Source organism: Elephas maximus, chromosome 18 (assembly GCF_024166365.1).
Source record: "Elephas maximus indicus isolate mEleMax1 chromosome 18, mEleMax1 primary haplotype, whole genome shotgun sequence".
Lineage (NCBI taxonomy): Eukaryota > Metazoa > Chordata > Mammalia > Proboscidea > Elephantidae > Elephas > Elephas maximus.
The window spans coordinates 76,054,716-76,126,804 of NC_064836.1; positions in this window are offsets into that span (position 1 = coordinate 76,054,716).

A 72,089-nucleotide genomic window follows, 5' to 3' on the forward strand; every position below is an offset into this window, starting at 1 on the left:
TTCTTAGGTTAGGTGCAATAGAGTCATTTTCGATACATGGGGACTCAAGGTACAACAGAACGAAATACTGCTAGTTCTGCTCCATTCTCACAATCATTGCCGTGTTTGAGCCCATCTTCGCAGCCATAAGTCAATCCATCTCTTTTTGCCTGATCTTCTACCCTACCAAGCACGATATTCTTCTTCAGGAACTGGGCTCTCCTGATAACATGTCCAGAGTATGTGACACAAAGTCTCTCCATCCTTACTTCCAAGGAGCGCTCTGGCTTCTTTCAAGACAGACTTAACACATTCTGGAAGTCCATGGCATATTCAATATTATTCACCAACACCGTAATTCGAAGGTGTCAATTCTTCTTCAGTCTTCCCTATTCATTGTCCAGCTATTGCATGCATATAAGGCAATTGGATATATCACGGGTTGGATCAGGCACACCTTAGTCCTTAAAGTGACATCTTTGCTTTTCAACACTTTAAAGAGGTCTTTTGAAGCAGTTTTCATTTCTTGGATGCTGCTTCCATGGGCATTGATTACTGATCCAAGTAAAATAAAATGCTTTACAACCTCAATATTTTCTCCATTTATTATGATATTGCTTATTGTTCCAGTTGTGAGGATTTTTGTTTTCTTTATGTTGAGGTGTAATCCATACTGAAGGCTGTGATCTTTGATCTTCATAAGTAAATGCTTCAAGTCGTCCTCATTTTCAGCAAGCAAAGTTGTGTCATCTGCATATTGCAGGTTGTTAATGAGTCTTTGACCAATCCTGATGTCACGTTCTTCTTCATATAGTCCAGCTTCTCATGTTATTTCCTCAGCATACAGATTGAATAAGTATGGTGAAAAGATACAATACTGACACACATCTTTCCTGATGTTAAACCACACAGTATCCTCTTGTTCTGTTCAGATGACTGCCTCTTGGTCTATATACAGGTCTGCATGAGCACAATTAAGTGTTCTGGAATTCCCATTCTTTGCAACGTTATCCATAATTTGTTATGATCCACACAGTGGAATACCTTTACATTGCCAAGGTGGGGGAGTGGTTAAGAGCTATGATTGCTATCCAAAAGGTTGGCGGTTCGAATCCACCAGGTGCTCACTGGAAACCCTATAAGGCAGTTCTACTCTGTTCTATGGGGTTCTATGAGTCGGAATCTATGGGACAGCAACAGGTTTGGTTTTTTTGGTTTTAAACGTCTTTCTGGTATTCTCTGCTTTCAGCCAAGATCCATCTGATATCTGCAATGATATCCCTCTTTCAACGCCCTCTTCTTAATACAATTTGAATTTCTGGCAGTTCCCTGTTGATGCACTGATGCAACCTTTTTTAAATTTCTTCAGCAAAATTTTATTTGTGCATGATATTAATTATATTGTTTGATAATTTTTGCTTTCTGTTGGATCACCCTTCTTTGGGGTGGGCACAAATATAGATCTCTTCCATTTGCTTGGCCAGGTAAGTGTCTTCTAATTTCTTGACATAGATGAATGAGCAACTCCAGTGCTGCATTCCTTTGTTGAAACATCTCAGTTGGTTTTCTGTCAATTTGTGGAGCCTTGTTTTTGCCAATGCCTTTAGTGCAGCCTGGATTTCTTCCTTAAATGCCATCGGTTCTTAATCATATATTATTTCCTGAAATGAATGTCGACCAACTCTTTGTGATACAGTGACTCCATGTTCCTTCCATCTCCTTTTGATGCTTCTTGCATCATTAAATATTTTGCCCATAGAATCCTTCTTCAGTTCTTTCAGCTTGAGAAATGCCAAGGGTGTTCTTCCCTTTTTGTTTTCCAGCTCTAGGTCTTTGCACATTTCATTATAATACTTTATTTTGTCTTCTTGAGCCACCCTTTGAAATCTTCTGTTCAGCTCTTTTAATTCATCATTTCTTCCATTCAGATTAGCCACTCTTCATTCAAGAATGAGTATTAGAATCTCTACAAACCTTTATGTTGGATTTTTCTTTCTTTCCTGTCTTTTTCCTGACCTTTTGCTTTCTTCATGTGTGATGTCCTTGATGTCATCTCACAACTCGTCTGGTCTTCAGTCATTAGTGTTCAATGCATCAAATCTATTCTTGAGATGGTCTCCAAATTCAGGTGGGTTATACTCAAGATTACATTTTGGTTTTTGTGGACTTGTTTTAATTTTCTTCAGCTTCAACTTGAACTTGCAGATGAGCAACTGAAGGTCTGTTCTACAGTCTATCCCTGGCCTTATTCTGACTAATGATATTGAGTTATCTATCATCTCTTTCCACAGATTAGTTGATTTGATTCCTGTGGTTTCCATGTGGTAAGGTCCATGTGTATGGTCACCGTTTACAGTGTTGAGAAAAGACAATGAATAAGTCATTGATCTTGCAAAATTCTATCATGTGACCTCTGGTGTCATTTCTATCAACAAGGTCATATTTTCCAAATACAGATCCTTGTTTACAACTTTTGTATTCCAATCACCAGTAATTATCAATGCATTCTGGTTGTATATCTGATCAATTTCTGACTGCCAAAGTTGGTAAAAATCTTCAGTTTCCTCATCTTTGGTATTAGTGGTTGGTGCACAAGTATGAATAGTAGTGGAATTAATTGGTCTTCCTTGTAGTCATATGTATATTTAACCATCACTGACAGCATTGTATTTTAGGATAGGTCTTTAAATGTTCTTTTTAACATGAATGAGACACAATTCCTCTTCAATTTGTCATTTCTGGCATAGTGGGCTATATGATTATCAGATTCAAAAAGGCCAATACCAGACCATTTCAGATCACTAATGCCTAGGATATCAGTCTATGTGATTCATTTCATTTTCTTTGATTTCCAGTTTTCCTAGATTCATACTTTGTACATTCCATGTTCTGGTTTTATTAATGAATATTTGTATCTGTTTCTTCTCATTTTGATTCACGCCACCTCAGCAAATGAAGGCCTAGAAAGCTTCACTCCATCCACATCATTAAGGTTGACTTTACTTTTAGGAGGCCCCTCTTCCCCAGTTGTATTTTAAGTTCTTTCCAACCTGAGGGGCTCATCTTCCAGTACTATACCAGACAATCTTCTTCTGCTATTCATAAATTTTTCACTGGTCAGTTTTTCAGAAGTAGACCTCTAGTTCCTTCTTCCTAGTCTGTCTTAGTCTGGAAGGTCAGCTGAGCCCTGTCCACCATGGGTGACCTTGAAGATATTTGAAATACCAGTGGTACAGCTTCCAGTATCACAGCAATAGGCAAGCCACCACAGTATAGCAAACTTGTGGTGGAGAATTCTATAATCAATGGAATCATCTTTTAAAATGATATACAAAATATTTCATCTCACCATTCAGTTTTAATGATAGTTTATTCAGATATAAGATTCCAACTTTAAAATTATTTTCTTAACTATTAAAAAAAAAATGCAATCGTCTTCCCCCTTCCAGCAATATTGTTTATAATTTAATCCCAGTCTGATTATTATTCTTTTGCAGTAGACCTGTTTTTTGTTATTCTCTCTTTGTTTTCTTATCTGAAATCTTTTTGCATGATTTATTTTAATACTCATAGATTTTTACTCTATTGGGTGTATTTTAATACTCTTAAATTTTTACTCTGTTGGGTCTAGATATGTTTTTTTTTTTTTTTAAACAGATTTTGCCGGGCATTCGGTTTTTTTAAACCTAAAGTCTTATATCTTTATTTCTGAGAAAAAAATCTTAATTTGGTCTTTTTTTTCCTCCAAATGCATCTTTTTTTCTGATTTTTTTTCTTTGCCTCTGGAATCCTGCTTATCGATGTTGACACTTGTACTTTCATTTTCTATATCTTTAACAATTTCCACAGTCTATCTTATTATGCCTTCCCAATACCTTAACCCAATTTTCTAGTTCAATATTTTCTGTATTTTTATTAGTTTTGCCATTAATTTGTTCAGTGAGTGCTTATTTCAATAAAGATATTTTGTAGGCATTAGTTCTATTTGATTCCTCTTCATTATTTCTTGTTCCTGCTTCATGTTTGCAAAGCCCTCTTTTTTCTCTCAGAAAAAATGTTTAATAATGTTTTTTAAACAGTGATCTTTTTCCTTAATTTTCCATGGTTCTTGTATATTTCTTTCTCTGTGTATTCTCTTTCTTTCTTCCTTCTTAACTTCTCCTACCCTCCTTCCTTCCTTTTTTATATATTGCTCCTAGATGATGATATTTTCTTGTAAGCTCATCATGTTTTCCATTCGTGCAGTCTGGTTAATTTTTTGTTAATGATGGTGGGGGGATTACTGGTGAAAGCCTAGGTCTTAGTTTGTGCCTTTCCATGTGCATACAGGTTTAGTGCCATACTTTTTGTTCTGTTTGTTTCCTGCACCCCATTACCAACTGTCCCTGCTCCTTCCCTGAAATTACTGATATTAAAAGGAAGAAACACTCTTTGTGGTGTTTGCCCAGTCCATGGAGTGAGGGTGGTTCAGGAAGCAAGAAGTAACTGAAATTAGGATTGGTGCTGCTATTGGCTCTTTGCTCAGAGTAGATTCCAGAGGTTATTCTGTCCTAAAGTCACCTTAAATTGCTGCTGCTGTTCTCTTGGCCTGTCATCCAAAGAGCGGATAATGATATCTTCCAGATCAGAGGGAGAGAAAATAACATTTGATTAGGAAGATTTCCCTTTGTCAGTCTCCTCTATTGAGCCTTGTACATTTACCACTGTAGGCTTCCAGGTACATTCCTCCCAATCCCTGAAGTTCCCATGATGAAAAGCCTTGCCACCTCATGTTTCTCACAGTTTTCTGACAGATTTTGTGTCAGTTATTGAGCATAGCTTGAACCTTCAGCAACCCCTCTGTAAGTTCCACAGCAAATTCTTCTTCAAAATCCAAATATCTTCAAGTTTGGATTTCAACTTCCACCCTAAATTTCCTGCAATATCTTTCATTTCATATCCATAATTATAAAAAAAAATTGTCATATGTGTGTCTCCCCATTAGATTGTGAAAGTAGGAATGGAATTTATTCATTTTGTATGCTCTGTATCAAGCACTATGCCAACTTTTTAAAATAATTTGATAAACATTTACTTTTTACATAATCTATCCATTCTTATATGGCAAAAATATTGCTAAACATTTAAAAATATAAATTATGGAAACACATTTCATAGGTCATTGATTGATATCTAAACCTTTAAATGAGAATAGTTTCATATGAAGTAGGCACATCACTTCAATTGTTTAACAACAATTTCTGGGAAATTTATACAAGCTATAGAAAATGCCTAAAACTATAAAAAAAAAAAAAAAGTTATTTTCTTAATGTAGAAAGGTAATAGGAATTCATGTAATATAAAAAAAGTAAAGCAAATAGGAGAATTAATTATATTCCTTATTTACATGCAGTAAAAAGAATGAGGAACATCTAGATGTATTTTTAAATGTCCCAGATGCATAGTTACATTTTAAAAATCAACTCTGGAGAGGCAGGGCCAAGATGGTGGAGTAGTCAGACTTCTGGTGATCCCTCTTACAGCAAAGACCCCAAAAAACAAGTGAAATGATTATATATATGACAAGCGAGGAGCTCTGAACATCAAAGGCAAAGTTAGAAAATGCAGCCAGCAGAGGGAGAGACCGTTCAGAAGCAGCAAGGAGCTGTAGCACATGAATCGTGGGGAACCCTCACGCACCATTCCCTGGAACAACCAGGCTGGTGGTGGCATTACGGAGGCAGTTTCCTCACACCTACTCACACTTCTGGAACCAAAGAAGAACGGTGCTCTCAGCAAAAGCCAAGTACTTGTGTTTATTTTACCGTACCCCCAGGCCGCAAGCTGGCTTCAGTGGCTGTTGATTTCCCTGGGCCTGAGATAGGTCCTGCTGTGTCCCTAGAGCCATTCTCCCGGCCTTGGAGAAGGAATGAATTCACAATTGGAGGAAAAGATAATCTGTCATATCCACTCAGCTGGGGAGCTCAAGACAAAAGTGGCACCTGCCCAGGCACAAACAGTGTGCAGACTTTGAATAATTTTCACCCCTGCATGGACTTGTGTGGGAGAATAGGCCGTTGTCGTCAGACTGCAACTGTTTCAGCTGTGCGGTGGAGAGGTGTGTGTTTGATGTTTGACACTGCTTTGCCTATTAAACAGGGTCCTTACCTACCCACATCAGGATCCTAAGGACTGTTGGCTTCACCCATGTCACCTAGCCACCCATGACAGGGATCCAAGGATAACTGGTACCTCCCAGGCTTTACAACCAAAAGCATTGGGTGCCTATAGTCTGGCTGCAGAACCCATGCACCTCTGTGCTCTAGGGATCAGGGATGCAATTTCCTCACAGACACTCTGGGGTAGTTGCCAGACCCCTGCCTTGTTCGGAGCGTGACCCTCTGCTGCAACCACATACCTCTACCTACACCGATTACCCCTGCCCCTCTAAGACTGTAGGGCAGAGCCTGTACCACACACTTGATGACCAGCTACCTAGACACCTGAGCTTAATTGATACAAGAAAAGTGAATGGACTCCTAGGCTCATATACTTGTAATAGTTCTAGCCATCTGGTGACAGGAGGTTAGAGCTTCAAAGGCAAAAATAATCAACCTAGCTTACTCAAGCAGCCTGTTTGGCCATATCAAAACAAAACAAAGCAAGAAGCTAGGATACAGTAAGCAAATATGAAATGAAATAGTACAATAACTTATAGATGGCTTGGAGACAGCAGTCAATATCAAATCACATAAAGGAGCAGTCCTTGATCGCTTCAATAAGCTCTCAAAACAAAGCATCAAGGAATCTTCTGGATGAAGGTGTCTTCCTGGAATTACCAGCTGCAGAATACAAAAGATTAATATACAGAACAAGCCAAGACAAACACAGATAAAATAGTTAAAGAAATTAAAAAGGGTATTCAAGAACATAATGAAAAATTTAATTAGCTGCAAGAAGCCACAGAAAAACAGCAATCAGAAATTCAGAAGATTAAAAAATAAAATTACAGACTAAGAAAACTCAATAGAAAGTCGGAGGAGCAGAATTGAGGAAGTGGAAGGCAGGATTAGTGAGATTGAACATAAAGCACTTGCCACCAATATATTCGAAGAAAAATCAGATAAAAGAATTTTAAAATATGAAGAAACTCTAAGACTCATGTGGGACTCTATCAAGAAAAATAATCTACAAGTGATTGGAGTAGCAGAGCAGGGAAGGATAACAGAAAATAAGGAGAGAATGGTTGAAGATTTTTTGGCAGAAAACTTCCCGGATATCATGAAAGATGAGAAGGTACCTATCCAAGACGTTCATTGAACTCTCCATAAGGTAGATCTCAAAAGAAAATCACCAAGACATATTATAAACAAACCTGCCAAAGCCAAAGATAAAGAGAGAATTTTAAGAGCAGCTAAAGATAAACAAAAAGTCATCTATAAAGGACAGCCAATAAGAATAAGCTCACACTACTTGGCAGAAACCATGCAGGCAAGAAGGCAATGGGATGACTTACATACACCAATAATGGGAAAAAATTGCCAGCCAAGAATCATATAACCAGCAAAACTGTCTTTCAAATATGAAGGTGAAATTAGAACATTTTCAGATAAACAGAAGTTTAGGGGATTTGTAAAAACCAAACCAAAACTACAAGGAATACTAAAGAGAGTTCTCTGGTTTGAAAATCAATAATATCAGATATCAACCCAAGACTATAACACAGGACAGGCCAACCAGATGTCAACACAGATAGAGATATCACAAAAATAAATAAAGATTAAAAAAAGATCAAAACAGGGAAACAGTGATGTTATTATGTGAAAGAAGACAACATTAAAACAATAAAGGACTAAGAAATGCAGTCATAGATATTTCATATGGAGAGGAAGTCAAGGCGATATAAAGAAATGAAAGTTAGGTTTAAACATAGAAAAATAGGGTTAAATACTAAGGTAACTACAAAGGAGACTAAGAATCCTCATCAAAATAAGACACAAGAAAAAAAGACTCAGCAAAAACAAAATCACCAACAACTAATAAGAGTAAAAGAAAATATATAAATGTAATCTACTCAGCACAAAACATTGAGAAAAAGGAACTGACAACAACACACAAAAAAAGACATCAAAATGACAGCATTAAACTCATAAATTTTTTTTTTTTTTTTTTACCTATCCATAATTATGCTGAATGTAAATGGACTAAAGGCACCAATAAAGAGACAGAGAGTGGCAGATGGATTAAAAAATACAATCCGTATATATGCGGCCTACAAGAGACACACCTTAGACTTAGAGAAACAAACAAACCAAAACTCAAAGGATGGAAAAAAATATATCAAGCAAACAACAATCAAAAAAGAGCAGGAGTGGCAATATTAACTTCTGACAAAGCAGAAACTTTAAAGTAAAATCCACCACAAAGGATAAGGAATTATATAAAGATTAAAATGACAATATACCAGGAGAATATAAGCATATTAAATATTTATGCACCCAATGACAGGGCTTAAGATACATAAAACAAACTCTGTCAGCCTTGAAAAGTGAGATAGACAGCTCTACAATAAAAGTAGGAGAGTTCAACACACCACTGTCTGTGGAGAGAACACCCAGAAAGAAGCTCAATAAAGAAACGGAAGAGCTTAATACCACAACCAACATGACTTTATAGACATACACAGAACATACCAGCCAACAACAGCCAAGTATATGTTCTTTTCCAGCTCACATGGAACATTCTATAGAATAGACCACATCTTAGGTCATAAAGCAAGCTTTAGAAGAATCCAAAACATTGAAATATTACAAACCATCTTCTCTGATAATAGGCCATAAAAGTAGAAATCAGTAACAGAAAAAGCAGGGAAAAGAAATCAAACACTTGGAAACTGAACAACACCCTGCTCAAAAATGACTGGGTTATAGAAGACATCAAGGATGGAATAAAGAAATTCATAGAATCCAATGAGAATGAAAACACTTCCTATCAGAACCTTCGGGACACAGAGAAAGTAGTGCTCATAGGTCAATTTAGATCAATAAGTGCACACATACAAAAAGAAGAAAGGGCCAAAATCAAAGAATTATCCCTACAACTTGAACAAATAGAAAGAGAACAACAGAAGAAACTCTCAGGCACCAGAAGAAAGCAAATAATAAAAATTAGAGCAGAATTAAATGAAATGGAGAACAGAAAAACAGTTGAAAAAGTTAACAAGACCAAAAGCTGGTTCTTCGAAAAGACCAATAAAATTGATAAACCATTGGCCAAACTGACAAGAGAAAAACAGAAGAGGAAGCACATAGCAAGACTAAGAAATGAGATGGGCTATATCACAACAGACCCAACTGAAATTAAGAGAATCATATCACATTACTACAAAAAATTGTACTCTAACAAATTTGAAAACCTAGAAGAAATAAATGAATTTCTAGAAACACACTACCTACCTAAAAAACGGAGACAGAGGTAGAACTAAATAAACCCGTAACAAGAGATTGAAAAGGTAATTAAAAAACTACCCCCCGCTTCCAAAAAAAAAAAAAAAAACCTGGCCCTGAAGTCTTCACTGCACATTTCTACCAAACATTCAGAGAAGAGTTAACACCAGCACTATGAAAGTTATTTCAGAGCATAGAAAAGGATGGAATACTCCCAAACACATTCTATGAAGCCAGTATATCCCTGATCCCAAAACCAGGTAAAGACACCACAAAAAAAGAAAATTACAGAACTATATCCCTCATGAACTTAGATGCAAAAATCCTCAACAAAATTCCAGCCAATAGAATTCAACAACGTATCAAAAAATAACTCACCATGAGCACGTGGGATTCATACCAGGTATGCAGGGATGGTTCAACATTAGAAAAAAAAATAATGTAATCCATCATGTAAATAAAACGAAAGACAGGAACCACATGATTTTATCAATTGACGCAGAAAAAGCATTTGATAAAGTCCAACACCCATTTATGATAAAAACTTTCAGCAAAATAGGCATAGAAGGAAAATTCCTCAACATAATAAAGGGCATTTATACGAAGCCAATGGCCAGCATCATCCTAAATGGAGAGAGTCTGAAAACATTCCCCTTGAGAACGGGATCCAGACAAGGATGCCTTTTATCACCACTCTTATTCAACATTGTTCTGGAGGTCCTAACCAGAACAACTGGGCTATAAAGGGCATCCAGATTGGTAAAAGTATCCCTATTTGCAGATAACATGATCTTATACACAGAAAACCCTAAAGAATCCTCAAGAAAACTAGTGAAACTAAGAGATGAGTTCAGCAGAGCATCAGGATACAAGATAAACATACAAAAATCAGTTTGATTCCTCTACACCAACATTAAGAACATTGAAGAGGAAATCACCAAATCCATTTAGAGTAGACCCCAAGAAGATAAAATACTCAGGAATAAATCTTACCAGAGACATAAAAGGCCTATACAAAGGAATTTACAAGACACTACTGCAAGAAACCAAAAGAGCTACATAAGTGGAAAAACATATCTTGCTCATGGATAGGAAGATGCAGCGTTGTGAAAACGTCTATTCTACCAAAAGCCATCTATAGATATAATGCAATTCCGATCCAAATTCCAACGACATTTTTTAACAAGATGGAGAAATAAATCACCAACTTCACATGGAAAGGAAAGAGGTCCCGAATAAGTAAAGTATTACTGAAAAAGAAGGACAAAGTGTGAGGCCTCACACTACCTGATTTTAGAAGCTATTAAACTGTCACCACAGTAAACATCCTGCTACTGGTGCAATAACAGATACATAGACCAATGGAACAGAATTGAGAATTCAGACATAAATCCACCCACCTTTGAGCAGCTGATATTTGACAAAGGCCCAAAGTCAGTTAAATGGGGAAAGGTCAGTCTCCTTAACAAATGGTGCTGGCATAACTCTGTATCCAACTGCAAAAAAAAAAAAAAAATGAAACAAGACCCATATTTCACACTATGCACAAAAACTAACTCAAAATGGATCAAAGGCCTAAATTTAAAATCTAAAATGCTAAAGATCATGGAAGAAAAAATAGAGACAACTTGAGGAGCACTAATACATGGCATGAACAGTACACAAAACATTACTAACAATGCACAAACACCAGAAAAGAATCTAGATAAGTGGGAGCTCCTAAAAATCAAACACCTATTCTCATCCAAAGACTTCACCAAAAGAGTAAAAAGAGTACCTACAGACTGGGAAAAAGTTTTTAGCTATGGCATTTCCAATCAGTGGTTGATCTCTAAAATCTATATGATACTGCAAAAACTCAACAACAAAAAGACAAATAACGCAATTAAATAATGGGCAAAGGATCTGAACATGAACTTCACTAAAGAAGACATTCAGGTAGCTAACAGATACATGAGGAAATGCGCAGCATCATTAGCCATTAGAGAAATGCAAATGAAAACTACGATGAGATTCCACCTCACTCCAACAATAAATGTTAGAGAGGTTGTGGAGAGACTGGAACACTTACACACTGCTGATGGGAATGTAAAATGGTACAACCACTTTGGAAATCAATTTGGCAGTTCCTTAAAAAACTAGAAATAGGAGTACCACACGATCCAGCAATCCCATTCCTTGGTATACATCCTAGAGAAATAAGAACCTTTACACAGAAAGGTATATGAACTCCCATGTTCATTGCAGCACTGTTCACAATAGCAAAAAGATGGGCACAACCAAGATGCTCATCACTGGATAAATGGATAAATAAATTATGGTATATTCACACAATGGAATACTACACAAGGGGAAAAAACAATGATGAATCTCTGAAACATTTCATAACATGGAGGAATCTGGAAGGCATTATGCTGAGTGAAATTAGTCAGTTGCAAAAGGACTAATATTTATTGTATGAGACCACTATTATAAGAACTCAAGAAATAGTTTAAACAGAGAAGAAAATATTCTTTGATGGTTATGAGAGTGGGGAGGGAGGAAGGGAGAGGGGTATTCACTATTTAGATAGTAGACAAGAACTAATTTAGGTGTCGGGAAAGACAACACACAATACAGGAGAGGCCAGCACGACTGGACTAAACCAAGAGCAAAGAAGTTTCCTGAATAAACCGAACGCTTTGATGACCAGCATATCAAGGCAGAGGGTTTGGGGATCATGGTTTCAGGGGACATTTAGGTCAATTGGCATAATAAAATCTATTAAGAAAACATTCTGCAACCCACTTTGGAGAGTGGCGTCTGGAGTCTTAAACACTAACAAGCAGCCGTCTAAGATGCAACAATTGATTTCAACTCACCTGGACAAAGGAGAATGAAGAACACCAAAGACAAAAGGTAATTATGAGCCCAAGAGACAGAATGGGCCACATAAATCAGAGACTACATCAGCCTGAGACCACTAGAACTAGATGGTGCCTGGCCACAACGAATGGCTGCCCTGACTGAGAACACAACAGAGAATCCCTGAAGGAGCAGGAGAGCAGTGGGATGCAGAACTCAAATTCTTGTAAAAAGACCAGACTTAATGGTCTGACTGAGACTAGAAGCACCCCGGAGGTCATGGTCCCTAGATCTGTTAGCCCAAGACTGGAACCATTCCCAAAGCCAACTCTTCAGATAGGGATTGGACTGGACTATAGAATAGAAAATGATACTGGTGAGGAGGGAGCTTCTTGGATCAAGTAGACACATGAGACTATGGGGGCATCTCCTGTCTGGAGAGGAGACGAGAAGGCAGAGGGGGTCAGAAGTTGGCTGAATGGATGTGGGAATACAGGTTGGAGAGAAGGAGTGTGTTGTCTCATTAGGAAGAGAGCAACTAAGAGTATACAGCAAGATGTGTGTAAATTTTTGTATGAGAGACTGGCTTGATTTGTAAATTTTCACTTAACGCATAATAATTTTTTTTAAAAGAAAAAATCATCTGACAAAGCTACAGTATGATATCAATTGCTTTAAAATTTTTCTGTGTATTTTCATATGTGTATTCATGTACATTGAAAAACTCTAAAAGAAAATGTTCCAAACATTTAGCAATATATTTCTGGAACAATTAGAATTGTGAAGGTAGGGAAGTGAAGTTACAGCTTTAAGTACGCATATTCTGAAGTTACTCATTTAGTTATACATGTGGCAATATATGGTATTATTTAAAATTACATAAAACTTTCAAGTTACTTAATGTTACACAAAATGAAGACACTTGGGCAAATTAATTAGTTAATTTGCCAAATTAGTGATGCTTGTTCAAGACTAGCTTTTCTTGAAACTTACATTTTATCTACAGCTGCGAATCTACGCCAGGTAGCATTTTGAAAACAGTTCTTAGGAAATAAAGCAAGTTCTCACAGTAAAGGTAGAAATCATCACACCAACATTACATCTGTCCCTAATGTGATTGGGAAAACTCCCCGTATTTTTCTTTGCCGAGCAATGGGATCTTTTGCTGTATTTAGAAATGTTTTAGGAAGAGAATGGAAGGAAGGAACAAGGTGGCAGGTTCGCAGTGTTTCTTCCACTAAAAAAAAAAAAAAGAAAAAGGCTCACAACTTAGGAACTGAAGGGAATCCTGCCCTTGCGCCTTTCCCAGGCTCAGCTCCCTCTGGGAAAATGGCTCTCTGGGAGAAACTCTAAGTGGCAGCCACCCAAGCTCCCTGCTCTGTAGCCTAAAGGAATGGGCACAATGCCCTAGTAGAACTACCCAGAGAAAAAGCTGGCTTATGGAAGAAACTCATCCCTCCCCCACTTAGCAAAAGCACCAGCCCTCAGGGAAATATTCTTGTGGGCTAAATGCCAGAACTGGAGAACTAGAAACCCCTGCTTAAGATTCAACTGAAAGTATTGTTCCATTCAAATACGTAGGCATTAAAAATTGAAAAGGAGAGCTTCTTGGAACGTTAAAAAAAAGAGGGGGGAAGCGAGGCAAGCAGATACGCAGAGCAACAGACAAAATCTATTAAGCCAAGGTTTATAAAAAACTTCTTGCCAACGGCTAATAGCATGTTTCCCTGTAAGATGCTACTTAGGCAATAAGAGAATTGTGATTCTTTAGGGAGAAAAAAAAGATACTTATTTTATTTAATGACAGTATTTCCCGGCTGTGTATGTCTGACAAGAGCCTTCTTTTCAATTAATTTTTCATATAGAATCACCTATATTTGGAAATTAACTATACTTTGATACATGATTTACTTACGTAATACGGCTTTGATATATGATTTACTTACGTAATAGGGCTTTGATATACTCTCCATTTTTACGTATTGCTTCTAATTTTCTGGAAGAATCTAGAAGCAGGCGATTGGAATGATAATTGAATGATTCGTGTATTCCATGTCCCCTCTCCAGCACACATGAAAACACGTCATACCCTGACTCTCTCTGTGGCCAGTACAGCCCTCTCAGAGAGAAGAGTTGTCTGTTAAGCTGGTCATGAGTTGGAATCGACTTGAGGGCAGCTGGTATGTCATAGTATCTTAAGCTAGCATGAAACATTTAGTGACTTGCAGATGGAAAATGTTTTCGAGAAAGTTCTCTGGAAAATAATCTGAAGCTCTGTTTCGTTAACCAAAACAAACAAACAAATCTATTACCGTCGAGTTGATTATGACTCATAGTGACCCTGTAAGACAGAGCAGAACTGCCCTGTAGTGTTTCCAAGGAGCATCTGGTGGATTTGAACAGCCAACCTTTTGGTTAGCAGCCATAGCTCTTAGCCACTACACCACCAGGGTTTCCTCTGTTTTAATGAGAAGGACAAAACACAATGATTTGTCCCCTTTTTATCCACAATGGCGCCCAGCCTGATTTCAGTTATTATAGCTCTGTGCAAAATATCCTAACAACAAAAGCAGGCCGACAACTAAGAGAGATGAAGTTGTATTGAGTGCCTCATTGCTGATGGGAGCTTAGATCATCAAGATAATCTTCCTGGCCTCTTCACTTAAAAGATAATGGAAAGCATATATCGCATTTGAAGTCTCTTGCGTCTGATAGTAGGTTACATCCTCTGACTTCAAAGAATTAGTTCATTCCTTTTCTCTGACCACACACAAAGTCTCTGAGCCAGATGAGAAATCATTTCATGGGTAAAAGGTAGTTTCCCCAGGTATTTATTACATGAAGCATATGAGAATACAGTGCACAATTATGGGGAAATTCAGAGGTTTGGAATTAGCTGATTATTTTTTTTCTCAGAGCTCAAATTACTTCCCTACCCTTAATAAGATTGTGGGTGCTGCACCTACTTAAAAGGAACGGAAAAAGTGTAAATGGCAACCTCAGATAAATGATAAATTGATGGGAGAAACAATATATGATCCAGGCAGTGTTAGGCACCAGGCCATCGCACGGATCCAGAATCTGCCCTTATCATTATACTCCAGGGACCACATACGGAAACGTTTATGTAGTGTGTAAAGTTGTGCTGCAACACTGGCGGCATGATCTTATTTACTTTTAATTACCTTATGCAATATTATTTCAGCTTTGTGCTCTGATGGCTTCTGCTCAAATGAGACTTAAATTTTTGACTGATTCCGCCTGGGAATTACAGCAATAATGAGAAATAGTACATAGATAACAATACTTAGAGTGATAAGAGTACAGTAGTTATAATTAGCAATGAAGTAATGACATTCAAAAAAAAAAAAAAAAAAAGAAGAGGACCATGTGAGCATGAATTTACCAGAGTATGGTGTCCCCAAATGTTTTTCCAATAATCACTGTACAACTATGTTTCGGGAACTTTGTTTCTGAGAGTCAAATAACTTAAAATTATGCAAAAATAACTCATTGGAACAAGACACTAGCAGGGCAGATTCTTTGTGTAAGCATCATGCTATGAGTGGAAAGGTCCACAGAAAGAATACTAGAGCCCGCAAAACCTTGCGTGAACATGACTATTGTTCACTGACCACCGTAAGTTCTATTTCAGCCTTGATGACTAAACACCATAAAAACTATCACAGCTCCCGAATTTCTCAGTAGAAGAGCCTTGTTTGTTGTCTTTAGGTGCCCTTGAGTCAGTTCCAATTCATAGTGACCCTATGCACAAAAGAACAAAACACTGCCTGGTCCTGTGCCATCCTCATAATCGTTCTTATGCTTAAACCCCCTGTAGCAACCACTGTGTCAATCCATCTTGTTGAGGGTCTTCTTCTTTTTCACTGCCCCTCTACCAAGCATGATGTCCTTCTCCAGGGACTGATACCCCCTGATAACATGTCCAAGGTAGGTGAGAAGTTTCCTCACCATCCTTGCTAGCAGTCCATGGTGTATTCAATATTCTTCATCGACACCACAATTCAAAGGCGTCAATTCTTCTTTTGTGTTCTTTATTCATTACCCAGTTTTCATGTGCATATGAGCCAATTGAAATCATCATGGCTTGGGTCCGGTGCACCTTAGTCTTCAAGGTGACATCTTTGCTTTTCAACACTTGTAAAGAAGTCTTTTACAGCAGATTTGTCCAACGCAGTGAGTCTTTTGATTTCTTGGCTGCTGCTTCCAAGGGTGTTGATTGTGGATCCAAGTAAAATGAAATCCTTGACAACTTTAATCTTTTCTCCGTTTATCATGATGTTGCTTATTGGTCCAGATGTGAGAATTTTTGTTTTCTTTATTTTGAAGTGTAATCCATACCGAAGGCTGTGGTCTTTGATCTTCATCAGTAAGTACTTCAAGGCCTCTTCACTTTCAGCAAGCAAAGTTGTGTCATTTGTGTTGCAGGTTGTTAGTGAGTCTTCCTGCAACCTCTATGCCCTGTTCTTCTTCATAGAGCCCAGCTCCTCCGACTATTTTTTCAATATACAGATTGAATACGTATGGTGAAGAATACAACCCTGATGCACACATTTCCTGACCTTAAACCGTGCAGTATTCCCTTGTTTTGTTCGAACAACTGCCTCTCGATCTATGTACAGGTTCCTCATGACCACAATTAAGTGTTCTGGAATTCCCATTCTTTGAAATATTATCCATAATTTGTAATGATCCACATTGTCTAATGCCTCTGCACAGTCAGTAAAACATGGGTAAACATCTTTCTGGTATTCTCTGCTCTCAGTCTGATGGATATCAGACATCAGCAATGATATCCCTGGTTCCATGTCCTTTAATTTTCATAAGTCCCCTGTCTATATGGAACTCTGGTGACGTAATGGTTAAGTGCTACGGCTGCTAACCAAAGGGTTGGCAGTTCAAATCTGCCAGGCGCTCCTTGGAAACTCTGTGGGGCAGTCCTACTCTGTCCTATAGGGTCACTGTGAGTCGGAATTGACTCGCTGGCACTGGGGGTCCTGTCTATATACTGCAGCAGTAGCTTTTCAATGATTTTCAGCAAAATTTTACTTGCATGTGATATTAATGATATTGTTTGATAATTTCCAAATTTGATTGGATCACATTTCTTGGAAATAGACATAAATATGGATCTTTTCCAGTTGATTGGCTTATGAGCTGCAAATTACTTGGAAAGTGGACCATATATAGTGATAAAACACTTGACAGACAGGCATGCTGGCTTCTCTTAGTCTGCATGATATAAATCAACAAGTACGGTGTTAGTAAAGATGGGAAATAGAAAAATAATTTCAAGAATACTATAAAAAGGACTGTATAACTGATTGATCACCTAATGAAACAAAACAAATATGCAAGTACTAAAAAACTATGTGTTTAGTAAAACGTGATAGTCAGGATTTCTAGAATCAGAATGCGGTTTTTGTCTTTCATTCTTAAGGGTCAGTTTCTTCTTTGTACATATTAAACTGTAAAACCAGTTAGTATTTTATACAATTTGGGAAATTTTAAATCAATTATTATTATTTTTATAATTTCATTTAATTTTATTTGGAGTGGCTTGTGTCCTTCCATTACATACAAAAATGTGTCCTATGGCTGTAAATGATGTTAATCCCAACCTTAGCAAAGGAAATTAGAGTATTCATGAGGAAACGCACAAAAGCTCCATATATGAACTGGTTATGTTGTGAAAAAGGATGTTGGCCATTCTCAGGCATGACCCACTCAACACACAGAAGTGACTGTTTTCTTGCTGCTGGAATCTTTAGACTGGAAAAGGGACCAATTTTTTTTTTTTTTTTAATTTTTATTGTGCTTTAAGTGAAAGTCTACAAACCAAGGCAGTGACTCAAAAAAAACTTACATACGACTTGCAATATACTTCTAGTTGCACTCCCTCTAATGAGACAGCACACTCCTTCCCTCCACTCTCTATTTTCGTGTCCATTTGACCAGCTTCTGACCACCTCTGCCCTCTCATCTCCTCTCCAGGCAGGAGATGCCCACATAGTCTCATATGTCTACTTGATCCAAGAAGCTCACTCTTCACCAGAATCATTTCCTACCCCATAGTCCAGTCCAATCCCTGTCTGAAGAGTTGGCTTTGGGAATGGTTCCTGTCTTGGGCTAACAGAAGGTCTCGGGACCATAACCTCCAGGCCCTTCTAGTCTCATTCAGACCATTAAATCTGGTCTTTTTACAAGAATTTGAGGTCTGCATCCCACTGCTCTCCTCTTTCCTAAGAGGCTCTCTGTTGTGTTCCCTGTCAGGGCAGTCATTGGTTGTAGCCAGGCACCATCTAGTTCTTCTGGTCTCAGGCTGATGTAGTCTCTGGTTTATGTGGTCCTTTCTGTCTCTTGGGCTCATAATTACCTTGTGTCTTTGATGTTCTTCATTCTCCTTTGTTCCAACTGGGTTGAGACTAATTGATGCATCTTAGATGGCCACTGAGTAGCATTTAAGACCCCAGATGCCACTCTCCAAAGCTGGATGCAGAATGTTTTCTTAATAGATTTTATTATGCCAATTGACTTAGATGTCGCCTGAAACCATGGTCCCCAAAATCCCACCCCTACTACTCTGGCCTTCTAAGCATTCAATTTATTCAGGAAACTTCTTTGGTTTTGGTTTAGTCCAGTTGTGTTGATGTCTCCTTTACTGTGTGTTTTCTTTTCATTCACCTAAAATAGTTCTTATCTAAAAAAAAAAAAAAAAAAAAAAATTTTTTTTTTTTTACTATCTAATTAGTGAAAACCCCTCTCCATCCCTCCCTCCCCACCCTCATAACTATCAAAGAATATTTTCTTCTCTGTTGAAAGTATTTCTTGAGTTCTCATTTGTCCTTTTGCAACTGACTAATTTCACTCAGTATGATGCCTTCCAGGTTTCTCCATGTTATGAAATGTTTCACCAATTCATCATTGTTCTTTATTGCTGCCTATTTTTTTTTTTTTTTTTTTTAGTATTACCTTGAGTGAATATACTACAGTTTATTTATCCATTTATCCATTGATGGACATATTGGTTGTTTCCATCTTTTTGCTGTTATAAACAATGCTGCAATGAACATGTGTGTGCATATATCTGTTCATGTAAAGGCTCTTATTTCTCTGGGATATATTCCAAGGAGTGGGACTGCTTGATCATATAATAGTTCTATTGCTAGCCTTTTAAGAAGAGCCAAATTGATTTCCAAAGTGGGTCTACCACTTTACATTCCCACCAGCAGTGTGTAAGTGTTCCAGTCTCTCCACAACTTCTCCAACATTTACTATTTTGTGTTTTTTGGATTAATGCTAGCCCTGTTGGGGTGAGATGAAATCTAATTGTAGTTTTCGTTTGCTTTTCTCTAGTGGCTAATGATTTTGAGCATTTCCTCACGTACCTGTTAGCTACCTGAATGTCTTCTTTAGTGAGGTGCCTGTTCATATCCCTTGCCCAATTTTTAATTGGGTTATTTGTCTTTTTTAATTGAGTTTTTGCAGTGTCACATAGATTTTAGAGATCAAATGCTGATCAGAAATGTCATAGCTAAAAACTTTTTCCCAGTCTGTAGGTAGTCTTTTTACTCTTTTGGTGAAGCCTTTGGATGAGCGTAGGTGTTTGATTTCTAGGAGCTCTCAGTAATCTAGTTTCTCTTTTGCATTGTTAGTAATGTTTTGCATACTGTCTATGCCATGTATCAGGGCTCCTAGCATTGTCCCTATTTTTCTTCCATGATCTTTATCGTTTTAGATTTTATATTCAGGTCTTTGATCCATTTTGAATTAGTTTTTCTGCGTGGTGTGAGGTTTGGGCCCTGTTTCATTTTTTTTTTTTTGCTGATGGATATCCACTTATGCCAGCACCATTTGTTAAAGAGACTGTCTTTTCCTCATTTAACTGATTTTGGGCCTTTGTCAAATATCAGCTGCTCATATGTGAATGGGTTTATGACTGGATTCTCAATTCTGTTCCACTGGTCTATGTATCTGTTGTTGTACGAGTACCAGGCTGTTTTGACTACTGTGGTGGCATAACAGGTTCTAAAATCAGGTAGAGTGAGGCCTCCCAGTTTTTTGTTCTTTTTCAGTAATGCTTTACTTATCTGGGACCTCTTTCCCTTCCATATGAAATTGGTGATTTTTTTCTCCATCTCATTAAAAAATGTCTTTGGAATTTGGATCGGAATTGCATTGTATCTATAGATGGCTTTTGGTAGAATAGACATTTTTACAATGTTAGGTCTTCCTATGCAGGAGAAAGGTATGCTTTTCCACTTATGTTGGTCTCTTTTGGTTTTTTCCAGTAATGTCTTGTAGTTTTCTTTATATAGGTCTTTTACGTCTCTGGTAAGATTTATTCCTAAGCAGTTAATCTTCTTGGAGGTTAGTGTAAATGTATTGATTTGGTGATTTCCTCTTCAATGTTCTTTTTGTTGGTGTAGAGGAATCCAACTGATCTTTGTATGTTTGTCTTGCATCCTGATACTCTTTTGAACTCTTATATTGTTTCAGTAGTTTTTTTTTGAGGATTCTTTAGCGTTTTCTGTGTATAAGATCATGTTATCTGCAAATAGAGATATTTTACTTCTCCTTACCAATCTGGATGCCCTTTATTTCTTTATCTAGTCTAATTGCTCTGGCTAGGACCTCCAGCACAATGTTGAATAAAAGTAGTGATAAAGGGCATCCTTATTTGGTTCCCCATCTCAAGGAGAACGCTTTTAGACTCTCTCCATTTACGATGCTATTGGCTGTTGGCTTTGTATAAATGCCCTTTATTATGTTGAGGAATTTTCCTTCTATTCCTATTTGGCTGAGAGTTTTTATCATGAATGGGTGTCGGACTTTGTCAAATGTCTTTTCTGCATCAATTGATAAGATCACGTAGTTCTTGTTTTTTGTTTTATTTATATGATTGATGGCATTGATTGTTTTTCTAATTTTGAACCATCCCTGCATACCTGGTATGAATCCCACTTGGTTATGGTGAATTATTTTTTTGATATGTTGTTGAATTCTATTGGCTAGAATTTTTTTTGAGGATTTTTGCTTCTAAGTTCATGAGGCATATAGCTCTGTAATTTTCTTTTTTTCTGTTCTCTTTACCTGGTTTTGGTATCAGGGATATGCTGGCTTTATAGAATGAGTTTGGGGATATTCCATCCTTTTCTATGCTCTGAAATACATTTAGTAGTAGTGGTGTTAACTCTTCTCTGAATGTTTGGTAGAATTTGGCAGTGAAGCTGTCCAGGTCAGGGCTTTTTTTTGTTGGATGTTTTTTAATTACCTTTTTGATCTCTTCTTTTGTTATGGGTTTATTTAGTTGTTCTACCTCTGTCTCTGTTAGTTTAGGTAGGTAGTGTGTGTCTAGGAATTCGTCCATTTCTTCTAGGTTTTCAAATTTGTTAGAGTACAATTTTTCATAGTAATCTGATATGATTCTTTTAATTTCAGTTGGGTCTTTTGTAACATCAGCCATCTCATTTCTTTTTTGGGTTATTTGCTTCCTCTCCTGTTTTTCTTTCGTCAGTTTGTCCAATGGTTTATCAATTTTGTTAATTTTTGATCTTTTAACTCTTTCAACTGTTTTTGTGCTCTCTATTTCATTTAATTGTGCTCTAATTTTTATTATTTGCTTTCTCCTTGTGCCTGAAGGTTTCTTTTATTGCTCTCTTTCTATTTGTTCAAGTTGTAGGGAAAATTCTTTGATTTTGGCCATTTCTTTTTTTTCTATGTGTGCATTTATTGATATAAATTGACCTCTGAGCACTGCTTTAGCTGACTCCCAAAGCTTCCAATAGGAATATTTTTCATTCTCATTGGATTCTATGAAATTCTTTATTCCATCCTTGATGTCTTCTATAACCCAGTCATTTTTGAGAAGGGCCTTGTTCAGATTCCAAGTGTTTGATTTCTTTTCCCTGCTTTTTCTGTTATTTATTTCTACTTTTATGGCCTTATGGACATAGAAAATACTTTGTAATATTTTGATGTTTTGGATTCTGCTAATGCTTGCTTTATGACCTAATATGTGGTCTATTCTAGAGAACGTTCCATGTGTGTTGGAAAAGAAAGTATACTTGGCTGTTGTTGGGTGGAGTGTTTTGCATATGTCTATGAGGTCAAGTTGGTTGATTGTGGCATTCAGATCTTTTGTGTCTTTATTCGGTTTCTTTCTGAATGTTCTCTTCTTCACCAAATGTAGTGAGTTGAAGTCTCCTACTATTATTGTAGAGCTGTCTATCTCACTTTTCAATGCTGTTAGAGTTTGTTTTATGTGTCTTGAAGCCCTGTTATTGGGTGCATAAATATTTAATATGGTTATATCCTCCTGGTATAAAAAAAAAAAAAACCTGGTATATCATCCCTTTAATCATTATATAGTGTCCTTCCTTACGCTTTCTGGTGGATTTAACTTTAAAGTCTATTTCGTCAGAAATTAATATGGCCACTCTTTCTCTTTTTTGATTGTTGTTTGCTTGATATATTTTTTTATACCCTTTGAGTTTTAGTTTCTTTGTGTCTCTTAGTCTAAGGTGTGTTTCTTGTAGGCAGTATATAGACAGATCATGCTTATTTATCCATTCTGCCACTCTCTATCTCTTTATTGGTGCATTTAGTCCATTTACATTCAGCATAATAATGGATAGGTATGAGTTTAGTGCTGTCATTTTGATGTCTTTTTTTGTGTGTTGTTGACAGTTTCTTTTTCCGACTTTATTTTTTGTGCTGAGTGGTTTGTCTTTGTATGTCGTATTTTCCTCTTATTTGTTGTTGTTGATTTTTTTTCTGTTGAATCTCTATTTTTTCCTTGTATTTTATTTCGATGAGTAGGATAGTTAGTCTCCTTTCTGGTTACCTTGATATTTACCCCTATTTTTATATTTTTAGACCTAACTTTTGTTTCTTTATATCGCCTTGTCTTTATCTCCACGTGAAAGATGTATGACTGCATTTCTCTGTCCCTCTTTATTGTTTTAATGATGTTCTCTTTTACATAATGACTTTGCTGTTTCCCTGTTTTGAGCATTTTCTTAATCTTGTCTTATTTTTTTGGTTTCCCTATCTGGGTTGACATCTGATTCCTCTGTCCAGTGTTCTAGTCTTGGGTCGATATCAGATTTTATTGTTTCTAGCCAGAGTACTCCGTTTAGTATTTCTTGTAGTTTTGGTTTGGTTTTTATGAATTCCCTAAACTTCTATATATCTGGAAATGTCCTAATTTAGCCTTCATATTTGAGAGATGGTTTTGCTGGATATAGGATTCTTGGTTGGGAATTTTTTTTTTTCCCTCAATGCTTTGTATAAGTCATCCTGTTGCCCTCTTGTGCATGGTTTCTGTTGAGTAGCCTGAGCTTATTCTTATTCATTCTCCTTTGGAGGTGACTTTCTGTTTATCTCTAACCATTCTTAAAATTCTCTCTTTGTCTTTCTTTTTGGCAAGTTTGATTATAGTATGTCTTGGTGACTGTCTTTTAAGATTTACCTTATGTGGAGTTTGATGAGCATCTTGGATAGATATCTTCTTATTTTTCACAATATCAGGGAAGTTTTCTGCCAACAAATCTTCAACAATTCTCTCTGTATTTTCTGTTATCCCTCCCTGTTCTGGTATTCCAGTCACTCTTAGTTTATTTCTCTTGATAGAGTCCCATACTATTCTTAGGGTTTCTTCATTTTTTTAAATTTTTTTCTGATTTTTCTTCAAATATAGTGATGCCAAGTACTCTATCTTCATTCTCATCAATTCTTCCACTTCCTCAATTCTGTTCCTCTGACTTTCTATTGAGTTGTCTAATTCTGTAATTTTATTGTTAATCTTCTGAATTTCTGATTGCTCTCTGTGTGAATTCTTGCAGCTTATTAAATTTTTCATTATGTTCTTGAATAACCTTTTTAATGCCTTCAGCTGTTTTATCTGTGTGTTCTTTGGCTTATTCTGTGTATTGCCTGATCTCCTTCCTGATCTCGTTTCTGATGTCTTGAAGAGTTCTGTATATTAGTCTTTTGTATTCTGCATCTGGTAATTACAGGAATGTACCTTCATCCAGAATATCCCTTGATTCTTTGCTCTGAGAGCTTGTTGAAGTGATCATGGTCTGCTTCTTTATGTGATTTAGTATTGACTGTTGTCTCCAAGGCACCTATAAGTTATTGTATTCGTTTATTTTATGTTTGCTTACTGTATCCTAGCTTCTTACTTTGTTTTGTTTCAATATGCCCAGATGGGTTGCTTGAGTTAGCTAGCTTGATTATTTTAGCCTTTGGAGCTCTAACATCCTGTCAGCAGATTGCTAGAGCTGTTATCATGTATATGAGGCTAGGAGTACATTCGCTTTTCTTGTATGGATTCAGCTCAGATGTCCAGGTAGTTGGTCATCAAGTGTATGGTATAGGCTCTGTCCTACAGTCTTAGAGGGGCAGGCGTGATTGGCGTAGGTACCAATATCTGGTTGGAGCAGGGGGTCATGCTGTGAACTAGGCAGGGGGCTGACAACCACCCTCTGATTTTCTGTGAGGAATGTGCAGGTCTGTTCCCTAGAGTGCATGGGTGGGCAGGTTCTACAGATGGACCATGGGTACCCAACGCTTTTGTTTGTAAGGTCTGGGAGGTACCACTTATCCTGAGACCACTGTTGTGGGTGGCTAGGTGATGTGGGTGGAGCCAGCAGTCCTTAGGCCCCTGATGTTGGTAGTTGAAAAATAAAAAGGTGAAGACCCTGTTTAATAGGCAAAGCATTGTCAAACATCAAACACCCACCTCTCCATCACACAGCTGAAACAGTTGCAGTCTGCCAACAAGGGCCCATTCTCCTGAAATAGGCCCACACAGGTCCATACAGGGGGGAAAGTTATTTAAAGCCCATGGACCATTTATGCCTAGGCAGGATCTGCTTCTGTCCTGAGCTGCCCAGGTTAGTAAAAAAAAAATTCTCCAGTTGTGAATTTATGCTTTCTCCAAGGCTGGGAGAATGGCTCAGGGTGAGCAGCAGAACCTTCCTCAGGCCCAGGGATATTGAGAGCTGCTGAAGCCAGCTTGGGAGTTGGGGGTGGGTGAAATATACGCAAGCACTTAGCTTTTGCCAAAAGCACCATTCTTCTCTGGTTCTGGAGGTGTGAGTAGTGTGTGCAAGTGATTGATTTTCCCTGAGGAAAATGCGGCCAAATGCTACCACCAGTCCATCACTGCTGCTCCCAGAGAGGGTGCTTGAGGGCCCCTTGCAGTTCAGATCCAGTAACTCCTGTCTGCTTCTGAACCATCTCTCCCTACCCCTGCCACTCAGACTGTTTTCTAACTTTGCCTTTGATGTTCAGGGCTCCTAGCTTGTCATAAGTATAATCGTTTCACTTGTTTTTTTTGGGTCTTTGTTGTAAGAGGGTTCACCGGAAGTGTCTGACTACTCTGCCATCTTGGCCCTGCCTTGAGGACTAAGCTTGAAGGAAAGAGTAGACAAATCATTTAACCACAAGAAAAGTTAGATAGTACATATGAGACAGTGGAGAAAATTGGAAAGGTTTACTTTTAAGAGAATTAAAAAGAATTGCTGCACTCTACATGAAGCATCGCTTACCAGTTTAAAAGAAGTCAGAAAGAAAGTGGTTCACTAACAAACTTACTACTATATAAAGTTCAAATGCTTATTTATTTTATTATTAACCACATCAATTTCTCTGTAGAGATTAGTATGCAGAGTCTCAGACTAAAGAATGATGTGTTTACTTTTAAAGGAAGCAAAACAAAGTTAATATGGGAAGAATATGTCTTGTTACACCATTATGCTTGGTGGATAACAGAAGGAACCTCAATGTGTGCATATGAGGTGCAGCCACAGAAAAGTTGTAAAGGAGTACCTAGATCTCTGGGTCTCACTCACAGATGGCATTAAGAATGAGCTGAACATTGCTTCTTATACATGTATTGGCACATGAGGTAAGTATATATATGTATATACACACATAGACTGTATATATACACATACACTATATATATATACACAATTATGTATGTATATATACAGGAAACCCTGGCGATGTAGTGATTAAGTGCTACGGCTGCTAACTAAGAGGTCAGCAGTTCAAATCCAGCAGGCGCTCCTTGGAAACTCCATGGGGCAGTTCTACTCTGTCCTATAGGGTTGCTGTGAGTCGGAATTGACTCGACGGCAGTGGGTTTGGGTTTGGGTTTATGTATATATACATTTTATATTACATTTTATCCTGAGAGAAACTGGTAAATCAGAATTGTCCTGATTTCATAGATAGGAAAACACAAAAGCGGTGTGGTGGAACTTGGATTCAAAGTTGTGGTCACTGATTAACACCACATATTGTTGTTGTTACCTGTGGACAATTCGGTCCTGAAATTATGGTGATCCCATGCACAACAGAAGGAAACATTTCCCATTCCTATGTCATTCCCATGATCAGTTGTCGATTGGACCATTGTGATCCTTAGGGGTTTCGTGGGCCGATTTTTGGAAGTAGATGCTCTAGCTGTTCTTCCTAGCCCACCTTAATTTGGAGGCTCTGAGGAAATGTGTTCAGCGTTATTGCAACCCCAAACCTTCACGGACAGACGGGTGATGACTGTGCATGAGGTGAGTCGACTGGGAATTGAATTTGGATTTCCCTCACGAAAGGCGATAATTCTACCATTGAACTACTACTCTGTCTTCATAAAAGCATACTAAAAACAAAAACAAAAAAGCCTGTTTCTGTTGAGTTAATTCGACTTATAGTGACACTATAAGGCAGAGTAGAACTGCCCCACAGGGTTTCTAAGGAGCAGCTGGCAGATTAGAACTGCCAACCTTTTAGTTAACAGTTGTAGCTCTTAACCACTGTGCAACCAGGGCTCCAAAACCATACTAAAAAAAAAAAAAAAAATCCACCCCTTGCCCTCAAGTAGATTCAGACTCATAGCGACCCTATAGGACAAAGTATAACTGCCTCATAGGGTTTCCAATGAGCAGCTGGTGGATTAGAACTGCCAACCTTTTAGTTAGCCATGGCTCTTTAAAACCATACTATCCCTACTATCTCATCTTCAATCAAAGGCAGGTGCTATGGAAATTATTAAACCCAAGAGTACAGGATGTAAGGGGTGAGTTTTGTTTTTTTTTAATTACTCGATCATTGATTTATTTATGTTAGTTCATTCAAATATTCATTCATTCATATATTCATTTACTTGACAAATGTTCACTGGCTTCCTGCTATATGCTAGACATTGCGTAGGTGATTGCATGGAAAAATAAAATAAACACCTGTATACAGAAAAAAATATATAAGAATTGCATAGACACAAAACATTTTAATTGTGTGCTTCCTAAAAGCAAAGTAACAATTATTTTAGTATATATCTCCATGCATAGCCAATGAGGGATTAACATTCATTAGCATTATTTTTCTGAGTGATGGATACTGTCAAAATTCTAAACAATGCACTGCATGGGTTAGAAAACAGAGTGTGCTCCAAACGTTTACAGTTCCGGCAAGCATCAACCAGACAAAACAAAGTAAAACAGAGCAAAACAAAATAAAAACCTTAACACATGTCCTCTAGAGATATTCCTACCACACACTACATTTTCTAAGAATTCCTAATTTTCGTCTTAATGACTTTAATTACAGTGGCTTCAACCAAATTACTTAATTTGTGAAATGTACAATGGGAAGAGAAAGAAGTATTAAAATTAAGAAGATTCTTTAGCCTGAGGCACAAGGTTTTCCAATGGACTCCAATAGGATACAAAATTCCTCAAAATATACAGTTTTGAAAACCTGTGAACCTAACATTCATGCTATCTAGAGTATATAAAAACACTCTGAGCTAACTCATCTGAAAATTGACTGTTCCATTCATAAAATCAAATAAAGCTTTAATTCTTTTTAAGGTTACTGGGAAAGCTGGAAGTTCTTCACGCTTCCATACACTAAGAACACCTAGCACAAATTTCAATGGTCCTGAAAATGGGCATCAGCTAATTATAGTCCTTTATTTCCAGGCTGTTGTTTTCAAAATCTGAACCCCAGGAAACCCATCTTCTTGTGAGAGATCCCCACACCTATCAAGCTCATGAGATCTATACATCCAAGTCAAGGCATGATGCTAACAGGGGCTGACAATTGCATTCACTATAAATAGGTATTCAAAATTACTTGGAATATTTTTTTAGAACTATTTCCAAAGAGAAATGTCCATGATTACTATTAGACATTCTGACAGCTAATTGGAGCTAGCTATTTTCTCCAGATTTTGGAGACCATTTTACTATTTATAAATTCAATAGATTGTTTAATCTGGTGCTCATAACAACACTATAACAAAGAAAAGATGGGCATTTTTGCCCGCATTTAAAAGATGAGGTAACAGGCTCAATGTGATCGTATAACTTGTCTACAGTCACTGCTGATATGGACCCATAAGTTGGCCTAAAACACAGGTATGCTAAGGGGATGATATTCTTGAGAAACGACCTCAAGAAGTTGACCTTAATAAGCATTTAGGAAACCGTTGAGGCAACCTAGTGGGCAGGAAGACATCCAGTCAGTGTGTTCCTAACTGAAAGGAGGAAATCAAAGCCTGTGAGGATGACAAAAAGAAACTTCTTAAGGAACCTGAGTGAAATTGTGAGGCAGTTTCAGGAACAGCTAGGACTCTTGTGTAGAACTGAAGTCCAGAGACACTTGCCTGATTCATGCAGGGGTGATCAAATAGTGAGTCTAATCAATATCCTCATCCAAAACAAAAACCGAGATATGCATTAACAATTTAGAAAACATAGGGTGGGAGAAATCAGAGTAGAGGATAGAGAAGAGCCTTCTATATATATCTTCTTGCACAGTTGTTTTATTTTATAGACGAGGAAAATAAATCATAAAAAACCTAAATGCATTGCAATATTGATAAGGTAATCAATGGCAGAGCTCAGAATGGAAGCCAGATTCTCTGAGTTTTCACCCAGCAAACTTCCTATCGCACAACCCTAACATCCTGCCACATACACGAAGGCAGTTAGCACTTCTACAAATTCTTCCCATGGTTTGGTCTTACGTTTTTATCTTTACTCGTGGGTGGTCATTTCTTTTCAGTCTCTCTCAAGATTGCTGTGCTTTGGACTGGAATTTTATTGAAAAGGTGGAAAAGGCTGGCACTGGTGTGCCAAATAGCCATTGTTCCCACATACTTGAGAAGATATCAAATCCAGCTCTTTTTTTATTCATAGCATAGATCAAAAGAATAAAGTTCCTACAAATCTTCTTCACAAGAGACAGTACTTGTTTAAAAAATTATCGGTTCTGTTCACTGACTAATCAGGTAGAAAATCTGCGAGAATATTCTTCAAAGGAAGTATATTTTTATTATACCCTGGCACAAATACAGTGGATTTGGCAGCCCTCTGGAATTTCAGGGATTTTCCCAGTATCAAAATTAATAATGGTTTTCTTGGTAGAAAAATGGAATGGTAGGTATTTTTGTGATTTTTCCCCTAATTTATATAGTACTTTTCATGAGAAGATCTAACAGAACAACTGAGGTGCCACAGAAATTGCCTTTGGCAATCATTTAAGTCAGCGTACTTTGGTAACGTAGAGACACATAACATTATAGAAAATATATATTTTAAATACTCTGTGTTCTTCCTGAGGGAATTTGACAAATTAACTTAATTGATGCCCTGAGAACCCAGCTGGAATGAAAAATGAAAGTCAAGGACCCCCCACCAACAAATCAACTCAGACACGAATCTCATTAAAAAAAAAAAAAAAAAAACTTTGAAATCATAACTAAAAGTAGTAATCTATAGAGAAAATTCATGTTACGCAATTAGAAAGTAGGTACAATTATGTGTAATGAGGTATTTTTCACACGTGACATAGTATTAGGCACTTGGCACGTGTTCAAAAAAGCATTGTTGAATAAGCTAAGTGAATCAGCTACGGCAACGATAATGTATGTAGATAAAGATAGGCAAATATATGTTGTTATTGTTAGTAAACGTTGATTCAAACTCATCAAACTCATGGTGACCCCATGTGTGCAGAATAGAACTGCTCCATAGGGTTCTCAAGACTGCTACTTTCAAGACTGCTCACTCGTTTATGCAAGAAATTGGGAAGACAGCTACCTGACCACCCAACTGAAAGAGATCCGTATTTATGCTTGTTCCCGAGAAAGGTGATTCAACTGACTGCAGAAATTATCGAACGATATCATTAATATCCCATGCAAGTAAAATTTTGCTGAAGATCATTCAAAAGCAGTTGCAGTAGTATATCAACAGGGAACTGACAGAAATTCAAGCCAGATTCAAAAGAGGACATGAAACCAGGGCTATCATTGCTGATCTCAGATTCTTTGCAGTTATTGGGCTAAATATTTTAAATGTATGATTCCATTGTAACTCCATAAAATAGGGATTGATTTTTATGCTAACTTTACAGCTGAAGAAATAGAGGTTTTGAGAGAAAGCTTACCCGAATAGTGCTAAAACTGAAAAGCAAATCCAGGTCTCCTAACTCCAAAGATCAAAGTAATAACCACTGAACTGTACTGACTTCCTTTATTCTAAATAGTTGCATAAACAATTTTCAATCAATGCTTCTTTCTTGTAATTGTTAACAGAAAGAACACTTACTATTTCTCTTTTAATAGCTCTTGCAAATAATAATCCTTTGAAAAAAAAAATTTTTTTATAGCATATCTTCCATGAGTATCATGTTCAGAATCACTAGTAATAAGGACTAAAAAAAAAAAAAAAACAACTAAAGAAGAGAAAGCCATGCTCTGCCTACAAAAAAAAAAAAAACCCAATGCTTAAGCAGTACAAATACATAAAACTGTAATTCATTATATTTGATTATTAAAAAGATGGATAGTCCAAGTTAAGTGTCAGCTCCAGGGTATGCTGTCTCTAGTTCAGTCTCAGGTTAGCATCTCTACAGTGCACCAAATGACTCATAATACAGACCTTTAGAGCAGCTGAATGTAACTAAAACATGAAACAGATTTGGCATATTAAACTAGTCAGCTTTGGCTAACACTACAGCCCTTTCTGCAAGGCAAAGCTACCATTCTGCATGTGATGTCTTTATATTGATTGACTTCCATCACGTAGGTTTCTCTTAGGTTTTTGCAGGGACCGTTTCCCTCTTTTGGCATAATGTGCTCTACGGTTTTGTAAATCATAGCGAGATACTCTCTGGGTTATCTATTGGTTCTGTTACTGTGGCCCAGGGTTAGACATAAATGGGCCTTTGGTGCCTTCTTCCACATTGCCAAAATTTAAAGTAAAAATGTGAAACAAAACCAGTGTTCTCACTCAGACCCAAATATTAGTATTATCAGAAAATATCTGAAGATTCTTTAGTCTTAAGAAACTTCTGAAAATTTGTGTTAAATTTATCCATTTAAAAAACTTAATCCTACCAAGACTTCCTGATTTTCAACTATGCGTAAAGCACTGACCGACTCCAGGAGTGTTTTGTTCCTGTAGATATCAGAATTTAAATTAATTCACTATTGACACATATGAAATGTATAGAAAATCTCTAGGAAAAGGGTTTTTGAATCACCTATTATCTCATGGCTTAAGAATAGTAATAGTTACATTTTATTGACATTCTCCCCGACATTTTTAATGCTCGTGTATGTGTGTGTACGTGTGGTTGCATTTGTGCCTGAACTGGAAGGATGCCATACCTTGTTATTGCTTAGACAATATTTTTCTCATTTGTCTCTACAGCAAGATCATTTTTGCTTGTTTATTCCTTACCTATTGCTGTATGTAAAATTACCCCAAAATTTAGCAACTGAAGAAAACACGTATTTATTATTTCACAGTTTCCGTGGATGAGGAATCCAGGTATGGCTGTGTTCTCCAAGTCACAGTATCTCACAAAGCTGTCATCAAGTAGTAGTCACGGCCACAGTCATCTCAAGGTTTAATTGGTGCAGGATTCAATTTCAAGCTCTCTCAGTGATTGTTGACAGGATTCAGTTCTTCCAAGGGTTGCTGGACTCAGGGCTTCTCCCCGTGTGTTGGCAGGAAGTCACCTTTAGTTCCTCCACACAGGGCAACTTGAAACACAGCAGCTTGCTTTTCAGAGCCGAATAGTGAGATGTGCCAGAGAAAGAGTGTGAACCATACGGAAATCAGTCTTTTAAAATCTAATTTTGGATGTGACATGCAACATATTTTTATTGTAATCTATTTATTGGAAATAAATCACTAGGTCCAGCCCACATTCCAGAAAAAGGGTTCAACAAGGCAAGGAGACCAGCAGACAGGAACCATTGAGGGGAGCCATTTTAGTTGTCGGGCCTGATAAACTTTGTTACCCAAATAGGGTCCGTGCCCTGGAGCAGTGGAGCCAATGAAACATACTCCAAGTCAGAAAGAGTGAGAAAGTTTATTAAGGAGATCCATACATCACCGTGACCGGCAGCAACACAGGCTGTCTCTATGGAGTCCCAAAGAGCAGTTTTACGTTAGAGCTCATATAGAATCTTACAAGGGTTACAAGTGTCTTCGTAGTCCCCTACCAGACATTTCTTTATTAGGCCAAAGATATACATATCAGATACCTGGGCTCCAACCTTCCTGTGGGGGTTGTATGCCACAGGTAGCCTGGAGAGAACAAAAGGTTATTTGCATCAGTTTAAAACAAAGAACAAAGTCATTAACATTTGATCAAAACAAAGTCATTAACAGAGGTATGTGAGGGAGGCAAGCAGAGGAAGAACAACTTATAGGTTTATCATGGCCTTAGTTATGTTCAGCTCTCAGCTGCCCGTTTTGAAAAAGGAGAAGACATGCTGGGGGGTATTGGGGTCACAACTTCCTTTTGCATATACTCTTTTAGACATCCATTATTATTTTCTTTACATAAATTCTCACAAAGAGAATTACTTACTAAAAAGGACTACAAATTTTAAAGCTTTTGAAACTTTTCACTACACACCCACCCAATGCCATCGTACATATCACTCCAGAATTGTTTTGCTAATATACTATCACATCAGCAACATATGAGAGAAAAATCCCGTTTCCTCAAGCCCTCACTAACACACGTGTTATATTTTTAATCACTTTAATGAAACGGTGAAAAATTGAACCTCATGTTTCAAATTTCATCCTTTTGATAACTTATGAAGTTGAATGCTTTTTCATATGTTTGTCAACCATTTTGGTTTTCTCCATTATAAATTATTCATATTCTTTTCCTATTTTCTTATTGAATTTCTGTTCTTTTCCTTGTTAATTTGTGTTATCTGTATATTAAGGATATAATACCTTTGTCTATCTTATATAGAGTTAGCACTAATTCCAAGTTTCTTATTTACCTTCAAATAAATATAAGTCTTTAAATATTGTTAAGGATTGATTTGTGTTCCCCCAAGAATATGTGTTGTAAATCTTATTCTTGTGCTTGTGAATGTATTCCCATTTGGGAACAGGGTTTCCTTTGTTATGTTATGAGGTTTTTTACCATTATAAGGAGTGTTTTAAGCCAGTCAGCTTTGAGGTATAACTGGAGCAGAAAAGGCATAGAAGCAAGCACTGATGGGGAAAGGTAGATGCCAAGCCATCTAAAGATCACCAAGGAACCTAAGAAGAGAAGCTGAAAATGGAGCCAAACGCCACTCGGGTTCTTGTCCTGTCTTATTAGCCATTGAAATAAGACAGACACTGATTGCAATGGAAACAGAAAGAGGCAAGTTTATTGTCCGCGCATACAAGGAACGCGTGGGGTCTCTCTAAGGGGGCTGGGGAGCTTTTTGTTTCCAGTGGTGTCAGGGGGTTGGGTTTAGTACCAGAAACTTTCTGCCTTTAGCTGTCCCATGCTTATATTTGGGGGAGGGGGCAGTTGAAGGATGTGATTTCAATCGGTGCTTCAAGGTGTAACTAGGGCTAGTCAGTGGATGGAGCCACTACCTGCTGGGACTTCCTGCTCAAAACAAGCTCGTGGTTAGCAAGACAAAGAGAGGGGGAAAGGGGTGTTGACTGGGGTTTTCAATATGGCTGAGCAGCCTGTTTCAAAAAGACAAAAGGACCTTGTCTCAGAATCAAGAGAAAGCATTCCCCTAGATCAAACGCTCTGAATTTAGACTTCTAGCTTCCTACCGACCTTTGGGTTTAGCTTCCTACCTGTGGGAAAATAAATTTCTGTTCAGTAAAGGCATAGGTTGGGAGTATTTCAGTTATAGCAGCACTAAGAGACTAAAGTTTTATATATCTATAATTCCAATGATGCTGCTTTTTGCAACAACAACAAACAAAACAAAATACGTTTAAAACTGGAGCCACTCGATACATTCCAAGGGGCCATAAAAGAAGAAACCTTCAGAATCTGAGGTTTTTAAAAGAAGAACACAGAGAGAATGATGCACCCAGAAGCAGTCTGGACTGAAGACGAGGGCCAACAGAGAGCGAGAAGAGTGGTTTGTGCCACTTTTAGTGATATTAAATTTTGCCAAGTGGGAAGAGCAGTAAAATTGCTGTCATTATTGTTACTATAAATGAAAACTACAATCTACACTATTTAGCAGAGATTTTAGAGTAAGATTTTTTTTTTTTTTTTGCTGTAACTCTGAATTAAGAATGGCCATGGGTAGTCTAATATTTTTGTTCAAAGATTTTTTTTCTTGAAATGCCAATTTGTCTATTATATTTGTTACAAATATTTACCCAATTATATTACATAATATTGAAAGATACTACTTAAGATTAAAGTTCTAATTAAACAATTTGATTCATAAATTTAATTTTATTAACAGTGTATTAGTAAATAACCAAACTGTTCAACTCTTTTTCTTTATGCGTTATAAACATCTCAGTAAGGGCATACCATTCTTCTCATTATTCTCACCTCTTAAGGAGAGCATCTTCTTTTCCACGTATTAGTCAAGGCACAGTTTCAGTGTTAGCAGATTGATAAAACTGTCTCTACTCTTAAACTCCTACATCAAAACAGTCTCTGAATTAGCGTGTTCTATTTTTTTTTTCCACCCTTTATTTCAGGTTAAATTTATTATCATTACTGTCTTATTACAGTTTAAAATGATTCTTTTTAAGAATGAAACCGTATTTTCAATATTACAACTATGGAGCTAGTAAAAAGGTGCAACTATGCTTAATACGACACAGTTAGATAAAGATGGCAGATTGAGTACATGTTTTCATCTTACTCCCTTCCAAAATTTTGAATAAAGTTTGGTAAAGCTAGACAATGGAATGCTAAACAGCTGATGAAAGAGAAGAAGGCTAATTTTATATATTACTGTGGAGTAATCTCTGGGATGTATCGAGTAAAGAAAAGCATAGGAGAAAGTAGTATGTATCGTACAACACTTTATTTAAGATAGCAGGAATTTTATTTTTTTAGAATTAATTATTTTAATTAGTTTTATTTTATTAGAATTAATTATTTTATTCTAAAAGATAGAAGAGTAAAGCAAAACTAACAAACAAAAACAAATAGCAGATGGGATGGAGGAAACAAAATGGATGGAGAAGTTGAATTCTTTGCCTTTGGAACAAAGTAAATGTTTTATATGAATAAAAAATTAAAATAAAACATCTAAAATCAAAAGAAAAGTTTAATAAAAAACCTAAGTATCAATTAACAGCTGGATTACAACTCACTTCTAAGAAGTTACTAACCTGTTCAAGTACAAAAACACATTTGTCAAGATTATTCAGAATGGTATTATTTGTGGTAGCAAAAGATAGGAAACACCACTGTTATCCAATGATAGGAAAACTGCTGAAAACAGCAGCAGGAGCAAAACTAATAATAAAACCATGGTACACGTGCAATGGCGGTTCTTAGATGGGGATGACTCTCCCTCTAGAAAACGTTTGCAATGTTTGGAGACATGTGTAGTTGTCACAACTCGGAGAAAGAGGTGCTATGACTTCATTTTGGTAGAGGCTAGGGTGCTTCCTACAATGCACAGGAAATCCTCTCATACCAAAGAATTATCTCACAAAAAATTACAATAGTGTTGAGGTTAAAAATTCAGTGTATACAGTTGAGAATTATACAGTCATAATCAAGGATGAAAAAAAAATTTCCTTGTGTTAATATGGAAAGTTCTACTAATAAGGAAAAAAAAATCAAAGTATAAGACAAAGTATATTAAAAAAATACTATTTTTTTAATTTTATGCACAATGGGGGATAGCAAGAACCTTTTTTTAGTTGTTTGTTTCTATCTACCTACATGTACTATGACAACCAATATGATTTTATTTACAAACAGTAACAATGGAATTGATAATAGTAACTACATACGGAGTGGAAGCAAGAGAATGGGGTAGAGAAGACAGAGAGGGAATAAAATTTATCAGCATATACAGTGTAACTAACTTAACTGAGGAGTTTCTACTTTTGATTCAGACAAATGTAAAAATTTCATCAAAATTACATACGCTTTTTAAAGGAAAGCAAAGCCAACTATGGAATAAGGTAGCCAAAATTAAATATTGTTAAAACAATTTCAAGATAAAGACAATCCTCTAAAGTAGTTGAACTAAAAGAAAAAGATGTACACTCTAGAGAAAGAACAAGAATATTAAATGACCAATTCATTTGATTGATAAGAGTCCCAGAAATACAAAACAAAAAGTGAAGTAGTAAAATAATTTTAAATTATATTATTGAAAATTTCCAATTCACAGTGGTTAACAGATAGGTTTGTGTGGAAAATTAATTTGAAAGACTGTTGGAGAAAATGAGAAACAGATTAAGTTTTTTTTTTTTTTAATGAGATAATATTAACAGAAGTCAAAAAATCAAAAGATGCATTGACTGCATTGGGCAAATCAGCTGCAAGATATCTGCAAAGATATCACCTTAAGGACTAAGGTGCACCTGACCCAAGCCGTCCTGTTTTCAATCGCCTTATATGCATATGAAAGCTGGACAATGAATAAGGAAGACCGAAGGAGAATTGACGGCTCTGAATTGTGGTGTTAGCAAAATACCACAGACTGCCAGAAAAACAAACAAATATGTCTTGGAAGAAGCACAACAAGGGTGGTGAGACTGTGTCTTACGTACTTTGAACATGTCAGGAGGGATCAGTCCCTAGAGAAGGACATCATGCTTGGCAGAGTACAGTGTCAGCGGAAAAGAGGAAGACCCTCAACAAGGTGGATTGACACAGTGGCTGCAACAATGGACACAAACATAGCAACAATTGTGAGGATGGTGCAGGACTGGGCAGGGTTTGGTTCTGTTGTACATAAGGTCACTTTGAGTTGCAACCAACTCATTGGCACCTATCAACAATGACGACAATATTAACTCCAGGAAAAATGTAAAAGACAGGAGACATACTCCTAGTATATCATTTCGATCAGTGACGAATAAGGTAACACAGCCATAAGATTTGTGGTCTAGGAGAGAAAGCCCATGAATGACTTTATACTAGGTAAATAAAATTAACAATAATAATAAAAGGTAAATAAAAATAATAATATAGACATAATAAGGGGAAACATGTACATAAATATCAAAAGCAACAGTTAAAATAATTGAATAATTTCTCTAAAAAGCAAACTAGTGCCATGGCGGGGAAAGAGGCAGCAGAGGGTTGCTTCTCTTTACACCCTTTTTGATATTATTTAGCTACATTTATATGCATGTATCTATACACAGTGAAACCTGTGAAAGCTGGAACTTGACGGGACTGCCTTGTCTTTCTGGATCTGTGAGCCTTCTACCTTTGACACGGTGCAGGCTTACCACTTTTCTGTCACTCTATTTGTGGAAATATTTGAGTTTTCCTTCTCTGACAGACTTCTGCCTTACACAGGTTCTGGCTTTTGCAGGTCTTTACTGTATGTAGCTTTGTATTAAATTATTAAACTTATTATATATACATAAAATTAATTTTAAAAATACAGCATAAGGTTTGGAGCGCTAATTGTACAAGAATGTGGAATGAGACCAGCCCTTTTTGCATTCAGAAACCTCTCTAAATTCCCACTTAACCTTCAGTCATATGAGCACATCTGGATGGTATCTTTTCTTGCTCTGCTATGCATTTTGTTTAGTTGCCCCTTTGTTCACACCAATAATTTTTCTTGGAATCCCCCTCCCCTTTTCCTCTACACTATTAAATTGTATTTCTTCTCAAAATGCAGCTATATTCTCACCTCCTACTGAAATGTTCACCAAGTTCAAGATCTGATATGTGTCATATGATTTCCTGTGGCTTTCTTTCATAAAATTTGATGTTTAACTATACGACATTTTGGAAATCATTCCACAGTAAGATTTTAATCTCCCTAAAAGAAGACACCATTCTGAAGCATAGTAAAAAAAAAAAAAAATTTTTTTTTTTTATAGTAAGCATTTCATAAATGTTGGTTGAAATTAAACTGTGTGAAACCAAACAACGTACCCATGTTGCTCTCAGCATTCAGCACATTTATAAGCACAGATTGTTCATTTAAAAATGATACTAGAGCTCAAACTTGGTCTCAAATAAACAAGGAACAGAGTGTATAGGGACAGAGATGTTAGAAGACCAAATATGCATGGCTCTTAGAAATAGGAAAAGCTCTATCTCCTTGCCAAGTTAGGATATTGGTGAATTATATTGGAGCTGATAGTTCTTCTTCACAACTATTTCCCTAAAAGAATGATTCCTTTTCTAGCCCACTATTTTCAAAAACCGAAAAGTTTAAGTAAATTGCAAAGAAGAAGAAGGGCCAAAGTGAATTAAATATAATGAGGCAGCATTTCAAAAAGAAAATATTTGCTGTCTTTGATAAAATTCCCCCAGTAAAAACAACTAAAATCACCATAATCGTCAACTACTTTTAGTTTCGACATTATGTTTTTCAATGTGTCAAATCACCCAGGAGCACCCTAGACTGGGGCTTATGTCACCAGCGGAAACGACACCCAACTGGTGAGGACCAAACATTATGTTTTCTCTCATTGAAGTTCACGGTCTCTGGTTTGACTAATTTCAAATGAAGCTAGTGCCTCAAGAAGCGCATACCTAAACACTACCAGTGTGTGGTGGGAGGGGACTCTGAATTTCAGTGTCGAAATAAGGCATTTGGTGTGTATTTGAATACAGATATTGAAGACTCCAACACACAGATGCCTTCTCTTACCCAAGGCTTTATTTTTTCTGAAGAAGGACAACTGTGTCAGCACCTTATTTATAAGGAAACAAAAAGTGTGAATGCAGAAACGGATAATAGCATGCGACTGAATCTGACAGCATGAGTGAGTGCTATATAAAGAGAACAGTCGGAAAACTTAATACATGTCGCCTCATCCTGCATAAGAAATGAAAGCCCTTTTCCAGGTCCTTTTCAGTGACAACATCCTTGATGCCATCAACACAGATGTGAGAGACCACAAATGCCTTAGCGTTGCAGCAAACCCACTGGAGGAAGAACAAAGCACTGCGTGTTTTCTAATGCAGAGTTAGGGAAGTGATTTAATATGACATTCTGTCACTCACAAGGCATTTGCAGAAAAATAAAATTGAAATGCTTTCATTTAATGGTCACAAGCCAAAAAAAAAAAAAAAATGAAAGCATGAGCTTTATATCATTACCCTTAGGTTGAACTCAGACTGGTATGCTAATTGGAAATTATTGCATTATTAAGAATCCAAAATTACAAAATCAAGATGAGATCAGAATTGGTCACGAGGGTGCAAGCATGTTATTATTGATCACCTGTTATGTGCCCTGATCCATGCTAAGCATGCTACATAAGTTGTGACTGCCTGGTGATTAATTTCCAACAAATTTCAAATGTCAACAAAGCCAAAAATGTTGAAACAATGAGGCCAGCTATTCTTTGCTCTGTAACCAGAAGGGAGTAGTTTACAGAATAAGAGTTCCAACAAGGTCACTGAATCTACTCCCTTGCAAACAACAGAGAAGGCTGTTAAAAAAAAAACAGCTCTATCCTTTGAAAAAGAAAAAAGGAAATAGAATCCTGAATGGCAATGCAGGGCCGCTAATAATATCAATAACCTTAAAGTGTCACTAACCACTTTACTCCCATGTCAGGGATTTCAAACTCTTTTGCCAAGTACAAGCACAATGCAAGAGACTTCACCTATTACTGCACTGCTATTAGCCCCGTAGTGGTTAAGCATTTGGGTGCTAACCAAAAAGTCGTCAATTCGAATCCACCAGCCACTCCTTGGAAACCCTACGGGCAGTTCTACTCTGTCCTACAGGGTTGCTATGAGTCAGAATCAACTCAATGGCAATGGATATTATACTTAAGGTCACCATGCGACAGAGACGACTCGTTGGCCACTGAGAACAATACCAGGTTCCCTTACAGACATCTAACACAGAATTACCCATCCAAACAGACACAGAAACACCCTTCTTGCAAGAGTTTCCATCACTCCTGCTGTGTAGTTGATATGTGAAACATTTGTGCACAGGTAGTGAAGTTCTCTCAAACACCCAATGGAGAAGCCATTGAGCTGAGACACAGGGCCTAGGGATGTAAGGTTCATGCCTTGAGGAAAGCTGCGAGGTGTGGGAGATCCACTTTCCCATTTGCCTCCAGGACATTCAAATAAAGTGTCTCACAGTGATCCTTCTCCCTAGGTCAAAACACCCAACTTTTCCTGGGAAATAAAATCAGTTCCCAGACTCCCAAAGTCCTTTGTTTGCTCTTATTTTCCTGATCCTTTCAGTTGTATTTCCTTAGTTCTCTGCAGTCTACTATTCCTCAATGCCAAATGTATATTCTAAACTTAATTTTCCCCAAATCATATTTATCTTTCTAGTTTTCAAAATAAAACTTAAAAGACCATTAAAACAAGAGATTATTTTTCAAATATTCCCACTAGGCAAAGTGAAATATTTGCATTTCATCTTTCAGGGACATCAGAGAATACAAAGGAAAATCGAATTGTTGTTCCACTATTAAAACAGGTTGTCCTTTTAAATCCTGCCACATTAATAACAATAGCTTCAGCAAGTCCTAGGGTCTTGAATACATTATCTCTAAACCAGATAATAATGGTAAAGCTGCAAAGTACATATTACTAGATACAGTCAGGAGATTAGGAAACTGAGGCTCAGTAGAGTCGAGAGGCTTAAGTCTCAGAGTAAGCAAAAAGTGCTTGACAGAATCTGTAAGACTCATGTTCGTTTCATTAAACTTACCACTTTTGGAGTAGAGCGCAAGAAAGGAAAGGAAGGAAATCAAGCCATGTAGCCTCAAAACGCACAGATTTTAATGGCAGACATCAAGGCATTCCTAAAAGCAAAAGGAGATCATGGTATTTTTGGAGTAATGGTAGCGAAGTCATATATGATTCTAATAAAAATTTAAGAAAATGTGGTGCTTTGCAAAATGACACAATGAGAAACTGCAGAAAAAGCTCAATTCAACCTGAGCCTCATCCAAGCTGGAGAGATCCTGATAGCTTTTCTCCCAGGATTGAAAATTTGTAGAGACATGCCTGGAGTCCCTAAAAAAGTGACATAAAATGGATAAACACTCAGCTACGAAACAAAAGGTTAGTGGTTCGAATCCACCCACATTGGACTCAGAAGACAGATCTGGTGAACTACTTCCGAAAGACCACTGAAAATCCCATGGAGAGCAGTTCTACCCTGAAACACATGAGGGTTGCTGTGAGTTGGAATCTACCTGGCAACCATTTTGGTTTTGTTTCTTTCTTTGTTTTTAGAGTCATACCTATAAATAAGCAAATATTGTTTTATGAAGCTGTGATGATTTACTCAGATAGTTACTCCCAATATCATTTTAAGTCTCTCAAGCTTTTTTTTTAATAGTTTTACTCAAGCTCTAACTTAAAGAATGTATTAGATGTTATAGCTTGAATGTGGTCTAACCATAACAACTAGGCAGAGGGTGAGTGGCTAAGGTGGTCTTGGTTTAGATATTGTAATTCTACAAGCTCATGAGTAGAATGATTACTCAAGTGTATGAAACTAGAATTGTCCAGCTCTCCAAAAACAGAATACTCACCAGACCAGTAAGGTCTCAAACTTGTTGCCCTTAAATAGAGACTGTTGCTGATTTGAGGGTACCTGTAAAATAATAATTATATAAAATTCAAGCTAAATGCTCAAGACCACTTCTCGCCTCATTGTTATTCCTTAAACACTAGATTGGACTCCATTTCATTGACTTCACTGATCATTTTCAGAAGGACAAGAAAGTCTTTATCAAATAAGAGCTAATAAGATGCTGGGTATCATCTCCACATTAACCTCAAGAAGATTGTTTCCTAAATCAGTCATTAAAATGAACGTGTCCATCACTCCAAAGATACAAGACAATTGCTTGCAGCTAAAATCTTTATATATTAATAGAGTGATTTGATGAATAATTTGAATACTGGAGTTCTATTCTCACTACCATCCATTATTTAATGGAAATGTTGAGTAAAAAGCCCAAATAACACTTCTCTGAGAAGGTCACACATATTCTCCATTCTTTTAGAAATTCTGTGTAAGTAGAGGACATGGATAATGATAGAAATGCTATTTATTCACACAGCAAACCATTATTTAAAAATCTCTTTAGGCTTCAGAAATATGTGAGACAACCCCACAAAAAGAAACGTAGAGTAGCCATTCATCTATGTCCCTCCTATTTAACTAAATTATTATTATTATTACCATTATTAATCCAGATTGCTCTTAGGCCACCTGTACCCTGAGAGACATGTTTCCTGGCAAAGTATAATTTGGTACCATTCTAGAATCATGGGGCTTTATTGCTTCAGTCTCCAGGGAGAGTAATCAGTCATCATTATCAATTTTTGCATATGGGAAGGGTGCTAAATAAAAAGAACATGATACTCGAAAATAAAAGACCTAAAGTGTTTTTTAAATTATACTGTTCAATAGATGAATGTAGTCAGTAATTAATGAAATGTGTTCAAATTGTAAAAAAAAAATATATATATATATTGTCAGGGTAAAAATACAGCCTAGTCTCTACAAGAAAATGTAAGACATAAAGGTTTCTGACTATTTTTTCCCCTGAAAGAAAAAAAAAAGAAAAATATAAACCATCATATTCAGGTTCTTTCTCTTAAAACAAATTGCCAGTGTACTTTGTTTCCAGGACCAAAGGGTCATTTTTACTCCAATATCTTTGCTTATTGTATTTCAGGACTGGGCAATATAAAGTGAGAGGAAGTATTACAGTGACCAAAGCTAAAAGTGTATCTCGAAAGCAGGATTACTAATTAATATCATACTCCTTTTGAGAGTTATTAACCTTAAGTTATGAAACAGGCTTTTTATTTTTTAATTCAAATGTAAACATTGAAGTAGCATTAGGAAATGTGCTCTTTAGTGTCTTAGTTATCGACTGTTTATCATAATAGAAATACCACAAGTGGGTGTCTTTAAAAACTAGAAATTTATTTTCTCACAATTCTGAAGGCTAAAAGTCCACATCAGGGTCTCGGCCATGTTGATTCCTTCTGTGAGCCACTCTCCTTGTTTCTGACCCCTGGGTGGCGAAAACAGTTTGAGCTCAACTGCTAAGTTCAAGATTGGCAGCTTGAATCCACTCAGCGGGGCCATAGGAGAGAGACCAGGTGATGCAAGAAACCCTGTGACGCTAGTGTAACACGTGGTACTGCCATGAGCTGGAATCATCTCAAAGGCAATAAGTTTGTTTTTGGTTTGGGGAGTTTTTTTTTTTTTTTTTTTTGGTCATTCTTGGTTTTCCTTTGCTTGTAGACAGGTCCTCATAAGCTGGCTGTCTTACCTCTGTGTGTATGTGTGTCTGGGTCCATTACCAAAATATCTTTTATCTCAGAAGTGCTTAGGTTTAGGAACCATTTCATGCCTGTACAACCTCATTAACATAAAAGAGGAAAACTCGTTTCCAAACAGGATCACATCTACAGGTCCAAGGGCCAAGAATTCGACACCTATTTTGAGGAGACACAATGCAATTCTTAACAGTCAGCAACACGTGAGTACAGAACATCCAGAGTACTTCTACACACCTTTATTTTGGAACAGATTTGAGATCTCAGATGGACCTTTAACAGTGGCAATAGCTCTAGTTTAATATTTGAATTTTGTTTTTGTCTCTCCTTAATCGGCATTACGTATCGCTAAAGGTTCATATATGCAAAACAGAAAATAACTTCCAATTTCAGAGCCAAAGCTGAGCTGGGTTACATAATGCCTGATTTCTTTGAAACAACTGATATTTATATATTTGGAGGCCTTCACTGATAGTTTCCGAGGCACTGACTCACATTTTTAGTTTCTGATTCTGAAGGGTAAGAGCAACATGTCCTAATTTCATTGACTAGGAGACCTCTCTGGTGAAAAGATGGAAAGTTCGTTATGTTCCATTTTAAGGCAAAAGCAGCTTCCAATTAGTATTTTGAGGGTGGGTAGGAATAGAAGAAAAGACACACAAACACTCACACACATCTGCACCATAGTCTTGTAGAATGACTATGTTGGTGTGGTAGGCAAAAAAAAAAAAAAAAAAAGTTCCCTCAAAAGGTATTCACACCACATTGCTGGAAGCTGTGAATGTTAATTTACTTGGGAAAAGGTCTTTACAGTTGTGATTAAGTTAAGGATTTTGAGATGAGATTCTTTTGAATTATCTGGGTGGGTCCTAAATCAAGGACAAACCAAAAAAAAAAAACCCAAACCCACTGCTGTCGAGTGGTTTCCAACTCATAGTGGCCCTACAGAACAGAGTAGAACTGCCCCATAGAGTTTCCAAGGAGCGCCTGGCAGATTTGAACTGCCTACCTCTTGGTTAGCAGCCGTAGCACTTAACCACTAAGCCAACAGAGTTTCCAAATCAAGGACAAGTGCCCTTAAAAGAGGCCAAACAAGGGAGATTGACACAGGAAAAGGAGGCGATTTTACCACTGTGGAGACTGGAGTGACATGGCGACAGTGACCAGAAGCTGGACAAAAAAATCTAATCTCCACTGAGGGCACTGGAGGAAGCATAACCCTGCCAACACCTTATCTTTGGACTTTTGACTGGGAGAGAACGAACGTCTGTTGTTTTAAGCCGCTCAGTTTGTGGTGATTTGTTACAGCAGCCTCATGGAACTAGTACAGTTGACAAGTTTACAATGATGATGATAAAAGCTGTTAACAGCTTTGGGGTTGGGAGAGCAGGAAAGAAAATAAAATGCGCATATAAGCTATGAAGGAAAAAAGCATAATGGATGTCTAGGCTACGGTGTGAGGGAGAAAGGAAATGAATATAGGATGAAAGGAGACACCGGGTGTGTAAGAGTACAAATGTGCTCCATAGGGTTTTCATTGGTTGATCTTTTTAAGTAGATTGCCAGGCTTTCCTTCCTAGTTGCCTTTGGGTAGACTCAAACCTGCAACTTTTTTTTTTTTTCTTTAAATTGTACTGTAGATGAAGTTTTGCAGAACTCTTTTCTCATTAAACAGTTAGTACACATATTGTTTTATGATATTGGTTAACAACCCCACAACATGTCAACACTCTCCCTTCTTGACCTTGGATTCCCTATTACCAGCTTTCCTGTTCCCTCCTTCCTTCTAGTCCTTGCCCTTTTAGTCTGGTGTGCCCTGTTAGTCTTGCTTTGTTTTACAGGCCTGTCCAATCTCTGACTCAAGGGTGAACCTCAAGAGGGACTTCATTACAGAGCTAGCTGAAAAGACGTCCGGGGGCCATACTCTCAGAGTTTCTCTACTCCCTCTCAGGACAGCAAGTCTGGTCTTTCTTTCTGAGTTAGAATTTTGTTCTACATTTTTTTCCCGCTCTGTCCAGGACCCACTATTGTGATCCCTGCCAGAGCAGTCAGGGGTGGTAGCTGGGCACCATCTAGTTGTACTGGACTTGATCTGCTGGATGCCCTGGTAGATAAGTTGGTTTAGTCCTTTGGACTAATCATTACCTCGTATCTTTAGCTTTCTTCATTCTTTCTTGCTCCCAAAGGGGTGAGACCAGTGCAGCATCCTAGATGCTACTCATCAAAGTAGAATGTAGAACGTTTTCTTTATAAACTATGTTATGCCAATTGAGCTAGATGTTACCCAAGACCGTGGTCCCCAGAGCCCTCAGCCCAGCAATTCTATCCCTCAGGGAGACAAACCTCCAGCCTTTTGTTTGGCGGTTTAGAACACTAACCATTTGCGCTAGCCAGGGGCTCCTCCAATAAGGCATAAACTGGGGTTTATACCATAATTGTTTAGAGCTAGAAGTCAATGGGGTGAATTAGTTTAGTATGGACCAGTAACTTTAAGACTCCAAGACAAAGTAGTATACTGGAAAATCAGAGGCTATGGACTGTGCTGTGAATTCTCCAAATAGCATTTCTAGACATTATTTTCTCACTTGAGAAACAGGGCAATGCAGGGCAATTAACAACAACAAAAAAAGTAGTGTGTATATTCTGTTTTAACAATTCTAAAATAGCTAGAAGTATGTAAATATGTCTAAGATGCCCTGACAGATCATTTCACTGTCAAGTGAGTAGTGTCCAAGAACCTCAGTTGAAAATGAAACATTAAAGGCTCCAACACAGTGTTACCTTTTCAGATAGGCACTTCATACAGGGACAATGACAGTTATTATCTCTTCTACTGTTCAGAATATCATAGCAGTTTTTGTGTCTTATCTCATTTGAAGGAAGCAAATGCCAAAAGGATATTGTGATGGCTAAGATTTTGTGTCAGCTTGGCTGGGCTATGATTCTCAGTGGTTTGGCAGTCCTGTCATGTTGTGATCAATTCCCTTTTGAGCTTCGATATGTGGTCGCTGCCTTGATGGGATCTGCCATGAGTAGCCAATCAGCTGAAAGAGAGTTTCCTTGGGCCTGTGGCCTGCACTGAATATAAGTGGACATTCTGGTAAGGCTTGGGGGCTTTTTGCTCCTGCTGGATCCTGCAGCTGGCTTCTCTTCATTTGACCTCTGGTTCTTGGGATTTGAGCTAGCAGCTTACCTGCAGTCTTGCCTGCCAATCTTGGGATTCGTGGATCTTCACAGCCTGTGAGCAAGAACCTTGCTTTCTGAACTGTCAATTTTGGGTTCACTGGCCCCTGAAGCTACTTCAGTCAGGAGAAGCCTCTATTCTGACCCATGGAATCAGGACATTTCAGCCTGTACAACTTCATGAGCCATTTCCTTGATATAAATCTCTCTCTATGTATGTTATGGAAACCCTGGTGGCATAGTGGTTAAGTGCTATGGCTACTAACCAAGAAGTCAGCAGTTCAAATCTGCCAGGCACTCCTTGGAAACTCTATGGGGCAGTTCTACTCTGTCCTATAGGGTCTCTGTGAGTCAGAATAGACTCAATGGTAGTCGGTTTGGTTTGGGTTTGGGTTATATATATGTTACTGGTTTTGCTTCTCTAGAGAATCCATATAAGATAGATATTATATGGCTAATGGTTATTTTATGCAATGTTTTGGAAGGAAGCCTTGTCCTCGTGGCACAGGAGCTGATTTACAGTAATTTTGGGTGGACTGAAACCCCGTGTGAATTCAGCCCCATTTGATAGTATGTACATACTGAACATCACTATATGTATCTGTCTTAATTATCCAGTGCTGCTATAACAGAATTACAGGTGAGTGGCTTTAAAGAGCAGAGATTTATTTTCTCACAGTTCATCGTTGTTGTGTTAAGTTCCGACTCATAACGACCCTATGGGACAGAGTAAAACTGCCCCATAGGGTTTCCAAGAAGTGGCTGGTGGATTCGAACCACTGATCTTTTGGTTAGTAGCCAAGCTCTTAACCACTGTGCCACCAAAAAAACAAAAACAAACCTTTGCCAGGAAGTCAATTCTGACTCATAGTGACTGTGCCACCAGGGCTCCACATCTCATCGTTTAAAAGGCTAGAAGTCTGAATTCCGAGTACCCGTTTTTGTTTTAGGAGAAGGCTCTCTCTGTCTGCTCAGGGGAAAATCCTTGTCTCTTTCTGCTTCTCCTCCTCAGATCCTTGATGATTTCCATCTAACACAATTTTCCCCCCAGTCGGCTCCTTTTATATCTCAAAACTGGTTGGTTTAAAACATATCCTACACCAATATGCCCTCATTAACATAACAAAGAAAGTCTGATTCTCAAATGCGATTACATCCACAAGTTTAAAAACCCAAAAAACAAACAAACCCAAACTCACTGCCTTTCAGTCCATTCCAACTCATAGCGGCCCTATAGGACAGAGTAGACCCGCTCCATAGGCTTCCCAAGGCTGTAATCTTTACCGAAGTAGACTGTCGCATCTTTCTCTCGCGGAATGGCTCATGGGTTCGAACTGCTGATATTTTGGGTTAGTAGCCGAATGCTTTTATCACTGTGGCATCAGAGATATAGGGATTAGAATTTACAATACATATTTCTAGGGGACACAATTCAATATTATATTAGTGCTCAGTACACATGCCACGAAAAAGGATGATAATCAAATTGCAGCCCTAGGGTAGTTCTTACTATTTAATAAGACTGTGGATGTCAACACCCAAAGGAAACGAATAAGAGTCTACATTTAAACTGGCCAGAGAAGGGAAGACAGAAATTCTTGTTCATTTTCACTGAATACTTCAGGGTTTTTTTTAATGTGCTGAATAAAAGGATAACCTACAAATTTTTAAAATTCTTTAGGTGTCCAAATCTTTTTTATCTACCTGAATTATAAGAGCTCTAGGATATAAGGACATTCTTTCTTATTTGGTCGGGGAAAAAGACGTTTCTTCACAAAGAAAGCTTTCTGGATAAAAATCTTTCATGACCATAGAATGAATTCTTAAAACCAAAAGTATCAGCTCTTTTGGGTGGCAAGATGAACAGAGATTTACACTTTGATTGGAATGTGACCATGATTTAAGGTACAGTTTTACAGTGTGATAATAATTTGTTGTGGTAGTGCATTAGGGTGTTGTTTGGCAAATTAAACCATCTCACAGTAAATGGTTGCATGTGAGAGTGTGAGAGTACAGAGGTATGGAGAAATGGGAAAAAAATGTAATCCAAGGTTTCTGTTAAAACACAGAATGGATTTTAAAAAACACACAAAACTTTGTACATATTTATAAAGAAACCATTTAAGAAACTCAAAATTTGTACTGAGAAGTAAATTCTTCTTTGGCAAAAACATTAACAAATGTTTAATCATTACAATCGTAAAGGGTAGTACACTTAGCCAAAAAGAATTATCTTAGAACATTTATACAAAAATATCAGAAGCATACATTAGTGTTCTAATTGGTTAGGAATAAAAATCTTCTGAAATTTCTCCAAGTGCTTTTAGCAAAATAAAAAAGTTCTCAACTTCTTTAAAATGTATGGGGATATCTAAGTTCATATATTTCTAACCACAGTCTCTGAAATCTCATAACCATAATTGGGATTTAGTCACTTACCAGTGTATCACCATATCTGCATATTCCAGTGAAATACAACTTGTAAATAAATAAATAAATAAAGTATACCTGAGGGCAATCTCCTGAGAACTAAAAAGTGTGCCTGATAGATTAAGTTAAAACTTAAAGCAAAGTCCTTTGTCTCAAAGGTGGTGGTTGTTCTAAGTTCAGTGTATAGATTAATTCGAATCCACTCAGAATCAACTTTTCCACCATTCCTTCCCCCCACACACGCACAGAAAACCTACAGGTATTTGAGAGAAATGGACGATCTAGAGTTCAACTGGAGGAGGTAATAAAGCACTGCAATCAGGAACACTCTAAGCATCTGTGATTTCATCATACTATGGGGACTTGTGTGTTGCTCTCATGCTGGAAGCTATGCCTCTGGTATTCAAATACCAGCAGGGTCCCCGATGGTGGATAGGTTTCACCTGAGCTTCCAGGCTAAGACAGACTAGGAAGAAGGACCCGGGGGTCTACTTCTGAAAAGAATTAGCCAGTGAAAACCTTATGAATAGCAGCGGAACATTGACTGACATAATACTGGAAGATGAACACCACCCACGTTGGAAGGCACTCAAAATAAGACTGGAAAAGAGCTACCTCCTCAAAGCAGTCTACCTTAATGACATGGATGGAGCCAAGATTCCAGGACCTTCATTTGGTCACGTGGCACCACTCAAAGTGAGAAGAAAAACTGTAACATCCATTAATAATCGGGATGTGGAATGTAGGAAGTATGAATACAGGAAAACTGGAAATCTTCAAAAATGAAATGGAAAGCATAAATATCAACATCCTAGGCTGAAATGGACTGGTATTGGCCATTTTGAACCAAATGATTATATCATCTACTATGCTGGGAATGACAACTTGAAGAGAAATGGAGTCGCAGTCATCATCAAAAAGAACATTTTGAGATCTATTCTGAAGGACAGGTCTATCAGTGATATAGGATAATCTCCACCTGCGTACAAGGAAGACCGATTAATACAACTATTATTCAAATTTACGCACCAACTACTAAGGCCAAAGATGAAGAAATTGAAGATTTTTACCAACTTCAGTCTGAAATTGATTGAACATGCAATCATGATGCCCTGATAATTACTGGTGATTGGAATGCAAAAGTTGGAAACAAAGGAGAAGGATTTGAAGTTCAAAAATATGGCCTTGATGATAGAAACGATGCTAGAGATCGCATGATAGAATCTTGCAAGACCAGGGACTTTTTCATTGAAAATACCTTTTTTCAACAGCATAAATGGAGACTACACGTATTGACCATGCCAGATGTAATACGCAGGAATCAAGTTGAATACATCTGTGGAAAGAGACAGTGGAAAATCTCAATATAATCAGTCAGAAGAAGGCCAGGGGATGACTGTGGAAGAAACCATCAATTGCTCACATGCAAGATCAAGTTGAAACTGAAGAAAATTAGAAGTCCATGAGAACCAAAGTATGACCTTGAGTATATCCCACCTGAATTTAGAGACCATCTCAAGAATAGATTTGACGTGTTGAACACTAATGACAGAAGATCAGACAAGTTGTGAAACAATATCAAGCATATCACACATGAAGAAAACAAGAGGTCATTAAAAAGATAGGGAAGAAAGAAAATGCCAAAATGGATGTCAGAAAAGACTCTGAAACTTGCTCTTGGAAGTACGATAGCTAAAGTGAAAGGAAGAAATGGTGAAGTAAAAGAGCTGAACAAAAGATTTCAAGGGAGGGCTCCAGAAGACAAAGTATTATAATGACATGTGCAAAGAGCTGGAGATAGAAAACCAAATGGGAAGAGCTCATTAAACATTTCTCAAGCTGAAAGAACCAAAGAAAAAAATTCAAACCTTGAGTTGCAATACCGAAGGATTCTATGGGGAAAATGTTAAACAACTCAGGAAGCATCAAAAGACGATGGAAGGAATACACAGAGTCACAATGCCAAAAAGAATTGGCTGATGATCAACCATTTCAGGAAGCAGCATACTATCAAGAACCAATGGTACTGAAGGAAGAAGTCCAAGCTACGCTGAAGGCATTGGTGAAAAACAAGGCTTCAGGAATTGACAGAATATCACTTGAGAAGTTTACACAAATGGATGCAGCTCTGGAAGTGCCCACTTGTCTATGCCAAGAATTTGGAAGACAGCTACCTGCCCAACCGACTAAAAGAGATCCATATTTATGCCTATTCCCAAGAAATGTGATCTAACCAAATCTGGAAATTATTGAACAATATCACTAATATCACATGTAAGTAAAATTTTGCTGAAGGTCATTCAAAAGAAGCTGCAGCAGTATATCAACAGGGAACATCCAGAAATTCAATCTGGATTCAGAACGGGACGTGGAACCAGGGATATCATTGCTAATGTCAGATGGATCCTGGAAGAAAGCAGAGAATATCAGAAATGTTTGCCTGTGTTTTATTGAATATGCAAAGGCATTTGATTGTGTAGATCATAACAAATTATGGACAATATTGTGAAGAATGGGAATTCCAGAACGCTTATTTGTGCTCATGAGCAACCTGGACATAGATCAAGGGGCAGTTGTTCAGACAGAACAAGGGGTACTGGGTGGTTTAAAGTCATGAAAACTGTACTTCAGGGTTGTATACTTTCACCATACCTATTCAATCTGTATGCTGAGCAAATAATCTAAAGCTGGACTCTGTGAAGAAGAAGAATGTGGCATCAAGATTGGAGGAAGACTAATTAACAACCTGTGTTAAGCAGATGACACAACCTTGCTTGCTGAAAGTGAAGAGGACTTGAAGCACTTACTGATGAAGATCAAAGACCACAGCCTTCAGTATGGATTGCACCTCAACTTAAAGAAAACAAAAAATCCTCACAACTGGACCAATGAGCAACATCAAGATAAATGGAGAAAAGACTGAAGTTGTCAATGATTTAATTGTACTTGTATCCACAATCCACACATGGAAGCAGCAGTCAAGAAATCAAAAGACATTGTGTTGGGCAAGTTTGCTGTGAAAGACCCCTTTAAAGTTTTGAAAAGCAAAGATGTGACCTTGAAGACTAAGGTGTGCCTGACCCAAACCATGGTGTTTTCAATCGCCTCATATGCATGTGAAAGCTGGACAATGTATAAGGAAGACTGAAGAAGAATTGACACTGTTGAATAGTGGTGTTAATGAAGAATATTGAATATACCATAGACTGCCAAAAGAACAAACAAATCTATCTTGGGAGAAGTACAACCAGAATGCTACTCAGGTGCAAAAAAGGCTAGACTATGTCTCACATACTTTGGACATATTATCAAGAGGGATCAGTCACTAGAGACGGATATCATGCTTGGTAAAGTAGTGGATCAGTGAAGAAAAGGAAGACACTCAAAGAGATGGATTAACACGGTGGCTGTAACAATGGTCTCAAGCATAACAATGATCATGAGGGTAGTTCAGGACCGGGCAGTGTTTCGTTCTGTTGTGCATAGGGTCACCATGAGTCAAAACCAACTTGATGACACCTAACAACAACAACAATCAGGAACAACACCATCTGGAAGCATTTATTTGAGGTCACAGATAAGTTAATGCTATCAACTTTGTTGCCCAAATGAGGCAGAAAACAGCAGCAATACTTGTGTACCTATGCAATTAATAACAGCAATTATACGGTGATGGATTTGAAAGAAACAGTATATTAGAAAAGTGAGGAGGTACAGACAATTTCTTGGGAGGGGTGGAGCAACGAGGGCTAGGATAAGATCACCTGACAAGTAGGACCTTTGGATGGATGGAAACATTAATATTACCTGTTCTAGGAAAAACAAGACGGTGAGGTCAAAGGCCATTCATATTTTACATGCTCTGAATATAATTCATAGTTCTGATTGGTTAGTATTATTGTATGTGCAAAAAAATGTATCCTAATTCTTAAAATTATACAGAAACCTAAATAATGATAATGTGAATATTTAGAGCAAGTAGGCAACAAATTCATTTATTTATAAAATATTTATTGTATTGATTATATATGGCATAATTCTAGATACTATGGGAGATTTAAAGATAGCAAATAAAAACTAATATTTCTTATACATCTATTATGTGCCAAGTCTTTGCTATGTACTTCAATACATTCCTGACTTTGTTGTTGTGGTTAGCTGCTATAACATTGACCTCATCTCACAGTGACCATAATGGTGCCCGGTAGTGTGCCATTCCCATGATCAGTTGCAGGTTGGACAGTTTTGATCCACAGGATTTTTAATTATCTGACTTTCAGAAGTAGGTTGCCAGTAGATTCCTAGTCTGTCTTAGTCTGAAAACTCCATTGAAACTTATTCAACACACAAGTCCCCACTCTCAGGTGGGTGGTGGCTGCCGGTGAGTTACATTGACGAGCAATCAAAGAAAGACCTTCCACACGGAAGGCAAGAATTCTATGACTGAACACCAGCAATGGTATCTTTACCGTTATTTTTTAATTTCGTTTTTTAGGTAGTGGGAATATATGACTAAGTGAAGACAGAGACGTAAGCCAGAGAAAGCACTTGAGCTCATTTATGCAGATTGGTTTTTTTGCTCTTACAGCACACCAAGCTACATCATTGATGACAGGTAACCCAGTGGGTAAGAGCTCAGCTGCTAACCAAAAGGTCAGCAGTTCAAATCCACCAGCCACTCCTTGAAAACCCTATAAGGCAGTTCTACACTGTCCTATAGGGTTGTTATGAGTCAGAATCAATTAGACAGCAATGGGGTTTTATTTTATACCACATATAAAAACATCAAAAGAATATTATAAATCAATTTTATGTAGAAAAACATGTCAATCTCTTGTTGAAAATTAAATATCATAGTAGTGTAAAAGAATATGTCATCTTCATATCTATCAGGTGTGATGCAGAGGACACGTACACACTATAGACACAGGCCGGGGAGAAAGGAATTAAAAGGAAGAGCTGGAAGTTGGTAGACCCAGTCATATAAGTGGAACCTTGGTGCATTGGAACAACATTAATTACCCAATTTTACTACCATCTGGAAATATATATACACCCTGGTGGTACAGTGGTTAAGTACTTAGCTGCTAACCTAAAGGCTGGCAGTTCAAAGTTCGAATGCAACGGTTGCTCCTTGGGAGGAAGACATGGCAGTTTGCTTCCTTAAATATTACAGTTTTGGAAACCATATGGGGCAGATCTACTCTATGAGTTGGAATCTATTTGATGTCAATGGGTTTTACACACACACACACACACATATGGAAATCCTGGTGGCTTAGTGGTTAAGTGCTACAGCTGCTAACCAAAGGGTCAGCAGTTTGAATCCACCAGGCACTCCTTGGAAGCCCTATGGGTCGGTTCTACCCTGACCCGTAGGGTCACTATGAGTCAGAATCGACTCAACAGCACTGGGTTTTAGGTATATATATATATATTTATATATATATATATATATTTATATATATATATATAGTTCTTAGTTTTCCATAGAGTTTTCAAGTTTCTGACCTTTCAGAAGGAAATTGCCCAACTTGCCTTCTGAGGTCCCTCCGGATGGATTTGAACCACCAACCTTTCGATTAGTACCTGATTGTTTATCCATTTATACCATGCAGGGACTATATCTGTATATATCTATCTATCCATCCATCCATCCATCCATCCATCCATCCATCCATCCATCCATCCATCCATCCATCCATCATCCATCCATCCATCCATCCATCCATCCATCCATCCATCCATCCATCCATCCATCCATCCATCCATCCATCCATCCATCCATCCATCCATCTATCTCTCTATCATCTATCTATCATCTACCTACCTATCTACCTACCTACCTACCTATCTGTCTATCTAAACTATCTATCTATCATCTATCTATCTATGTGTGTGTATATATGTACATTATATATGCATATATAAATACATATATCTGTGTGTAAGTGTATATATGTATATATATAAATATATACATATGTATGAAGGCTTTAAAATTAATCATAATTACAGTAGATCATAGAAGCTGTGTTTTAGTTTTCTATTGCTGTGTACCAAATTGCCACAAATACAGCAGCTTAAAACAACACCCCCTTTTTTTTTTTTAGTAGCTCACAGTTCTGTAGGTCATTTGAAACGTATTCACCTGGGTTCTGTGTTCAAGGCAGAAATCAAGGGTCTACCAGACACACATCTGGAGGGTCTGAAAAGAATCTCCTTTGGGATTTATTCAAGTTGTTGCCAAAATCAAGGTCTTTTGGCTATAGGACTGAAGAGTGTTTCCAGGGTCTCTTTATGCTCCTTAAGGCCATTTGCTTTTATGTGGCCCCCTCCATCTCCTAACAATCAAGGGTTTGTTGAGTATTTCTCATGTTTCAGATCTCTCTGACTTTTTTTTCTGCCACCAGTCAGAGAAAGGTCTCTGATTTAAAGGTCTCATGGGACGACATTGGACCCAACTCAATAATCCAGGGTAATCTGCCTACTTTAAGGACAACTCTGCCATACAACATAACAATTACAGAAATGATATCATATTCACAGGTTCCAGGCTTTAGGACTGGACATCTTAAGCAGAACATCTTAAAAATTCCCCCTACCACAGCTACTAAACTGCATTCCAGGAAGTTCAAAACACAATGACCAAGAAATACCAATTTATTGTTTTATCCTTCCTTACTTAAGAAAAAAAAAAAAGAAGAAGAATAACTTCCATTATGGTGGCAGAATATAGGGACCTGTTCATTTATCTGTTAGTCTCTCTGGAGATGAGAAATGAAGACATAATGGCAATTGCCTGGCAGGGGAGCATCTTGCACTGCCTCCCTGGGAGCATTACGAAGATCAATGACCACTTCTCTTAGGTCTCCCGCATTCAGATTCATAATCCTTCAAAATTATCAGGATTTCTACTATGTCACTTTAGTATGTGAATTTAAACTTCCATATTTAATGGACTTAAGAAATCAATATAGTGATGTTCTGTGATCATGAAGGGCTCTTCTTAACCTATAATTGGAGCTTTTACTGAAACTTAGAGCCCCATAGAAGCCTTCTGAAAGTGAGAGCAATAGCCTCAGCTCAGTCCATGTGCCCGTACATTTCAACAGGAAGGTTCACAGGCCCAGAAAATAATAATAATAATTATAATAATAACCTTTAAGAGAGGCAGAAGTATGACTCTGTGACTCATTTCTTTTTTTTTTTAAAGAGAAAGTTTGCTGATGGACTCTTTAAATACATTTTAAATACATGGTTTCTAAACAATCTTCAACGGTTTTTATCTACCATTTAGAAAAATGCCTTGGAGGAGACAGAAACATAAAACATAACATTTATCTTCTCTTCTACTTTATATGTCATTAATCTAACATAAGCTCAAAAGTAAAGCAACAAAACATCCAAAATTCAAAATTTCAGTTGCTTTAAAAAAAATTTTTTAATAGAAAAACAATGGATTCGTCATACAACACACATAGACATAAAATTGTCAATTATACACACACACATTATAACAATCACAATATTCTCTAATTTGTACCTACACACTGTGTAATTATCTAAGATGCATGTGCTAAGAAACATGCATTTAGACAATCAATTATAGTTTCCAAAATATATGCAATTTTTCAGATTCTATATGTTTTAAGAATTCATTATGTTTATAAACACATGGCTATAAAAAACACAGTAAATGAGATCTGACTATTTCAAATAGATTATTAGTCAAAATGATATATATTATTAAAATAATTAGATATCAAATAGTTATATAATTATAGCCATATAATTATATACAACACTAAAAATAATTAAAAAATATTACCTATAACTCCACAATTTTTTGCACTTATTGTTTAACCTATGTGCATATGCATACATATTCATAAAGTTCAATTTTTAAAAATACTATTCAAATAACATTATATCATTAGGTCATCACTTTTTCCTAATTTCCAAAGGCAACATAATTACCATTTTCTTTAGTCACTAATCCATGCCTTTTTCATTATGCAGGTAAGTATTTTCTAGCTTTAGAGTACTTTTTTTTGTTTGTGTTTTTCTAGTCCATTGCAAATATCAAATCATAGCAAATTTTAAAGAATTTCCTATGGGGTAATTTAGCAAAGTCCCTGATGGAAATTAGTTTTTTTTTTTTTTTTTTTTACTTTCCATATTTATCTGTTTTATCTATTTGGTTCTTCTGCTTCTTTCTCCCTACCTATTAGCCCAGATGATTCCAGCAAAGGCTTCTTACTTCCTGGAACACAGAAGTACACATAGTACTGTGAGTACGTAGGAACTCACTGAAATAGAAGAAACCTTGGTCCCAATCCTTGTTTAATCAGGGACTCTGTGGGGAGGGAATGTTGGTTAGGAATCCCTGAAATCTTAATTTTAAAAGAGCTTTCCAAGGTTCATCCCCTTTATATGTTATGAATGTATTTTTATTTGTCCATTTTGTTTCTTCTGTTCACTCTTATTTATTGATATAGTTTCTTTCTGAATTTGTAAAAACAATCTAATCAAAGATGATTATCTGATGGTCCCTACAGAATACATTCTCTAAAACGATGTTTTCTAAAATCTCCATCTATATTTAAAAAAAAATTTAGAGCTGTTATTTATAAGATCATTATACTAACTCCAGTCTATATTTTCGATCTAATGCCAACAATTTGCTTAAAAATCTTCTTTGTGTTTAAGTGCAAAACCGACTCTCAGGGAGGTTTTTCTTGATGTTTCAACATGTGTTGTAGATGAATATGGGATAGCATTTGAGATTTATTTGGTTTTAAAATCATTAAATCATGCTGCCTTCCACATCAGCATTTACAAACCACTTTTTTTTGTTTCAAAAAACCTGTGAACAAAAACACGTAGTATGTCTTAAAAGAGGCCGTCTCTGCTAAGCAAATGTCCTCCCTCAGATCCCCTAATGTAGACCATAAATATGGGGACTGCAATTGTACAGAGAGAGTTCAGGAGCATTCTAGAATCTCACTCAAGAACTCCAAGTTATGTCTTAGCCTTTTGCGATGACAATTATAACAATAAAAAGTAATAGCAAACATTTATATTTTGTCAGTCACTCATCTAATCACTTTTCAAATATTAACTCATAAAATTCAAAATGATCTTATGATAAGTACTGTTAAAGTCATCGCCCCATTTTAGAGTTGATGATTGTGAGGCATGAAGACATTAAGAAAGTAACCCAAGGCCCCAGAGTTAGTAAGTGACATAGCCAGGAATTGATCTCTGTGATAAGGTTCTACTCAATGCCCTTAATATTTAGCAAGATACTACACCCCAGGACTGCATGCTGACACCCAGTTCAAATAAAATTGAATAGAAGGCATTTTTTATTATAATCTTTACTTAACCAATATTTTTCCAATTATATGGCTTTTTCCTAAACATAATAAGTTTCTGTTTACTTATTTCACCTCTTTCCAAAGTAAGCTGAATTTGAAATTTAAATGAACAGTAAATGATACTTAACTTTTGCCATCTGCGGTTGATAAGTAAAAAAACAAAAACTGATATTTACCATGTTTTTACACAAATAACACATGCCTTCCAAGTTTGTTTGCCAACCACACCCTCTCCCTGTGAGATGTTTTCATAAGCAGGATATGCTGTATTTTTTAACACTAAAGTGTAAAAAAAAAAGTTGGCATAGAAAAAACACAAAAATACCTCACAGGGGGAGGGCACAGTTGGCAAACAAATGTAGGAGATATTATTTGCAAAAAATATTGTAATTTATTTTCAAATTAATTAGTTTTTCACATATCAGTAAGATCATTAAGAATAAAGACTATAAGTTATACCATTTTAATCACTCACACTATCCCTAGTCAAATATTTGTGCATAATAAGTGCTGAGAAAATGAGGCGATTCAGGTAAAATTTATTAATTTTGTTGAAGTGCAGAAAATTAGAGAACTACATTGTAAAATGTACATTTCCTGATTTTGGTCAAGTCATTTAAAGATCATATTTGTTTTATGAGCAATTTTTATTTCAGTGAAATTATCTATGTCAAAAATAGCAAAGAAGTGGTTAAGTATCTACCACAAAAAATTTTTTTTTTTTACTACAGTTGATGCTGTAATAAATTATGTACTACAAATACTCTGTACTAAAAATGCTCTGTCAGTTTGTCATACTGTGGGGGCTTGCCTGTTGCTTTGATGCTGGAAGCTATGTCACCAGTATTCAAATACTAGCAGGGCCACCCATGGCACACAGGTTTCAGCTGAGCTTCCAGATTAAGACTAAGAAAAAGAACCTAGAGGTCTACTTCTGAAAAGAATTAGCTAGTGAAAACCTTATGAATAACAGCAGAGATTGAAATATTGTCTGATATAGTGCCAGAAGATGGGCCCCTCAGGTTGGAAGGCACTCAAAAGATGACTGGGGAAGAGCTGGCTCCTCAAAGTAGAGTCAAACTTAATGACTTGAATGGAGTCAAGCTTTTGGGACCTTCATTTGCTGATGTGGCTTGACTCAAAATGAGAAGAAACAACTGCAAACAGCCATTAATAATTGAAACGTGGAAAGTATGAAGTACAAATCTAGGAAAATTGGAAACCATCAAAAATGAAATGGAAGATATAAACAACAATATCGTAGGCATTAGTGAGCTGAAATGGACTGGTATTGACCATTTTGAATGGGACAATCATGGTCTACTATGCCGGAAATGACAACTTGAAGAGGAATGCTGCTGCATTCATCATCAAAAAGAACATTTCAAGATCTATTCTGAAGCACAACCCCGTCAGTGACAGAATAATATCTGTATGCCTACAAGAAAGACAGCTATTATTCAGATTTACACACAAATCACTAAGGCCAAAGATGAAGGAATAGAAGATTTTTACCAACTTCTGTAGTCAGAAATTGATTGAATGTGTAATCAGGATGCACTGATAATTACTGGTGATTGGAATGCGAAAGTTGGAAACAAAGAAGAAGGATTTGAAGTTCGAAAATATGGCCTTGGTGATAGAAATGACCCCAGAGATCCTATGATAGAGTGTGGAAAACCAGTGACTTCTCAATAGCAAATACCTTTTTTCAACAACATAAATGGTGACTTCACTGGATGGAATACACAGAAATTGAATCAACTACATCTGTGGAAAGAGAATATGGAAAAGTTAATTATTATCAGTAAGAACAAGGCCAGGGGCCGACTGTGGAACAGACCATCAATTGCTCATATGAAAGTTCAAGTTAAAACTGAAGAAAATTAGAACAAGTCCACAAGAGTCAAAGTACAATCTTGAGTATATCCTACCTGAATTTAAAGACCACCTCAAGAATAGATTTGATGCGTTGAACAATAATGACCAAAGATCAGATTAGTTGTGGAATGACATCAAGGACATCATACATGAAGAAAATAAGAGGTCATTAAAAGGAGAAGAAAGAAAGAAAAGACCTAAATGGATGTCAGAAGAGCCTCTGAAACTTGCTCTTGAATTTCAAGTAGCTAAAGCAAACAGAAGAAATTAAGAAGTTAAAGAGCTGAACAGAAAATTTCAAAGGGCAGCTCAAGAAGACAAAGTATTATAGCAGCATGTGCAAAGACGTGGAGTTAGAAAACAAAAGAGAAGAACATGCTGTGCCATTTCTCAAGCTGAAAGAACTGATGAAAAAAGTCAAGTCTTGAGTTGTAATACTGAGGGATTCTATAGGGAAAATATTAAACAATGCAGGAAGCATCAAAAGAAGTTGGAAGGAATACACAGTCATGATATCAGAAAGAATTGGTTAACTTTCCACCATTTCAGGAGGTGGCATATGATGAGGAACCGATGCTACTGAAGGAAAAGTCCAAGCAACACTGAAAAAAAAATTTTTTTTTTTTTTTTTTAAAGCATGGGGAAAAAATCAAGGCTCCAGGAATTGATGGAATACCAGCTGAGATGTTTCAACAAATGGATGCAATGTTGGAAGTGCTCATTTATCTTTACCGAGAAAGTTGAAGACAGTTGCCTGGACAACCAACTGGAAGAGATCCATATTTATACCTATTCCAAAGAAAAGTGATCCAACCAAATGTGAAATTATCGCACAATATCATTAATATCACATGAAAGCAAAATTTTGCTGTAGATTATCCAAAAGCACCTGTACCAGTAAATCCACAGGAAACTGCCAGAAATTCAAGCTGAACTCAGTAAAGGTTGTGGAAGGAGCGATATCATTGCTGATGTGAGATAGATTCTGGCAGAAAGCAGAGAATACCAGAAAGATGTTTACCTGTGTTTTATTGACTATACAAAGGCATTTGACTGTGTGGATCATACCTTATAATGGATAACATTGCGGAGAATGTTGTGCTCTTGAAGAACCTTTACATAAATCAAGAGGCAGTCGTTTGAGCAGAACAAGGAAATGCTGCGTGGTTTAAAGTCAGGAACGGTGTGCGTCAGGATTGTATCCTTTCGCCATACCTATTCAGTCTCTATGCTGAGCAAATAATCTGAGATACTGGACTATATGAAGAAGAATGGGGCATCAGGATTGGAGGAAGACTCATTAACAGCCTTCGATATCCAGATAACACAACTTTGCTTGCCGAAAGTGAAGAGGACTTGAAGCACTTATGATGAAGTTCAAAGACTACAGCCTTCATTATGAATTGCAATTCAACATGAAGAAAACAAAAATCCCCGTAACTGAACCAATAAGCAACACCAGGATAAATGGAGAAAAAATTAAAGTTGTCAAGGACCAAAGAAGCTATTATGAAAATTATTATGGATTAAGGTATAAATCAAAACCAAACCTGTTGCCATCAATTCGATTCCAATGCATACCAACCCTAAAGGAGAGAATTGAATTGTCCCATAGGGTTTCCGAGGAGTGACTGGAGGATTTGGACTGCCAACCTTTTGGTTAGCAGTCAAGCTGTTAACTACGTTGATATAGAAAATGTAATTAAGTTCTGAAAGAAAAATTAAAGTAAACATATAATATGACTGTGTTTAGCTGATTACATAGCTTATCACTACTCTTTCTATTTTGACTTCCCCAGTCTTAAGGAAGGCGTTCCACTGGTACCATAGTTAAGCATTCAGCTGCTAACTGAAAGATAAGCAGTTAGGACCCACTAGCCACACCTTGGGAGAAAGATGCGGCAGTCTGCTTCTCTAAAGATTACAGTCTTGCAACACACAATACAGGGGAAGTCAGCAAGACTGGACTAAACCAAAAGCTAATAAGTTTCCTGAACACAACCAAACACTTCGAGGGACAGAGTAACAGGGGCAAGGATCTGGGGACCATGGTTTCAAGGGACATCTAGCTCAATTGGCACAACAAAGTTTATTAAGAAAATGTTCTGCATCCTACTTTGGTAAGTCGTGTTTGGGGTCTTAAAAGCTTGTGAGTGTCCATCTAAGATGCATCAGTTGATCCTCACCCACCTGGAGCAAAGGAGAATGAAGAACACCAAAGACTCAAGGAAAATACTAGCCCAAGAGACAAAAAGGGCCGCATAAACCACAGACTCTATCAGCCCAAGACCAGAAGGACTGGTGCCCAGCTACCACCAATGACCACCCTGACAGGTAGCACAACAGAGAGTCCCTGATGGAGCAGGAGAAAAGTGGGATGAGAGCTCAAAGTTACATAAAAAGACCAGACTTAATGATCTGACTGAGGCTAGAGGAACCCCAGAAGACATGGTCACCAGACTGTTAACTAAAACCATTCCCAGAGCCAACTCTTCAGGCAAAGATTAGACTGGACTATAAGACATAAAATGATACTCATGAAGAATGTCCTTCTTAGTTCAAATAGATACACGAGGCTAAATGGGCAGTTCTTGTCCAGAGGTGTGATGAGAAGGCAGAAAGGAATAGCAGCTGGTTGAATAAGGTTGAATGGACACGGGAAATCCGGGGTGGAAAGGGGGAGTATGCCGTCACATTATAGGGATAGCAATTAGGGTCACATAACAACATATGTATACATTTTTGTATGAGAAACTAACTAACTAAAGCTGTAAACTTTCACCTAAAGCACAATTCAAAAAAAGATTACAGTCTTGGAAAACCTGTAGAGCAACGGGTTTGCTTATGGTTTTCAGTCTTAAGAAGAGTACAGTAGCTGTAAGGAAGTTCAAGTCAGATAGATGCAGATTAGCATTATCTATTCTCCAATCACTAGCATGTAGCCTTCACTTCTGAGATTAAAATCCTTTATGTGTAAAATAGGATTAAAATCATTACTTCGTAGGGTTGCTTTGAGATTACATTAAAGTATTTAAAACATTCATCATACACATGGTACATAATAAATGCTATTTAACAAATAGTAGCTATTATAATTATATTTTATTTGTATTCATCTTTGGTTGGGCAAAATATTTAAGTAATTTATTCAGTGTTTTTTTTTTAATAGTATCTCTAAGATAAAGAATGCAGAAAAATATTTGCATTTATTGCCTTTACCAGTGAATAACTTTCTGATAGAGTTATTAGTTTTGTATTTCTGCCATAACAAATTACCACAAATTTAGGGGATTAAAACAACACAAATTATTATCTTACAGTTCTGTATACCAGAAGTCTGACACAGATCTTAGTAAGCTAAAGTTAAAATGTAACCAGGGCTGCATTCCTTTCTGGATACTAGTGGAAAGTCTGTTTTTTTTGCCCTTTTCCAGCTTCTGGAGACCACCTGCACTTCTTAGCTCATGGTCCCTTCCTCCGTCTTCAAAGACAGCAATGTCATATCTCTCTGACATAGCCACATCTCTTTCTGATCTTGGTTGAGAAAAGTTCTCTGCTTCTAAGAACTCATGTGAATAGATCGGACCCACCTGTATGATCCAGAATAATCTCCCCATCTCAAGGTCTTCACCTTAATGGCCTCTGCAAAGTCCCTTTTTCCATGTAAGGAAACATGTTCACAGTTTCCAGGGATTATTAGGACGTAGACATCTCTGGAATGTTATTATTCCACCCACTACACATAATAATATTTTATCATGATATTTGCTCTTCAAAATTCTGTAACAAACTTATTTCATGTCATTTCTGTTCTTGCAGAGGAGATGACTGAGACCAGAGTTTCATTATTTGGAGTTCAGCTGTTTTCCTGTTGCTGTTGGTGGTGATGATTTTTCTTACTGAGTTTGTACTGTGTAGAAACACTTGGTTTTCCTTGATATTCAGAATAGAGCTAATGCTCTATTCATAAAGTTTTCTTTCTGACTCTTAGTAGGTAGATTGAATTCCCTGCAAATGTGAAGCTATATCTCCTCTTTCCTGTAAATATTTTTTTTATATAGGTATTAGCTAAATCTCTCACACTTGTTTTATCCAATGCTAATGTAATATTTCTGTAAGCAACCCTGTTTGCAAGGAGAATTTCAGAAAAAAACTCAGAGCATGGTTTGTAGAAGGAGTGTGGATCAGGCTTTGGGTGAGCATATTTCCTCAGTTTCACACACTTAGCACTCCACGGCAAAGGTTGGGCAGAGGAGGGATATATTGCATTATCGTTTTAACTGTGCTCCCCCCCAAAATATGTTATAAACCCTAACCCCTGTACCTGTGGTTTTAATCTCACTTGACAATGGGTTTTCTTGTTTATATTAATGCATCAGTATTAGTGTAGGGTGTATTTTTAATCAATCTCTTTCAAGATATAAATAAGTGAGCAAGTAGTAGTTGGGGGAAAGATATATGACATCTCACAAGAAGATCACCAAAGAGCCAAGGAACAAAGACTTTTTCTAGAGCCAACAAAGAGAGAAAGTGTTTTCCTAGAGTTGGCACCCTGAATTTGGACTACTAGCCTCCCTACTGTGACAAAATAAATTTCTGGTTGTTGAAGTCACCCACTTATAGTATTTCTGTTACAGCATCTCTAGAGAACTAAGACAGAGTTTGGTATAAAGAGTGGGATGCTGCTCTAACAAATATCTAAAATGTGAAAGTGGTTTTGAAATTGGGTAATGGGTAGAGACTGGAGAAGTTTTAAGGTACCTAATAGTAAAAGCCTACATTGCCTTGAAGAGACTTGGTAGAATTATGGACGTCAAAGGCAATTATGAAGAGGGCTCAGGGGGAAGTGAGGAGAGGCATAGGAAAAGTCTGTATTGTCTTGGAGGATACATACAGCACCATCAACAGAATGTTGCTAGAAATGTGGATGTTAAATATGCTTCTGGTGAGGCTTTAAAGGGAAATGACAAATATGTCATTGGGCCACAGAGGAAGGGTGATGTTTTTTATGCAGTGGCAAAGAACTTGTCTGGATTACGCTCAAATACCTGGTGGAAGGTATACCTTGTGAGTGGTGAGCTTGAATACTTGGCTGAAGAGTTTTCCAAGCAATATCTTAAAGAGGGTATGTGCTGCCTATAGTAAAATGTTCGAGAAAAGAGATGGATTTAAAAGTGAACTATGCAAAATGAAAACACAACATAAAGATTAGGAAAATTCTGTTGTGCAAACTCAATGTGTTCTAGAATTTTCACCAAAGACATAGCTACACAATCTTTCATTAAAGAGATTAAACCTGTGACTGATGGACCTAACCAACTACTACAGCAGAAAACCCATTTGCTTAGACTGAAAGAGACAAAGGCAAGAAGAAAGGAAAGAAAGCTGTCTGCATCTGGGAATTCTAGAGGCAGGAAACAGAACAAAGGATCAACATTTGTTGTCCTCCAAGAAAAGAAAAGGACTATCCCTAGAGAAGTTTGGAGATCTTCAGAACTGTTCAAAGGAACAAAGGAAACAGGGCTGCCTCAGTTCCAAAGGGTAGAGCCACTGTCTTCTGGATCTCAAAGTGTGGGGTCACAGCCTTCTAGGTTTCAAAAAGTCAGATCTGGACCAACTCTGGAGTGTGGAACTTCCATTCAGTTTGGCCAAGAGGGTGGGGCACTCATCCAAAGCTGAGGGGGTGGGGCTGTCATTCCTTAGGGGCAGAAGAACAAGGCCTGCCAGGGCCGAGAGGGTGGGGTTGTCACTAAGATGGGCTAGCAGAATGGGGCTGCTAAAAGCCGAGAAAACAGGGTTGCCATCCCAGTGGGCCTGGAAGACAAGGCTAAAGCCCAAGGCCGAGGGGCCTGCACCCAGAATCCAGAGATCATGGCCAACACCCACAGTTTGAAGGGCAGGGATATTGCTCAGATGGTCTCAGAGAAGAGAGGATTATTTTCAAACCTTGAGAGCTAATGTAATTTGTTTTGCTGGGTTTTGGACTTGCTTGGCTATGGCTTCTTTCCTTCTAATTTCTCACATTTGTAATAGAAATATCCACTCTGTGCTTGTCCCACCATCGCAGTTGGGAAGCGGATAGCTTGTAGTCTAGATTTCACAAGCTCACAGACGAAGGAAGACTTTGTCCCCGGACTGAATACGCCTAAACTTTCACCTGTGTTTGGTTTAGATGATTCAGAAGATGAGATTTTGCACTTGGAATTGATTTAAGACTTTGGGGCTGATGTGATGGGGTGAATGTGTTTTACATGTGGGAAGAGCGTGAATTTTGGGGGGTCAAAGGCAGACTGTTATGAATTGAATTGTGTCCCCCAAAAGTACATGTTGTAAATCCTAGTCCTATATCTGTGGTTATAATCACATTTGGGAATAGGTGTTCTTTGTTATGTTAATGTGGCAGTATTAGTGTAGGGTGTGCCTTGAGTCAGTCTTTTTTGAGATTTAAAAGAGATTAAACAAGCAAGTGAGCAAGCAGTAGTTGGGGGAAAGATAGATGCCATGCCACGTGAAGATCACGAAGGAGCTGAGGAACAAGGAACTTCCTCCAGAGCCCACGAAGAGAAAGCATTCCCTTAGAGCCTACACCCTGAATTCAGACTTCTGTGAGAAAAAAAAAAAAATGTGTTTGTTAAAGCCATTCACTTATGGTATTTCCTTTATAGTAGTAATAGAGACCTCAGACATTGGGACCCTCTACAGTGTGTTGCCTGGGACAGGGCCCCTGTTGCCCAGATCTAGCTGGGGAGTAGGTTTTTTAAGCAATGGGAAGGTCAAGACACAAAATGAATGATGTCTGAAGCCAGTAAAATACAAGTGAATACTTGAGATAACTACTTGTTTCTCTCTTTCACTGAATAGTAAGTTAACAGTAGCAAGTATACAGTAAGTGTCTGTCTACATGGGAATAGGACTTCATCTCCTAAATAGCATAATAACTTTAGTTTTTGCTGAATAACTGGATCTCCAAAATCCAACTTGTTCCCTGAAACTTCCTGATACTCTAAAGTTTTCCAAAATACATAATTCTTATTCTTGGTCTACAAAAAAAAAAAAGAGAGAGAGAGAGAGACAGAGAGAATGACACTCTTTCTGATCAGTGGAGACTAGGATAAATGGGGATACAAAACAAGGATCAATTGTTTTGTCTCTACCAGTTGACTAGATAGCTGTTAATCAGTGGCAATGGTTCTCTTTAAGCCAGGTATCCACACGCAATTGTCCTGCCCTGCAACATTACATACAAAGCCATTCAAAATGGTGTCATATGCTCTCTGTAAGCTGCATCTATGAGCAGACATAGGCAGCAAGCAGATATGACTTACTCATTCCATACTGCCTTTAGATAGCACTTAGTTCCAAGTATTGAAAAATAGGCAGGGTCTAAGACACGACTCAAATACCACCAATTAGGTAAGGCAAGAAGTTTTGACAAGCCAAACTCATTTGTTAGGCAATACTCCTCTAAGAAGACCAAAGACGGATTCCACAGCTACTATGGCAGCAGGCAGAACTCCATACACAATGTGTCAGCTTACTAGCTTTTCCTTTTGATAGAGTTATTTATTCAAATTTCTTTTTTCCTTACGCCTGGTGGGCAGACTATTAAATTTTTACACTTTGGGTAACACACAGTCTTAATGGAGCTTCTCCAGGACATCAAATGAGAAGTTGGGAGGGGAAAATTTGTATATTTAATACATTTAAATGTCCAGTAGCGAAAAAGACAAAACGGCACCTGCATAGCTCACCGTGCTGCAGCTATTATTTTGGTGAAGCATGAAGACTAATAGCCATGGTATTATTACTCAGGGGCAAACTCCACTTGCTACAAGACTGTTATTGACTTGATAGATGCATCAGTGCAAAAATAAAATTGCCTAAGGGACCTCTAAAAGTTATAGCTTGACTTCTGACTTCAAAGTTGAGTGGTTCATGTAACTCCTGTAGCCAGAAGTAAAAACTTCAGAAGAGAAATCATTTTTAAAGTGTTCATCAGGTTCGGTTTTCAATGGTTTATCTTTACATATGTGTGTGTGTGTGTGTGCACGTGTGTGTGCTGTTGTGTGTGTTGGATCAGTTTATTTGCTATCTATAATATGCCAAATCAATTCCAGAAAGAGAAATGCCCTTACTCTTAACAGAGTAGCTGGCTTTTATCAGTGTCTGTCTTATTGTCAGGCATAGTGATCAATACCTGTAGTGGGTAATAAAAACTGAGCAGAATAGAGAAAGCTCCGTGCTGACAAGTACCATTTTTCACCTGTTGCCAAAGTGACTGAAATTCTACCACTTAACACTAATTTTGTTTGGTGGAACACTGCCCACTCTAGGTGTACGCCCTCAGATGCAAATACCCCTCATGGACAAATACTTTAATCACTAACACTTTCGTGTTGTATTTCTATCTCTTTTCATGATGGAAAGAGGCAGGCCCAGCAGTGCGAGAATCTTGGGCATGGACGTGAAGAAAAGGAAAGTTAATAAACACCAAGAGGTAAGTGACATCAAAGCAAGATGAGGAAATTGTAAAGATGTTTATTAGTTGTTTTAGTACATTTAATCATAGATCCTACACACCTGGCAATGGCATTGCCCTCCCTTAATCTCTCTTATTCAAAATTAGCTCACAACTCCTCCTGATATTTCCCATATCCTGGTTGATTCGGTTGTTAATGTCACCAAAAGCTCTGAATTTATAGAAGGAAGTTAAATACAGAAGCTAACAGGATAATCCTGATTACCAACTAGGCTATGTTCCCAGTTGCCCTGACAGCCCATCTCCCTGAATTTTGTATTTGAAACATATTCCAGAAGTTATAAAATTCTAGCTGCCTTCTCTATGCCTGCCACTGACAATATAGTACATAGGTGGAAAAATTTTGAATGTTATTATTTAGCTGAGTTGCCCGTGCCTTTAGAATATTGGTTAAGAAGTAGCTTCAAGTTGGTTCCCTGTATCTTACATCTCTCTGTGTACCAAAGTTGAAATGGAAAATGAAAGATAGTTACATATGCCAAACACAGAAATGTACTTAAAGTAGAGGCAAAATGTTATACAGCAGAGATCAGCAAAGGAGACAGAAATATTCTGGGACAGTGTGTAATTTTTGCTAATCTTGATTGATAGTGTAATTTAATCATGGATTTCTAAAATGAACAGCATATTTCTTTGAAGTGATTATGGTTTTCATCCACCTAGAACATAGTTATTTGAAGGTGCATGGACCAACAAAGCTCAGGTTTCGTAACATCTACAATACACCAGTTCTTGGTGGCTTCCAGTTTCCAGTTTGATCTCAGTAAAAAATGAATAATCAAAATAATCAAGTAAATAAATATTTGAAGAAAGGCTCCCCTGCCTTGCTTCTATTTATTAAACTTGTGAAATTATTACTTTTCTTTTTTCTCTACTTAGCTTCTAATGACAGTATAGTTCATCATTAAATCCTTTCTGATTATGAAAAAGGCCTGCTTTACAAAAATGAAGCATTTAATGGGGTGCTTTATATCCCTTAGGGGTGTCCTTTTGCCTTCAGCGCTTAAAGCCATATGTTGAAGCAAGAAGATACAAGTGAATTTATCCTGAATCTGCTGGACTTTGATGGTATATACCAATTTGAACTCACTGGTGGGGAGGCCAAACATTTTTGTGTGTAATAGAAAAGCTGTATTTTCTCATGTAGCCAAAAATGATGTTATCAATACTACTTTAGTTATGAATAAGCTTCTTCTCACCTTATTACTAATCAGTTACTGTAACTAGTAGTCTGGACATTCAACTAAGGCGAAGATATTGTCCAGAAGCAATGCTATGTGTATAAGGAACCCATTGTATTTCCTGTCATTTCTCTTCTTGAAGTATCTCCATGTTTGCCCCATAGCACTAGCCAGAGAGGAAAATACCATCCACATGGCTTCTGCTGTCAGAAATTCTCCAAAATGATGTTAACACTGATTATGTATCTCAGGCCAGAGACTCTAGATCTACCCTTAGTACTAGGCTTATGGAAAGTAAACTTCCCAACCTGAGGCCAGACTCTAAACTTGTCAGTTTACAGTAATCCTTTCCCTTTTGGTAATCTTTTTTTTTTTTTTTTCTGTCCTTGGTCTATCATCTCCCCCAAAACTACTGACCTTAGTTTCAGCTTCTTACCATGATATTGAGTCAAGTTCATTGGAATTATGAAATTCCTAGTATTCCTAAGGTAGAAAATATGATATGCTAGGCTCTATATTGGAAACCCTAGTGGCTTAGTAGTTAAGTGCTATGGCTGCTACCCTGAAGGTCAGCAGTTCGAATCTACCAGCCACTCCTCGGAAACTATATGGGGCAGTTCTACTCTGTCCTATAGGGTTGCTATGAGTCAGAATTGACTCAACGGCAACGGGTTTGGGTTTTGTTTTTTGGGGGCACTATATTTTCAAATGGAAAAACTGAGACATGGAAAGTAATTTTATGTAATACATGGCATATTTATTGTGTAGGAGAAAAAAGAAAGAAAGAAAGAAAACGAGAGAGAAAGAGGGTGGGACACTGGAAGAAGACAAAAAGAGAGAGAGAGAAAAGTAGCAGTCAATGAATGCCATGCATAGTTGGCTGTTCCTGGGACATTTAATTGCAACACTGATTGTTAATTAAGATTAAGATTAGTAGTTACAACACTTCAGTGCTAACCAAAAGGTCATCAGATTGATCCATCAGCTCCTCCATGGAAGAAAGATGTGGCAGTCTGTTTCCCTAAAGATTGTTGTTATGTGCCATCAAGTTGGTTCTGACTCGTAGAGACCCTATGTACCATAGAACGAAACAATGCTCAGTCCTGTGCCATCCTCACAATTGTTGTTATGCTTGAGCCCATCGTTGCAGCCACTGTGTCAATCCATCTCATTGAGAGTCTTCCTCTTTTCCACTGACCCAATATTTACCACGCATAATGCCCTTCTCCAGGGACTGATCCCTCCTGACAACATGCCCAAAGTATGTAAGACACAGTCTCACCATCCTTGCTTCTAAGAACATTCTAGTTGTACTTCTTCCAAGACAGTTTGTTCTTTCGGCACCCATGGTATATTCAATATTCTTCACCAACACCACAATTGAAAGTGTCAATTCTTCTTTGGTCTTCTTTTTTCATTGTTCAGCTTTCACATGCATATGAAAATACCATGGCTT